This window comes from Rhineura floridana, chromosome 8 (assembly GCF_030035675.1).
Source record: "Rhineura floridana isolate rRhiFlo1 chromosome 8, rRhiFlo1.hap2, whole genome shotgun sequence".
NCBI classification, from domain to species: domain Eukaryota; kingdom Metazoa; phylum Chordata; class Lepidosauria; order Squamata; family Rhineuridae; genus Rhineura; species Rhineura floridana.
The window spans coordinates 58,642,745-58,714,833 of NC_084487.1; the positions used below are offsets into that span (position 1 = coordinate 58,642,745).

The 72,089-nt window shown below is 42.5% G+C and overlaps 1 protein-coding gene across 1 annotated transcript; it reads left to right on the top strand.

The window, feature by feature from the left end:
- The first annotated feature begins 2,302 nt into the window (after positions 1-2,302).
- Positions 2,303-54,084, top strand: EPYC (epiphycan). Its single transcript, XM_061637785.1, has 7 exons — positions 2,303-2,382; positions 5,055-5,236; positions 43,526-43,679; positions 47,192-47,350; positions 47,630-47,832; positions 48,973-49,068; positions 53,914-54,084. The coding sequence occupies exons 2-7, from the start codon at positions 5,069-5,071 to the stop codon at positions 54,082-54,084; spliced, it is 951 nt and encodes a 316-aa protein (XP_061493769.1). The 5' UTR covers positions 2,303-2,382; positions 5,055-5,068.
- The last annotated feature ends 18,005 nt before the right edge of the window (positions 54,085-72,089 follow it).

Genomic DNA, 72,089 nt, shown 5'->3' on the forward strand with positions numbered 1-72,089 from the left:
CCCTAGGTGGGGAATTGCACCAGGATCTGCACCACCTTAATTTGGCCTGAGTGGGAGGGGAGGGGCAGCAACAGTAGCAGTCTCCCTGGACATTCCACCTGAATCCTCCCTAACATGGATAGACTCAGGCTGCATAAGTAATTATTCATGGATAAATGTTGCAAAAGGATGGGGGGAAATGTGCATAAACCCATAGGATACACTGTATCTTACAGCAGTGGTTCCCTTCCTTCCTTCCTTCCAGCTGGCAGAGTCAGTCCCGCCACACAGAGAATTGAGCAGCAGAGCACTCGAATGAGTGCATCTGTCAGCGGCAGAGGGGAAGATCGATCAAGCTGAATAGTTCCCCTCGCTGGATTGTCGCCTTGTAGTGGTGAGTGGGCTTGCGTGTTCCAATGAACCCTGTGAGCGATGCTGTCGGGAGTCATGTACTCCCAGCAGGGTCACCCATGGCGGTAAGGTCAAGGGAGAGGAACCAGACAAAGAACGATCCAAGAAAGTCCTCAATGGCAGAACAGGCAGAGGATAACAATGTGTATGTTACAACGGCTATGAAGGCGGATGAAGGTTGCAGCAGATAAAGCAGATAAAGAGTGGTGAACATCCAATTCGATATGTAGAAAAAGGGGGTCAAAGACCAGAATGCTGAAGTATTTTATAGAAAACTGGTTTTATTGCGAGATTTTTTTCAAAAAAGCCCAAACTGGTTTTATTGCAGAATATTTTTCAAAGAAGCCCAACGCGTTTCAGCCTGTAATCACAGGCCTTCATCAGGGGCTATAATATATTAAAACAGTGGGGACAAATGTCATTTCATTATACACTGTATAGGCATGTATTTACATGTTTTTTTAAAAAAATTAAACACAATTTTCTTAAAAAGTTTGTTTGAAACAATTTTTCTTAAAACAACAACCAAAATCCATACTTACATAATAAACTTTTTCAATGGTTAACCGAACAATTTTGGTCCTGTATTGCACTGATAACAATCCTCTTATACAATGCTAAGAGGGATCGCCTGCACATATATATCTACATGCATGAAAAAATACCACCAATCCCATGTTTAGGAGGAGATAAATTATTTGACCTTTTCTTAATGGAAATACTAGCCTCGACCCCTCGTTAAGGAGGGGATAAATTATTTGACCTTTTTCTTGATGGAAACATTAGCACCTGGATAGAAGTGTCTTCTTAAGGGGCTGATGTAAATTCTGAAAATTTTATATTAAGGGAAGAAGTTCAAAATCTTCATTTAAGCCACTACGTGTCATCGTTTTTAATTCCAGTATCCAGAATAATTCCCTCCTTAATAAAAGCTCTTCACTTTCTCCATATACTTTTTCTAAGGTCCAAAATTTCAAATCCGTTGTGGAATGTGAGGCTAGTATTTCCATTAAGAAAAGGTCAAATAATTTATCTCCTCCTAAACATGGGATTGGTGGTATAAAAACTTTCATAGGAATTGAGGAAAGTTTTCTTGTTCAGAAATTTTAATCAAATAAATATATTTTATGTTCTATCAATCTAGCCTGATGATTCACGTGGTGGTGATGAAATGCCTTGTGCTACCATTTTACTACAGTAAATTTGTTATTACTAGTTAATATACATTTGCCATTTATGAAGGAGTCGGAGTCGGAGTTGGACAGTAGAAAAATAGAGGAGTTGGAGTCGAAGGTTTGGCTTACCGACTCCACAGCCCTGGTATCGGGATTCATTTATCATAATTAGTGAAAAGGAAAATCCTTTTGGTAACTAGACAAAACGTTGCAGTGTTTTAATTTGTGGACAATTGAGTCAAATGACTCAGCCTTGAGCTCTTTGGATGGCCTTAAGCAAGTGATTTTCAGTTGTTCAAATGCCTAATGAGAATATTAACTGATCACCCTAAGTTTTTTGTCAGGAGGATGCGTGAGATAGTTCCTGAAACACACTGCACACTAAAATTCAAATTGACATAATGAAATAACAGTAAATAATTTTATTAATAATAAAACAATGTTTTTTTACACAATACATGTAACGAGTTAAGGCTTTCCTCTCTTTTTTTACTCACAGACTCAAGTATTCAAAACTTTCTGCTTATTCTCAGAAATGCTGTGAATGATGAATTAGCTGGTGCAGTAAATGATTTTAAAATGCATCCACTTCCTTCAAAAACAAATTGCACTCAGGTACAATACTAGTTTTTGCATTCAGATTTCTTTCAGAAGTTGTGATATGAGGGTGTTTAAGCACCAAGAAATTTCTCAGGAATAGAGCTTCCTGTACCACCCTCCCACATACTAGGAATCCCACTGCCATTGGTTAGGGTCAAATACCACATGCTCTGTATTCAGAGTAACACTGTGCCAGTTGAGAAAGCAGGAGCCAAAGGTAAGTTTTCTGTTTCTTTCTTCATTGATTAGCAAACTGGATTAAAAAAAACCACAGAACCTACTTTTTAAGGAATGTATCTTAATCTTTTGAGATGAATGATAATTATGATATACTTTGTTATTTGCTTTTTACTTGCCTATTTCTTAGTGCCTTCCTGTGAGAAAAAAGTACATAATTGCCATCAAAATATTTGACAGCTGTTGTAGATGCCAATAAAATTACAGTACGTTCCAATATTTTGCTTATAAAAGTACAGAGACACACAGATTTCACAAGCGGTTTTGATAGACCAGGGAGATTTACAGGTGTGCATAACACACACAGAGAGGCATATAATAATATTTGCATATACGTATCTATGAATGATTTAGTTCTCTTCTTTAAGATGAAGTCTTCAACAGCCAGATATGCTTACAAAATACTGGGCTATTTTCAGAATTACATTTGTGAATAATTTACAGTTTATCAGTGCATTTATATAATAATAATCTGAAAATAGTGATGTGCCATAGTATTCCCTTTTATCAGCTAGGTTCATACTCTTACTCTTCTAGTAAAACAAGACAATGTGGTTCAGTGGGTAGTGTGATGGATTTGGATCTAGAAGACCTGGTTTAAGATTTCTCTCCAGTCCTGTGTTCAAGACACAATGTCTCAGTTTCAGCTTTCCTTTGTACATTAGATAATCAGGGATTTACTGCAGCTCTTTCTGAGAAAGTTAACAAAAAGCAACCAATTTGCAAATTAAAAGTTCTAGAAAATATAAGTAGTAGTAGAAATAATAGTACAAGCTACAATATGAATGAATAAACATCAACATATATTTTGGAATGGTAACAGAGAAAAAAGAACTAAATTTGACTACCTTTATACTATTTATGCAAAAAAATTGCAAAATATGTTTGTCAAGCCATTAAGAGGTATACTGTACTTTATCAACACGATAAAAGTATATCTATAAGGTAGTACTTTAGACAAAACCATAACATTGTAAATAAATGCTGAAAAGGGCAATACAATTAACACTTGGTTAAGGGCAAAGAAACTCAGCCAGCTATAGGTTATGTCTACTAGGTAGTTAAAAAAAGAGAGAGAAAAATGAGTGCCTTGTGCTGTTCACCATTCCCATCGGAATTTCATGCCTCCATGCATAAACCTGCTTTACAAAGGCCTTCTTTCAAGAGGCTTAATATCAGTTTGTTTGAGTCTAGGCAACCTCAAAAAAGAAAGTGTTTCATGAATTTCTAATACCATACATTGTGTGCTGCTCTTTAAGCACAACTTATAAATGTATAAAAAGTCATGTGTTAAATTCTCAATTTTAATACAGTAGTTCTGTATACATATTTACACTTTTTACTGTATAAGTACCCTCTACTTCTATGTGAATAATGGTGCAATGAAGATTGAAAATTGTATTTTTATGGGGTTATTTAAAATTTGGTATGGATTACATTAAAATGAGGAGAGAAGACTGTTAATGTTCAGACCACATGGCTCCAATCCAACTAAAGCTACTAACAAACCCCACTGATTTCAATTGGACTTAAGGGTGACTAACTTCAGTTGGACTGTAGCCAGCATTTTAAATAAAATTTGAAACCAATGTTCTAAATCTGCTTTAGATTTCAAGAAAATTATTGTAAACATTATAACGACAATTTAGCCCAATCCAGCATGTGACAGATAGGGTGCAGAGGCTCTGAGTCCAAAATCCAATTTCATGAGCTGGATTCACATTGCCACCAGGACCTGCATTCAGCCCATTGGAGCAAAGTGCACATGAAGCTGGAGTTCTTGTGCAGTACAGAAATTAGGCAGCTCACCTCTAGCCCAGAATTCAGTTGCCTGATCCCACACTTATGGACAGATTACTCCTATTTGAGCTATATGGGGTTTTTTGTTTCATCCCATAACCAAATTGTGTATGTCTAGATATATGTACTGCAATCCCATGTCGGGAATCACTGACGCTATGGGATAACAGCCCTTACCAGGAATGGCCACCACACTAAAAAGAGTGTAAAATATTGGAAGGAGAGGGAGGGAGGAAGAGCAACCATACAGTATCCTCCAAATTCCAGCAACAATGTGAAGATTGCTGGATCTGGGGGATCACTGTCACTACTCTATCCAGCCTACTCTGTGTGATCATCGCAGTATGGGTTTCAGCCACTCCCACAAAATGGGATACCCTCGCTATAGGCTGCAACTGACACATTGCTAGAGCACAACTATGCACCTAATTCCCATTGACCACAAAGAAAGAAGCAATATGATTACAATCAGTACTCCTTAACCACAGAGCCAAAGTTTATCATTTTTATAGTATAGTTGTAAATGTTACCCTTATACAACCAGTTGTAGTAGTCTGTGTATTGTTTCCTTGACAAACAATTCAAATTATGTATGTTAAAAGCAGAACATCTAAACAGAAGTAGTATCATTTGGAAAGAGATACCATGTGTAGCAAAAATAAGGAAAAAATCCCTATGAAGTGTTGCCCTTTCAGTTTTCATCTCAGCAAAGGTGATTATATGTACACAGAATGTATAAACTCCTTTGCCCATGAAATTTCTAGCTAACATTGTTTAATATAGCATGTATAATATTTCAGGAGATATTTGTAATTAATTTTTAATCATCATCTATCTGCGTTTTTCCTGTAGATATACAGTGAAGAATGAATGCCTTCGCAAATATTTTCACTCAGTTTGTTATCTTTGACGCAATTTTGGCTGCTCCTACAGTGAGACCTGTAACTTATTACTCTGAAACCTATGATGCTGCTTTGGAAGATCTGGACAACCTATATGATTATGATGAAAATCTGTCTGTTGATCAGGCACAGGTAATTCAAAATTGTGGGGTTTTTTGCATTTATATATAGCATTATACAACTTATAACAGTCATAGTAAGAGCAGTGGGGAGAAATATACAGGTTACACTGGTATGTCCTCTTACTTTCTGTTGCCCTTAATGGACTCAACATACAATTCAGATCACAGTCAATAATTTGTATGTTTCCACTGGGCTCTTATGCTAGGTACAGATCAGAGGATCTCACTTGGGAATCACTGTGTCATGGTCTGTTAAAATGGAATCAAGCTAACATCCTTTCCCTTAGCTGTTACTACCACAGTTTGTTGGCATCACCTAATCTGTTGATATAACATCAGTGTAACGATATCATATGTTTTGACAGCACACAAACAATCAGTGGCCAGCCCCATCTTATGATCTTGTCGATCGTTTGGGATAGAGCCAGTAGGAGCTGATTTTACATTGGGGTGGTCTAACAAAATCAGAATTGTTTATATGTTTAAAACTATTTTGAAATTGTGTTCAGGTGAGAAAGTGTTAATAGAATACTAGTAAGTGCAGATGAGGTATGACTGGCAGGTGGGAAGGGTATGTGAGTGAGACTTCTGAGGGATGTTTTAAAGAGAAAACTCCTTGGGGTTTGACAGTTAGAGTTAGATAAGATTAGGAATCAAGGGGGAAGGATTTCATTGGAATTAGTGGGGTAGGATAGGTAGATAGGATAGGGACAATATTAACATATTCATTTACTATCACATTTAACATCTTGTATATAATAAAGTTTATTTGTTTGATTCAAAATCCCATATGTCATCTTGGTTAAGAGTGCTACCAAACTAAGGTCCTATTCTGTACCTATACCAATTTTATAGACAGATTACACCACTGGTCACCTTTTGAGGAAAAGGTGGTGGGGCTGAAGCTTGTGGTTCAGAGGGCATATCTGAGTCAGGCTGAGGCAGACTTCCTGGGGGGTTCCCAATCCAGGCATGTGGGAATCAGGAAGTAGTAAACCCAGAGACACAGGAACATCACAGGCGGTCACACCAGATGCCGCACCTGCAAACGTTTGGGGCTGATAACACTGCTTCTTTTCCAGTCAGGGCATATCTTATAAATTCCTGCTGAAATCACATAACTTTTCAAACCACAATTGTTGTGGTTTATTTTTGTCCTGCTTTTGTTGTGCTATAACCCCTTCGGACATCAATAACGTGGTAGAATTGGAGAAGCATCGCAGAACAAACTAAAGCAGAATAAATCCAGTGCTAATGCACTATTGTTGTATCAATAACATGTTGCAGAACACATTCACAGTAAAAGACCAGCCTGGAGGAACCCTAAAATAGTATAACAAAACAGAGGAATAATATTCTTGATATGAAATTAGAGTCATAGAATTGGAGGGGGGCTTGTAGGCCCATTTGACAAAGTGCCCTACAATATTCTGATTAGCAAGCTAGCTGAATGTGAGCTGGATGGAACAACTATCATGTGGATCCACAATTGGCTACAGAATCATACTCAAAGAGAGCTTATCAATGGGTCCTTCTCAAACTGGGGGGAAGTAATGAGTAGGGTACCACAGGGCTTGGTCCTGGGCCCAGTGCTATTCCACATTTTTATTAATGACTTGGATGAGGAGGTGCAGGGAATGCTTATTAAATTTATTTATTATTTAATTTATATCCCGCCCTTCCTCCCAGCAGGAGCCCAGGGCGGCAAACAAAAGCAGTAAAAACACTTTGAAGCATCATAAAAACAGACCTTAAAATACATTAAAACAGAACAACTTTAAAAAGCTTTAAATAAAAAGAGTTTAAAAAACCATATTGTTTAGGGGGAAAAAAGGTTTTTTTAAAAATGTATTAAAAGCAATTCCAGCACAGACACAGTCTGGGATAGGTCTGTGTCTGTGTTGGAATTGCTTTTAATATGTTTTTTGCAGATGATACAAAATTGGGAGGGATAGCTAATACCGTGGAAGACAGAAATAAAATTCAGAGGGATAGGCATTGGTGTGAAAACAACAGAATGAAATTTAACAGGGATAAGTGCAAAGTTCTACACCTAGGAAAAAGAAACCAAATGCACAGTTATAAGAGGGGGGATACTTGGCTCAGCAATACTATATGTGAGAAGGATCTTGGAATTGTTGTTAATCACAAGTTGAATACGAGCCAACAGTGTGATGTGGGTGCAAAAAAAGGCAAATAGTATTTTGGGCTGCATTAACAGAAGTATAATTTCCAAATCATGTGAAGTATTGGTTCCCCTCTATTTGGCACTGATTCAGCTTCATCTTGAGTACTGTATCCAGTTCTGAAAACAAGACTTTAAGAAGGATGCAGATAAGCTGGAATGGGTTCAGAGGAGGGCAACGAGGATGATCAGGAGACAGGAAACAAAGCCATATGAGAAGAGACTGAAAGAACTGGGAGTGTTTAGCCTTGAGAAGAAAAGACTGAAGGGAGATATGATAGCACTCTTCAAGTACTTGAAAGGTTGTCACACAGAGGAGGGCCAGGATCTCTTCTCGATCATCCCAGAGTGCAGGACATGGAATAATGGGCTCAAGTTACAGGAAGCCAGATTTCAACTGAACTTCAAAACTTCCCAACTGTTAGAGCAGTACAACAATGGAACCAATGACCTAGGGAGGTGGTGGGCTTTGCAACACTAGAGGCCTTCAAGAGGCAGTTGGACAGGTATGCTTTAATTTGGATCCCTACATGGAGCAAGGGGCTGGACATGATGGTCTTATAAGTCCCTTCCAACTCTATGATTCTATGATCTAAGTTCATTTCCCTGCTTGATGCACAAATAGGAGTTACCACAGGTATAAGTAGAAGTTATGCCCTTGGTAAAATTATGGTATGGCTCTATTTGAATAAATGCAACAGTTTACATGACTCAAAGATCTAATACAGGGCAGGGGAACCTCAGGCCTCCAGACCTCTGTATCCAGTCCTCAGGGCTCTGCATGAGTCTTGCCTTCTCCCCTCAGCCCTGTTGTGCACCCTGCTTGAGTGCTTTTGCCTGCTGGAATGTGTTCTTGAACTGTGATAATGCCTCATGCTTGCCTAGATGGATGGTGGATGCAGAGATGTGTGGGTATGTGTAGAAACCTCTGGCTTTTGATGGCTGGAATGTAGCCTACTGTACAGAGGTAGGACTCACATCCATTACACTTTCATCTCTGGCCCCACCCACCACTGGCATGCAGCCCCTGGAAGGTTGCTGAAGGAGGTTCCCCATTCCTGATCTAGTAAGGATATAGGCTGATATAAACAATTGTGGTGAGTGGTCCTGCATTTCAATTCTTACTTCATTATATGTCACAAGTTTTCCAGAGGGCTTCAAATCATGGAATCCAGTCAGTGTTACTCTTTTCTGGAAGGAAAATCATGGAACATTCTTGCAACAGCAAATTCTGGGTGATACAAGAAAGAAGGCAAATATGATACTCTTGGTATTAAGAAGTGATGGATGAGTTCTCCCAGCCCACCTCATAATTTATTTCATTGAGAATTCCTGGGGGAGGGGAGAACTATGGATCTTTTAGAGCCTTTTCTGAGAATGACTGGAAAAACTAAGGGAAGCTTACCCAAAACCATCTTTGCCAATACTTCCACCCTACAAAGCAAAAATATCCACAAGACAGAGAGAAATGGTAGCAGTATGGGACTGCTGAAGAGAGGTGAACCCTTGCTAGCCTCATCATTAATGCCTGAATGTTTCAGAGCACGCTCAGGAGCATCATTTCCTGAGATATGAGATTTGTCGTTTCCTCCATCTCTTAGTCCAATGCATTGAATTAGGAAGCATAAGAAAGAACAACTATAATGCACTCTAGCAGGAAATAGTCAGGCCTTAAGGTTTACAAGGTGGTAAGGCTGACATACCTTCTCTTGGCACCAGCAATCCCTTTCCACTACCAGTTTCTTCCTGCCTTAACAAGGGCTTGCCCTTTGAAAGAAGACAATTGGCAGGGAGGACTGGCTGATGGCAACGGCAACACAAACTGAGCCTGGAGAATGCTTTAGCTCAGCTCTTATAGGTTACTTAATTTCTGAAACTTCCACAATTCTGAATTTTAGTATTTTATACAATTTGACAGTGCCCTTAACATTTTGCTGCATTATGTTCTTTTTGCTTGTGTGGTTGTTATTTCATTTAAATATATATATAATCAACTGAATGACATTCAGGTTTTAGTATATAAATATAGTACTAACACTATATTTAAGAAATAAAAACAGAAATGTAGATAACATTTATTTTTAACAAAGAAGAAATCTACCCATCCAAGATACCTTCACTTTCGGTCAGTAGTTTGTTTCAATTTATTTACTTAGGGATCTATGTTATCCTTAACCAATTTCTTTATAACTTTATAATTATCTAAAGTTACCCTTCACTCTTTGCAGGATGGATGTAATAAAAACGTAATAAATAAATTTCTCAATTCCTCGTGTAAGAGAAAGCAAATTATGCTTGATCTAGCTATGTGAAGCAACTGGTTCAAGTATGTTAACCCCTATGAATGTGTTCCCTGAAATAAGTACAGGAGGGACTTTTTAGGGAAAAATATTGTTTTTTCAAGTTCTGAGTTGGGCTAGAAAGAGGATCTTACCAATCAGATGGGCTGTGGAGAGGGCTTATAAATTATATAAAAAGGATGTCTTACCTAAGTTTTAGTGGATTTCTTGCATCAAAAGAGGGCTGGACTAGACGACCATGGAGGTACCTTCCAACTTTATGATTCCATAATTTTATCTGAGCTGTGAATAGAGACCAGGACTGGGATAAAAAAAATAGATGCAATTTTGAGAGGTAGTTGAAAGCTTTGTAATGCATCTGAATGTTATAGGCTATCTAAACAAAATTATATTCTGGTCATTATTAACCTTAGCAGCAACTCTACTTTCAAAAAGTTTCTTTGTGTAAAGTTAAGCAACTAGAATCCAATTTCTGAAGAGGAACAATATCTGACAGTTTAAGAACATATAGGAACAAAGGAACAGCCTGCTAGATCAGGCCAATGACCCATCTAATTCAGCATCCTGTTCTCACAGTGGCCCACCAGTGGCCCATGGGAAACCTGCAAGCAGAACCTGAGTGGAAACAGCACTCTCCCCTCCTGCAGTTTCCAGCAACTGGTATTTGGAAGTATACCGCCTCCGCCTATGGAGGTAGAGCGTAGCCATCATGGGTAGTAGCCACTGATGGCTTTTTTCTCCATGAATTTGTCGAATACTGTTTTAAAGTCATCCAAACTGGTGTTCATCACTGCCTCTTGTGGGAGTGAATCCCATAGTAACTGTGAGCTGTGTGAAGAAGGACTTTCTTTTGTCTGTCCTGAATCTTCCAACATTCAGCTTCATTGGATGTCTACAAGTTCTAGTGTTGTGAGACAGGAAGAAAAGCTTTTGTCTATCCACTTTCTCCATGCTATGTATAATTTTATACACTTCTATCATGTCACCTTTGTCTTACCTTTTCACTAAACTGAAAAGGCCCAAATGCTGCAACCTTTTCTCATAGGGGAGTCACTCCATCCCATTGATCATTTTGGTTGTCCTTTTCTGAACCTTTTCCAGCTCTACAATATCCTTTTTGAGGTGAGGCGAACAGAATAGTATACAGTATTGCAAATGCAACCACACTATAGATTTATATAGCAGCGTTATGATATTAGTAGTTTTATTTTCAATACCTTTCCTAATGATCCCTAGCATGAATTTGCCTTTTTTACAGCTGCTGCACACTGGGTCAACATCTTCATCGAGCTATCCACTATGACCCCAAGGTCTGAACTGCTAGTTCAGACTCCATGAGCATATATGTGAAATTTATGTGAAATTTAAGAGTTTTTGCTCCAATATGCATAACTTTACATTTGTTTACAGTGAATTGCATTTGCCATTTTATGGCCCCTTCACTCAGTTTGGAGAGGTCCTTTGAGGGCAATATACTTTTTATGTGGGACAGCTTAGAGATAAAAGTCTGGCTATATTACACAAGACATCTAGGAAAATAAAATAAGATTCTAAAAGAATATGAATGTTTGTTTTCTTCATAATGTGAGGAAATTGTTTTTCTTTGTGTGGTTTTTACTCAAGATAGAAGTCTAGGATTTTTGTCATCGTGTAATTGGGAGGTCTTTTTCCTACACCGGAATTCTTTTTACAAATTCATACAAATTAAATAAATCTAAAAATGTATTCATGCCAGTAATGTTGTGTAAATGCTCTGTATTATGGATCTTCTCAAACTGTATATGTTGCAGCCATGTCCTCCAGATGCTAAGTAAAGTGTACAGCTTGTGCAGATTTGCAACTGTAGGATGATGACTTCAGCTTCTAACATCTCCCTTTGCACATGCTGTTTCTATTATCAATGTGATCCCTCCAGCAAGGAAGATAGCAGGTCTAAAGTCTGGGTATACTTTAATTGTCCTATTGCAATAGTTAAGAATAACACTGGAAATTTACTCTTGTGTAGAATTGTTGGCTTTCATTTCTTCTTTAGCTTCCAAGTTCTAGGAACTTTAATCTTTTGAAAGATTTCATCTGGGGATGGGGGTTATTGTTCAGGAGAAAAATAAGGAACAGAAAGATGTCATTCAAGTAGATAATTTATGTTTCTGCTTCCAAGCAGAGACAACAGGAAAAAGAAAATGTCAAAAGAAAGCAAACATAAGAACGAGGAAGAGATGGTGAGGTCCAGCAGGAGAAAGAGACTAGGAAGGGAGTGAAATATGAGGAGTAGTCCATACTCATTTTTAATTTTGAGCTGAGCTTCAAAATGTTCTCAGAATTACAAAATATAGTGCTTTTTTATAAATATTTATCTTTGAGATTAGCACATTAGTCTTATTTTGGAAATGTACCCATGTTTCACTGTGGCAGTTAAAAGATTCCAATACCTATAAAAATCTGAAAGTGGACACATTTTTACTGCCTCTCATTCAAAGCTTGAAACATGACAGCTACCATTATAGCATTCCAGTGAATTACATGTCTGAAAATAGAGGGGTGTGGGAATTCCTTTTCACATGCTTGAACCAGTCCAAATAGTGGAGGAGGGATTTGTAATATTAGTCAGGAATGTAAGTCTGAAAAAAAGACAAGCCATATATGACATAATAGAATGGTGAAAGATTTCTTCCTTCATACTCTTCAACAATAGGTGTGAGGGCGTGGTGTTTACATTTGCAACTACCAATATTTATAGGATACAGGTTTCAATTATTGATAGATGTATTGTTGTGATTTGTGTACTAAACCTCAACCCATGTGTATATATTCTCATCATAGTATCTCTCCTGTTTATTTATTTAATGATGCAGATCTCACTCTGAGCGGCTGCCCAGTTTGCAGGCTAGCTAAAATTAACCGCTGTTGCTGCTTCTGCGCAAATGCGCTTTTTTGCATCTGCGCAGTAGAAGTTGCAGGGGGGGGCAACACCACACCATTGCTCTGATAGGTTCCTTTTACCCGGGCTTTCCCCGGAGATTTGCGCACATGCGCAACAGTGGAAATACGTGATTGGCTGAGAATGAGGGAAGGGATATGGGGAACTGCCCAAGAACCGCCCATCAAATGCCCACAGCTGTAAAGTCCGTGGTATTGCATCTGAGCGCCTGAAGGTACAGCAGATGATTCCCGGTTTAAAGAAGCAAATCGCATGATTTGCGGTATTGCAGGAGCGGATTTAACTGCGTGAAAATGCGCAAAAGCGCACGGCATCATATGGACGACTGAAAAATAATGAAAACACAAAGCGATCATGTCACACATTTTACAGTCGTCTGGATGAGCCCTGAGAGACCTTAGGCCAGTCACTCACTCTCAGCCTAACCTACCTCACAGGGCTGATGTCAGGATAAACTGGGGAAGGGGAGAACCTTAAGCTCCTTGAAGGAAAACTAAAGCTAACATAATTGGTACATAACAAACAGAAACTTAGCAGCCGAAGCCCCTCTCCCAAATATTGTGTTTGCAATCATATATTATCCAAGAGTAGGCCTCATTGAATACAGTAGGGCTTGCTTCTGAGTAAACATGCATAAGTTATGAAGGCAAGATAGCAAACAAAAAGTAAATGAGGAGACTCATTCCTAGGGATACTGCAGGATAAGCCAGCATCCCCTCTCACTAGGCAATGTAGAGGGGAAGAGAGAGGAGGACTGCCTGATACACACCATAATCCTCCCTCCCTTCCTCACCCATCCAAAACCACTCAAGACAGTCCATCCCACCCTGCTGTTTCTACTACTACTGCCCAGCCATGCAAGGGAAAGAAGGAGGGAGAAGTGAAGATGGAGAAAAGATTCCATCTGACCAGTCATCTCACAGCATCACAAAGAAGAGAAAGGCCCTGGGGAAAAAGCGGCCTCTGCCTCCATTACTGGCTTTCCTGAACAGGGGCAAACAGCATTTGGTGGGAAGTGCAGGCCTCCTAGCAGTTCTTAGACCTCCTGAAAAGCACAGACTTGGAACAGCCAGGCTGGGCTAACTCACTTCACATAAATTGAAAGAGGGAGCTCAAGATTTACCCATTCCACCCATCTGTGGCTGACCCTGGCCACATGCAAAGCCCAGGTATCATTATGTTGGAGCAGCCGCTGCTATTGCTGCTGCTTTTCAAAAACAAACCATGCACCACCAGCATGAAACTCACAGACTACAGTTTGGGAACCTCTGATCATTATTGTGTAAATCAGGCACCTACTTTCCATGGTTGAACAACTGCTGAAGGTTTATATTTGAGGAAGGAGAATTAGGATTCAGACCATGGTGGGGAAGATAGGTGTGCAGAAATCAAAGGAGCCTCATGTAAGGACTGGCTTTCTGCCTTCACAAAGTAGGTTCCTACTTTTTCTCCATCTGTTAGGGCTGAGAGAAGATCAGAGCAAGATGAGAGTAGAAAGGGCAAAATCCTTCCTTTCAACCAGCTCAGGTCTAACTCAGATTCAGCAAAGCAGATATGTTTATAGCTCTTCTAGCAGCCTCATTTGTTTTGCCATTAGAGCTGATGTGAAAGAGAAAATCATGTCGCAGTGAGCCACTTGATTTGGGCCTCGGTGAAGATCTTTTAATCAGATTATTTCCATATGTTTTATACATTATAATGAATTTATAAAATCATTTAAAGCTGAGTATTCAATAATATTACTCAGGATTGTTCCAAAAATCTAATATTATAACATTAGCTTCATATGCTTGTTTTTATAAGATGTAAATGTAAGATCCTCCGTGGCGCAGAGAGATCCTCCGTGGTGCAGAGTGGTAAGCGGCGGTAACGCAGCCGAAGCTCTGCTCACGGCTGGAGTTTGATTCCAATGAAAGGAGGAAGTCGAATCTCCAGTAAAAGGGGTTGAGGTCCACTCAGCCTTCCATCCATCTGTGGTCGGTAAAATGAGTACCCGGAATATGCTGGGGGGTAAAGAAAGGCCGGGGACGGAACTGGCAATCCCACCCCATATATATGGTCTGCCTAGTAAATGTCGCAAGACATCACCCTAAGAGTCGGAAATGACTCTCACTACAAGGGCAGGGACACCTTTACCTTTTAAAAATGTAAATGTACTTCCTTCAAGTCGATTCCAACTTATGGCGACCCTATGAATAGGGATTTCATGAGGCTGAGAGGCAGTGTATGGCCCAAGGTCACCCAGTGAGCTTCATGGCTATGAGGGGATTTGAACCCTGGTCTCTCAGGTCATAGTCCAACACCTTAACCACTACACAGCTCCAAATAAATATTTGGGCTTCTATTGCTAAAGGCAATGGTAAAAAACTGATTGCCAAAGGAAGAAAAAGGGCCTTCCATGCCCGTCAGCCACAGAGACCAATATGCAATAAGCTTATACTTCCTTTATAGAGTGTCATGTAAACAAGTGCATGTGTTTGCCCTGAAGAACTTGCATACTTGTTAGGTATTACATTTACTTTTCTGAGGGTTTCAGGACCTTTGGTGGCATGGGGATTTTGCCAGGGTAAGCCAATAGGTACTTAACAGAAACCACTCAGGAAACTATTTTAAAGTGTAGTTCCTTTTCACCACAGAAAACAGAATAGCAGCCTCCTTTGGAAGAAACTGTAAAATATCTGCTTAGTTCAGGAAACCTATTTAAATGGAAAGTGTATAAAATGGACATTAAAAAATAAATTTTAATGTCTTTAATACTTCATTTTTCCAGTTATACCATTCACAGTTTGCAACTGAGCCTTGAATGAACATTATATATACTACTGATCTGAATATTCCCATGCTTATGCTTATATAATCAAAACCACACCGCTTGTGCACAAAAGGGAGGGAGGTAAGCCCAAGATGTGAAAAATATTTAGAGGGGGGAAAATCCTCCCCAAGCAGCCCCATAATAACCCAATGACACGGTATGATAAGTGAGTGAGAGAAAAACTAACAACTGGATGGGAGAGGGGAATAGAATAAAATAGGGGACAGGAATAAATATGTATGTGCGCATGCATGCATGCATGGTAGAACAAGCCATCTCATGGTACGGACAGGTCTTCTGGGTTCAGACCAAGAAGCTGTATTTAAACGTCAGCAGGGATGAAAGAGAGAGCTCCACATAGACATCAATGGACAGATTAGAGAATTCATTGTAGCTGAAATTGGGTACATGTGTATCCACCAGGAACCCTCCCCATCTCCACCCAACCCCACCAAATAATAAAATAAAAATCCAAAACAGCCCTATGAGGATTGAGCACGTTCAGTGGGTATGGAATGTGAACAGTTTGGAGAGGGGGAAAGGAAAACTGGGGAGTGGGGGACATGAACAGAATGGAGTGTCTTGATCACTCCACAATGCATTGTTTTGTGCTCGGGCCCCACTTATTACATAGGCATTCTAGGTAAGAGTATCAGTATTTTCATTCACATCTTGACAAGCATAAACAATGCCCTCTCAAAGTGAAAAAAGATCCCTAAAGCATATAAAAGAATTTCTTCAATTTTGTTTGAGAAGCTGTAAAAGCACGAGATTAAATTTACTCAGAAACAGTTCAAGTCCCATTGATTTCAGTAAAAAAAGTCTTCAATTAGAACATCTTTTTTTCTTCAAATATATAGTCCAGATATATTTATTGTTCGTCATATTTCTGTTCACATTAACTCAATGTCTTGCTGTTACTATTGTTGCGCCCTCACCCACAATCTCAGGAGGCCTCCTAAAGCCATGGTGCAGGGAGCCAGCCTCTCTGCTGTCTCCAGTTCTCAGACTCAACTCCAGACTCAGACTCAACACAAGTCTGTCTTTTGGCCCTGAGGGGGGGGGGGGCTCTCCTGAAGAGTTTCAATAACAATAGGATTTTCCTGACCCATTCACCAGTTAATGGGCACTTGACAGATGTATTAGCCTACCTGGTCACTCTATTAGACTAACAAAGGAGACTCATCTGACCAACAGAGCTGGTTTCACAACTGCAGAGCCCACCTCCAGGTGCAGGGTTCCAAATCAGATGCTGGGAGGGGGCTCATAGAAATCATCTATCTTAGCCCCCAAACCTGTAACACTAGGTTATGATGTTCATGAGACCTTTCAATGGAACCCTATATTCTATCAAGAACAGCTGGTATAGCACAGTGAGGAGGAAAGCCTGGCTGGGAGTCCTGAGTCTGTGAGTTCAAATCCCCACTCGTGTCTCCTGGGTGTCAAGGGCCAGCTAAAGATCACCCCCACAGTGAGTGGCTCAGGGGTTACGTGCCCTGCCACCTGTGCAGCCGTGGGCAAGCTGCATAGTCCCGAGGAGCACAGTTGCCCCACAGCTGGCAGTTGCAGACAAGGAAGGGGCTGGCTTGTTCAGCTGTGGCAAGCTGAGCAGGCCCTAGCCAGCTGGGGAGGACTAGCCTCAGAGGGAGGCAATGGTAAACCCCCTCTGAATACCGCTTATAATGAAAACCCTATTCATAGGGTAGCCATAAGTCGGGATTGACTTGAAGGCAGTCCATTTCATTTCATATTCTATCAGACAAAACTCTTTTTACTCAACCATTTACTCCCTTCATATATGAAAAACAATTGCTACAGTACATTTATTTGGAGGAAAAATGCTTTCTTAGAATAGCAGAGGAAATACAGATGGGGGAAAATAATAATCACATGTACTATTCCTCTTCGCTGCCACAATATCACATTTCTGATCGCTTTCAAGTGTTGCCAAAAACAAACAAACATGTGGAAAACAAAAAAAACCTTATTGAACCTAGAAACATCTTTGTCTTGTTAAACTCATGTCTGAGCCGTCAGATATATAAAAGACAGAATAGTGCATGGCTTAGGAGAAAACTAATGAGAAACATATTTTTTTTACCTCTAGTCAAATGTTCTCATTGTGTGTTACGGCATAGTAGCATATTTGTCAGTGTTTTCAATCACTTGTCATTGGATTGATGTCCAAAAGACAAAGCCAGATCTATCATTTTGTTGTCAGTCTTGTGATGCTTAAGTTGTAAGTCAGGAAAAATGTCTTTGATCCTCATTCTTTCACAATTTTGCTTCTACAGTGTTTAATTTTGGAAGAATCACATCAGAAATTTGGGGACCCCAGTGCATTCTAGGTTAGGGTTACTAGGTCTCCAGTTTTTGCTGAGAGACTCTGGTTTTGGGGGGTCCTCTCTGGGTCTCTGGGTGAGTCTCCTTAATTTCCATACTCTTAGCTTTCATTTTTTTAAAAAAAGTAAGTTCCTAGGTGGTCTGATTCAAAAGATATAAACCGAAATGTCAGCCACCACTCCCACCACTTCTGTTAACACCAGCTACTCTAATTCCTTCCCTTTCAGGTTTTTAGCCAATAAGTGAAGTCAGGGTTCTGATTGACAAGATTTGTTGACCCCCAGGCAATAGCTAAAGCCCACTTCAAGTTCTGAGAACAGTTTCCTTTTCCTGCTTGTCTCATAACAGTAATTCAGTAAATATATATCTTTCAGCAGCATAAAGAGTACTTTCTTGATACAGGATTGGGACTTGCTTCTGAGTAAACATGCATAGGATTGCACTACAACAGAAAATTACAGCAGGATCTTGGTAGGCATGAAAGTGTACATGCAGGGGGGTTTTAATTACTTGCACAAAATGGCATATTATTTTTTATCTTTCAAATAATTTTTGAACAGACGTTATAAAAAGTGTACATGCTGCAGTGTTATAGTTTTCTAATTAAGGAGTCAAACAAGTTTAAATTTTGCTGGATTGCTGAAGAGGGCAGTTTATTTGTCATATTGATAACCTGTTTTGAAAACCTTTCCAATATGAAGCGTTTCTGGGAGTAAAGCTGCAATGCTAATTCCACATACCTGTAAGTAAACCCCATTGAATTCAGTAGGACTTACTTTTGAGTAGACATGGTTAGAATTGTTCTGAAAATCAGTGAGACTTTTGAGTGAAAAGGATTATGTTGTAAATCTTTTTCTCCCCCCTCCAATCCTTTTTATATTTAATCAGTAAAGTAGGAATTACTTAGGTGTCACTGCTTTTATTTGGCAGGTTTTGACAAGAAACCAATATGGGGTGTATGTATTTTTACCTTTCCAGTTTGTGTGTATATGGAACAACCCTATGAGGTAGGGCTGGAAACCAAGGAAGCTCAGAATAAGAAACAAAGCCATTTAAAATCCAATAACCATAAAACAAGTATGAAACAGTTGCAAAACAGTTTAAAGTGGCATGATTCTGAATTTTGGATTGGGTGAGTGATGTTCCTTATCACTGAATTGCAGTCCTGTGCATGCTTCCCTGTCTGAGTATGCCCCATTGAATACATTGGGTGTTCTGAATAAACATGCATAGGATTGCACTATAAATATCTTTACAGGTTGTATAGCAAACATCTTTTACATTCATGCTTATATAAATATTTCTTCATACTATGTCTTAATGTGTGCCTGATTTCACACTATGGTTGTAAATTATTATTTAAAATTATTATTTCCTCTACATTTTACATGTGCCCTTCTTCCTTGGGGTGGTCATGGTCCCCCTCTCGTTTTCTCCCTGAGGGGCACATTAGGCTGAGAGATGGTGCATAGCCCATGGTCACTCAGTAAACCTTGTAGCTTATTTCCATTTTAAAATGTAATTAAAATGATTTATATGCAGGCAAAGTTTATGAAAGAATGCAGATCTACATAATACATTTAAAGCACATCCAACTTGCATTTAAAGCACATGACCTCCCCTAAAGAATCCTGGGAAGTGTAGCTTCCCACTCACAGTTATAGTTCCCACCACTCTTAACAAACTACAGTTCCCATGATTCATGTACTTCAAATGTATGTTGAATGTGCTTTAAATGCATGATGTGGATCTGGCATAGTTTGCTGTGCATTCATTAGTGAATTGAAAAGAACAATTTAAAAAGATATCTTTTTAAACAGGGGGAGGACTGTTGCTCAGTGGTAGGGTATATGCTTTGCATGCAAGGTCCAAAATTCAATTCCTGGAAAAGACTATTGCCTGGAATCCTGGAGAGCCAATGCTAGTCCATGTCATCAGTTCTGAGCTAGATGGTACCAAAGGCCTGACTCGGTATAAAAGAGGAAAGAGACCCAAGGGCCACAATGACTCTGTTATTTATATATTTGTTTTATTTACAACATTTATATAATGCTTTATTGTAAAATACCTCAAAGTGGTATATAGAAGGCATTAGGGAGCTGCGTGTTTGATCCTTTCCCTTCAGTGTGAATGAAAAGCACCATGTTTGCAGCTGGCTTTGAGCATCCTACGTGGACTATGCAAACAGAAAACGCAGGTAAAAGTAGCATTTTTACTATGATGTTTTTCATTGATTTTAATGTTAATCCCAGGATTGAGAGTGACCACTTTCCCCTCTTACTTAGAATTAGAGCTCCCACGACCAGAATTTACTATCCCTCTCCAATGGAGTCAGAGGATACTGAAAAAAGAATCTATTGGACAGATAGGAGGCATGCATCTCTCGCACTCCTATTCCAGAGCGACACATTCCAACTAATCCGCCTGGAGGTCCTGAATGAAACCCAGGACCCCATATCGGCATTTCAAACAGCCCTATCCTTACTTAGGCCCCATATGACCCACAAAAGCAATGGCATCCAAAAAAAACCCCACGTATGTGCCTGGTTTGATAAAGAATGCAGAGAAGCAAAAAAAAAGCTTAAGAAACTTCTACACTTGTCTCTCAAGTTCCCTTCCCCTCAATCCCTTTTTGCCTTTAAATCAAATAAGGCCCTTTATAGATCCCTCCTGAGAAAAAAAAAATCAGCCTTTGCCGATTCTCGTTGGCAGCTATTAACAAAGATGATTACTGAAAACCAAGAACGCCAGTTTTGGTCTTTAGTACAGTTGGGACTTGGCCTTAGCAACACCTCCAACCAAGTTTTGATCCCAATCTCAACCTGGTATTCACATTTTTTACACCTCTATTCCTCAATTTTGTCTCCCCATAGCATTTTACCCATGTCAGATATTACCAACTTGCCGTCATGGCCCCCAGTTTCACCCCAAGAAATTAAATCTCTAATTGATTCACTTAAAAATGGGAAATCCCCAGGAGAGGACTTCCTTTTACCAGAAGCTATTAAACAATTTCCCAAATGGTGGGCCCCTTTTTTGGCTCGTTTATTCACCAGAATAAATAACTCTGGCATTATCCCCGACGGTTGGAGATGTAACATAATCATCCCCATCTACAAAAAGGGTGACTCCTCCAACCCCGCTAACTTCCGTCCAATCAGCCTGTTGAACGTTGTATCCAAACTTTACGCTAAATTCCTTCTTAATAAACTAGAAGATTGGGTACAGACACAACAGATTTTACACCCTGAGCAAGTCGGCTTCCGTAAAGACTCCTCTCCAATCGATCATTGCCTAACACTCCATTTCCTGGCAAAACAGTCCATCGCCGGTCCTACCCGACATCTGTATGTAGCATTTGTAGATTTGGCCGCAGCATTCGACTCGATCAATAGGAATGCTTTATGGCACAAACTGTATCATCTGAACATCGACCCCCGCTTGCTATACCTTATTCGTATTTTATACACTAACACCTTTGCTATAGTTAGAGCTCCCCATTCTGGAGTCCTATCTGATCCGATACCTGTGGACAGAGGCGTCAAACAAGGATGCCTCTTAGCTCCCCTGCTCTTTAATTTGTTTCTAAATTATATCATTCCTTTTTTATCCGAACCTCAATTTTTCTCCCCCTCTATCGGCCAAAGGAAAATACCGACACTTCTCTATGCTGACGATATGGTCCTTCTTTCCCTAGTTCCAATTGGACTTAGAAAGATGTTGAGATCCCTACAGTCCTATTGTTATAAGGAAAAACTCAACATTAATTATGATAAAACCAAAGTTTTAGTTTTTGGGAAAAGATTCAAAGGACATCACTGGCATATAGCTGATCATCAGTTAGAACAACCTCGAGAATTTAAGTACCTGGGTATTTATTTTTCAGATACCCTTTCCTGGCAATATCACCGACAATATATTAAATCGCACGCGGTTAAGACAATAGGGACAATTTTAAAATTTTCTTGTTCTGTCGGGGGCGGTCAGATTCACCCTACTTTAAAGATCTTTAAAGCAAAGGTGATCCCACAAATCCTATATGGAGTAGCCGTATGGGGCTGGGATTATAATATCGTAACAGCCCTGGAAACTATACAAAATAGTTTTCTCAGGCGCTTGTTATCTCTCCCTGTGGGAACCTTTGCAGCGATGACTCGAATTGAGACGGGCTCCCCCCCACTGATGGCTCTCATACATTTTACCCTTCTGAAATTTTTGAGAACACTCAATGGGCCCCAGCCCGGGACATTATTACAATTATGTTTTGACCACCCATTCGCTTCTATCTTATGGCACTCTAAATTAACTAAACTGCTATCAACTTACCACCTTTTAGAGCAGGATTTCAACGCAATGCCAAATAATAAATCTCTACGTGAATACATATTCCTCCACTCTATGAACCAGGATAGGCTATCCTCCATCAACTCAAAGGTATCTCCCTGGTACTGGCGATTTAAGCTTGACCCCCACTGCTCTACTTATCTCCTTCAACCAATACCCCTTGTCCTTAGACGGGCGTTTACAGCCCTACGTTTTTTCTCCTTACCAAATGCGGACAGGGAAGGTCGACTAGCCGGTGTCCCTAAGGACCAAAGGAATTGTGTCTGTGGCTCACCCTCGGCGGAAGACCTTCCCCACGTTTTGCTCTACTGCCCAATTTATACTCAGCCCAGAAATAGATTTCTTAGTAAATGGTTAGAAATCCCTCAGCTTGATTCACTTGATGGAAAAATCATTTTTTTAATGTCAGATCATAACTTGGAAGTAACCCACAAAGTAGCTCTTTTTGTAATAGCAGCAAGAAAACTTGCCCTTCGAGATATTACATAGGCAAGTTCTCTTACATGAGATCCCCGCTTAAATCTTCCCTTTTAAATGTCTCCATTTGATTTTAAAGTATTGTATATGTATTGTTTTAATTTGTGTTGGCCTTTGGTCCTGCAAACAAATCAATAAAGTATATTACTATGATGTTTTGCTTCCATGTGGATAAGCCCCAAAACTCCTCCTTCTTGACCTTTTGGCTAAGATCAAGTGTAGTGTAGTCTATGTCATCAGTACTGAGCTAGATGGTACCAAATGGCCTGAGTTGGTATAAAAGAGGAAAGAGACCCAAGGGCCGCAGTGACTCTGAAATTTATTTATGTATTTTATGTACAACAGTGTGTGTGTATTTACAGTAAAGCAGTTTTAAAAACCTCTAAGCAGTTTATAAAAGGAATTAAAACAATAAAATTCTTGGCAAAAACAATTAAAGACAGGTATTTAAAAACATTCAAAATAATAAAAACAACAATGATTAAAAATATATAAAAAACATAATAGCTTCTACATGCCTGGGTAGGCTTGCCTAAACAAAAATGTTTTTAGCAGGTGCCAAAATGAGTACAATGAAGGCACCTGCCTAATGTCAATAGGCAAGGAGTTCCAAAGCATAGGTACTGCCACACTAAAGGATCAATTTCTTACTAGAGTAGAACAAGTACTATGTGGAACACATAACATGGAAAGCACACCTTGAACTTGGCCTGGTAGCACAGAGGTATTATGCGCTGATAGGGTCTCACTCATGTCAGCAATCATGCCACAGCATTCTGCACTAACTCAGGTTGTGCTGCATGGGGATTTCTGTGACCTTGGCTGACTGACTGCCAGGATTTTTTTAGTTTTGGTTAGGAACCCTGACTGGTTGTGGGATGCTGAGTTTTCTGTCTTACTCATAGGAGTCTTGTTGTGGTTGGTATGGTATTGTATTTAGGAAATCATCACTGTCTTTTGTTTTTTTTCTATTTGCATTTCATTTACCTCTGACCTTGCTCCCTTACAATCATAGAAGCAACAATAGTGGTTCCATGTGGTCATCTCAACCTCCTTAAACCTACTGATGATGCACCTTGTTATTTGCATCATGGTTTGTTTCTTACGCAATTGTGGTAAAAGAGAATTCACATACTGGGAAGTGTGGCTTCAATTGCTGTTGTTCCCAAGCTACTGCCTGTGAAGGTAGACCAAACCATGTGTGTTTTCTCTCTGTCAATTATTACTCACTGGAATTGGGTTGGCTGTATAGCAGCCTACAGAGTAGGGAGGAAAGAGTAGAGAATCTTCTTAACTCTTACTCATTTCTCAAACCTCACCCTTTCTGCAGTGAAGGGTCAAGTCTGTAAAGAAGTTTGGAGCAGCCACGTTAAAAGGTAGGGGCAGGGCATTCCAAGAAGGGGTTGCCAACCCTGCTTTGATATGGATATCACTGCAGAGGATCCCTAGACAAGCCTTAGCAACAGCAGAATCCTAACAATATCTACTCAGAAGTAAGTCCTGTTTTCTATGGTGCTTAGTCCCTTAGTAAGTGTGTTGAGAATTGCAGCCTTCAGGGCTATCCATCTTTAGTCTTGAGTGCTTTAATCTAACATCTCCATAATATTAGGCTTTCTTCCTACAATGGCCTTCTGGTGACTGGGCTGGCCTGAGGATACTTAAACCCTTCTTGCCAGAAGCAAGTAGAATAGATTAAATGTTCCTTACCCAGACTTTCTAAGCAGGTGAGAAGGAATGATCCCGTCACTTCAGCTGGACCTGGAAACATCCTTATTTAGCTAACATTTCTATCTTCATTTCCAATCAGAGAATTTTTTGTTTGTTTGAGCGATATGCTGCAAGCAACTGTGGCTGATGCTTAATGTATCATACTTAATGACATCACTAGGTCCCGCCCCTGAAATCTCAGGGTTGGGATGTTTCTCAACCCTAGGTGGAGTATTCAGAGCTTCTTGCTCAAGGCACAGCCATATAGAAGGTGCATATATAATGGAACTGTGAAGAGTGTGTACAGTGTTCACATTACATCCACGAGTCATTATAATTCCATTTTCTGTTTTCTTCAGCAGCGTCTGCTCTTCTTTAAAGGCTACATATGATCTTTTAGATATTGTCTTGTCTCATACCTTTCAGATCAGAGCTTCACTAGCATGCTTTCAGATTTTAGGGTGAATGCACACCATTACACCCATGCACCTCAGCACATCCATACACCTAGCAGAGTCAGATTTCTTTATTATTATTATTTTAAAAAATGTGTGAGTGTAGGATCAAGAGAGGGAAAACATGTGAAAGGAAGTGGGAGCAAGAGGAACAGGCAGGAATAAAGTAAAATAAGATGAGAAATGGAAAAGTATTAGTGCACACACAAACACATATTTAAGTTGGTAGCTCTTATATGGATACCAAGATTACTTGCTAATGTTATCATTTTACAGAATACTAGTAGAACTCTTGTCGTTCCTCTCTCTTCCAGACCAAGCCAAGCTACCTGTGTTGTTGCTGCCATAAAGCAATATTTCAATAAGAGAAATGAGCAGAATAATAATAATAATAATAATAATAATAAAAAATTATTTTTATGCCGCCTATCTGGCCGAGTGAATGGCCACTCCAGGCGGCGCACATAAATTAAAATAAAATACAGCATATAAATACAATATAAATATGACATATAAATACAGTCTTCAACTAATCAACCCACCCACATCTGTATGTTATATACTAAAATTTGCTAGGGATCCTGTATGCCCGCTGAAATAGCCACATTTTTAATCCTTGGTGAAAGCCTACCAAGGAGGGGGCATGGCGAAGATCATATGGGAGAGAATTCCAGAGGGTGGGGGCCACAATCAAGAATGCCCTCTCTCTAGTCCGCACCAGCCTGGTTGTTTTCACTGGCGGGACCGAGATAAGGTCTTGTGAGGCTGATCTTGTAAGGCGGCACATTTGGTGATGCTGGAGGCGCTCCTTTAGATAAACTGGACCGAAACCGTGTAGGGCTTTAAAGGTTAACACCAACACCTTGAATTGGGCTCGGTAGACAACTGGTAACCAGTGTAGGTCTTCTAACACTGGAGTGATGTGATCCCGGCGGCAGCCATTCTTAATCAGCTGTGCCGCCGCATTTTGTACCAGTTGTAATTTCCGAACCGTCTTCATGGGTAGCCCAACATAGAGCGCATTACAGTAGTCTAAGCGAGAGGAGACCAGGGCATGCACTACTCGCGGGAGCAGATGGACAGGAAGATAGGGTCGCAGCCTCTGTATCAGGTGTAACTGATACCAAGCTGCCCGGCTCACTGCTAACACCTGAGCCTCCATGGACAGCTTGGAGTCAAGAACAACCCCGAGGCTGCGGACCTGGTCCTTTAGGGGCAATCTTACCCCATTCAACACCAGGTCGATATCTCCCAATCTTCTCTTGTCTCCCACAAGCAGTATCTCGGTCTTGTCGGGGTTCAGTTTCAGCCTGTTTCCTCCCATCCATTCACTTACGGACTCCAGGCACTTGGAAATGGTATCCACAGCCAACTCCAATGAGGACTTAAATAAGAGATAGAGCTGAGTGTCATCCGCATATTGGTGGCACTGCAACCCAAATCTCCTGATGATAGCTCCCAGCAGCTTTACATAGATGTTAAATAGCATGGGAGAGAGGATAGAGCCCTGTGGCACACCACAATTAAGAGGCGAAGGGTCCGAAACCTCCTCTCCCAATGCTACCCGTTGGTGCCTGTCAGAGAGATAGGAACGGAACCACCGTAGAACAGTGCCTCCAATTCCCATTCCCTCCAGGCGGCCCAGGAGGATACCGTGGTCGACGGTATCAAAAGCCGCTGAGAGATCAAGGAGGACGAGGAATGAGCATTCACCCCTATCCAACGCCCTCCTCAAATCATCCACCAGAGCGACCAAGGCTGTTTCAGTTCCATGACCAGTTCTGAAGCCCGATTGGAATGGATCTAAATAATCTGCTTCCTCCAAGTGTGTCTGTAACTGTTTGGCCACCACACGTTCGATCACCTTGCCCAAAAATGGTAGATTGGAGACTGGGCGAAAGTTATTCAAATCTTGGGGATCCAAGGAGGGCTTTTTCAAGATGGGCTTTATTATTGCCTCCTTGAGGGCAGATGGCAATGCACCCTCTTCCAAGGAAGCATTTACCACCGCCTTGATCCCATCGCTCAGTCTCTCTCTGCAGCCCACAATGAGCCATGTAGGGCAAGGGTCAAACAAACAGGTGGTCGGTCTCACAGTAGAGAGCACCTTGTCCACTTCCTCAGAGGGAAGAGGCTGAAACTGATCCCATCGGACCGGATAGCAACTGGCCATCTCTGGCCTACTTCCTGTGTCCACGGCGTATGGAATTGAGCTCTTCAGACAATCGATTTTATCAGCAAAATGTTTTGCAAACGCGTCACAGGAGGCTTTAGAGTGCTCCATGGGGTCCTGAGCAACTGGACCGACCAGGCTACGGACCACCTGGAACAACCTCCTGGGACAACATTCTGCGGATGCAATAGAGGCAGCAAAGAAATCTTTCTTTGCTGTCTTTATTGCCACTTGGTAGGCCGCTATTGCTGCTCTAACCAGTGTCCGATCGTCTTCGGAGTGAGATTTCCACCACTGGTGTTCTAGTCGTCTCACCTCCTGCCTCAGACCCCGCAGACATGGTGTATACCAAGGTGCGGTTTGAGTTCTATTCAGGGGGAGAGGACGTTTTGGAGCCACCCGGTCTATTGCCCTGGTGATCTCCTTATTCCACTCTGTCACCAGGGTTTCGACTGGGCGACCTTCAGACAGCTCCAAATCTCCCAGCGCCGTCAGGAATCCTTCTGGCTCCATCAGGCATCTGGGGCGGACCATCCTAATAGGTCCCTGTCCCCTGCGGAGGGTGTGTGGCAATGAGAGGCCCATATTCACCAGATAGTGATCTGACCATGACACGGGGTTCGAAGAAATAGCCCCCATTTTCAGAGCACTGCCTCCCCCTCCCGAGACAAATACAAGGTCAAGAGCATGACCGGCTACATGGGTGGGCCCAAAATTACTAAGGTGCAGTTCCCAGGAAGTCATGGTTTCCATGAAATCCCAAGGGGCTCCTATGAGATCCATCTCGGCATGCAGGTTAAAGTCCCCCAAAACCAGAAGGTTAGGAGAGAGGACCCGCACGCCTGAGACCACCTCGAGCACCTCGGTCAGGGAGTCAGCTGTGCAGCGGGGCGGGCGGTACACAAGGAGAATCCCTAAACTGCCCTTAGGGCCCAACCTCCAGTACATGCAATCAACAAACTTGGTCTCGTGGAGAGGGGGTCTGGTAAAGATCAAGGACCCACGATAGATAACTGCCACTCCCCCTCCCCGCCTACCAATCCTCGGCTGCTGTGCGTACTGGAAACCGGCTGGACACATGGCCTCAAGAACAGGAGCTGAGGCCTCATCCAGCCAGGTCTCTGTAATGCACATCAGGTCTGCGTTCTCATCCATGATCATGTCGTGGATGAGGGATGTTTTCTGTACTACAGACCTGGCATTACACAACAGCAGTCGAAGATTGGTTGGAGCTGTACATCCCCCAGTTATCTTCTGGTGGTGGGCAGGCCCAGAACAGGGGATAGATATTATGCATCTATCCCTTGTTCCCCGATGCTGGCCTGGCCTGCCTCTCACACCCCTCCAGCATCTGCCACCTAGCCTCTTAATGTCGTGGCTTCCCACCCTCCCTACATGGACCCTCTCCGCTCAGCACATGGTTCCCTCCCGCCTGGGCCTCAACAGAATCCCTCACCCCCCAACAATCTACACAATTAACAGTATCTGTTATTGTCCACCTCCCTGCCCGGTCCAGTTCTTCAAGGATAGTCAGAGCTGGCGTGTTACTGGTGCTCTTTCCCTTTCCCTTGAGTACAAGTCACAAGGGCAGGGTAATCAGAGCTGGCGTATTACTGGTGCTCTTTCCCTTTCCCTTGAGTACAAGTCACAAGGGTCCAGTTCTTCCAGGGTAGTCAGAGCTGGCATATTACTGGTGCTCTTTCCCTTTCCCTTGAGTACAAGCCACAAGGGCAGGGTAGTCAGAGCTGGCGTATTACTGGTGCCCTTTCCCTTCCCTTGAGTACAAGCCACAAGGGCAGGCAGGCAGCACTCTGATCTATCACTCCACGCTCTTGCTCCACCACCTCAACTGCTCTAGGAATAGCACTCGTGGCCACCTGGAAGCGCAGGCCCAGGTGCCCACCAGGCCCAAAATATCTCAACACGCTCCCACTCGGTAACATAGGGCTGCGCCTACACCTCGGCCACACTCCACGGTGTTCCCTCGTCTCTGCCAGGTCAGCTCTCCACATCAAGGCAGGGAGACAACCCACATCCCACCCCCAACTGCCCTCCACAACACCCCCCAGCCACCACCAGTCCGGCGATCCCCACGATCTCTACTGGTCCCTACTGGCCCAGTCTTCCTTCGTGGCATTCTCTTGCTGCTGTCGGGCCACTCCTCCAAGCGCTCTCTCTCCTCCACCGGTCGCTCCTCCACGGCGCTCTCACCGCCGCCGAGCCGCCGCCGCTGCCACCACCGCCGCCGGGCACCCTCCGCGGCGCTCTCACCGCTGCCGAGCCGCTCCTTTCCAGCGCTCTCTCTCCGTCACCACCACCGCCAGGCACTCCTCTTTTGCCGCCGCCACAACCACTGTCAGGAGCTCCTCCGCGGCGCTCTCACCGCCGCCTAGCCGCTCCTTCACGGCGCTCTCTCGCCGCCGCCGCCACCGCCGCCGGGCGTTCCTCCGCGGTGCTCTCACCCCGCTGGTCGCTCCTCCACGGCACTCTTCTGCTGCCAGCCACCGCCGCCGCAGGGTGCTTCTCCGCGGCGCTCTCACCGCCGTCGGGCGCTCCTCCGCAGCACTCTCACTGCCGCTAGGCTGCTCTTTCACGGCGCTTTCTTGTTGCCTCTCACCGTCGCCGGTCACCCAAGGTAGGTAGGGGAGGCAGACTTCATTAATTAAAAAGGGGTGAAGACTACTCAGCTCCACGCACATTTGGATCCCCCAAAAGATATCAAGGTGATAAAAGATGAAGATAGATGTTAAAATAGATGGTAAAGGAACTTGGCTTACGGAGCTCCGACTACCGCGTCCTCCCAAGCTGCCATCTTGAAACAATGACAATTCCACTTACCCTAATCGCCCAGGTGGAGACATCCCATTTTGTGGTCACACCATCCAAGAGACATAAAAGCTTTTATGTAAATGTAGATCTTTAACACAAATAAAGAGTGATAGTACTAAAATGAGTAACCACAAATTGAAGCTGCAGTACTATGTACTCCTAGGGAGTAAACCCCATAAAAACAGTGAGATTTACTTCCAAATGAATATGCATACGATTACACTGTAACAGATATAACTGATATCCTGCATGTAGAAACACTTCTAATAGCCTGTCAATCTGTATTTTATTTTCTAAACGTGCTACAATTACTATTCAAAATACCTTTTAGAAAAAGTGGTATTGTCTAGTACTGCACTGATCAAAAGTAAATTACTCATCATGTCTGCCACTGCAGTGAATACATCGTCATATTTCTTTATGGCATATGTTAACACTTTTGCATAATACCAGTGCTGGGTCGAGAATAATGTCTGGAATGTGTTCCTCCCTCTAGGCTTCCTCCATGCAGAAAACATCTGCCTTGATTTCCTGTGTTACTTTGGTCTTCTTTTGATTTGTCCCCAAATCCATTACTTTCTAAGCTGTCTTCTTTTCAAAATGACAGATGGGAACAGTGTGTTTTAGAGACTGTTGGAAGGCAGAGCCGGGGTCCCAATCCCGGGGAGCTGGATCCTGGAGAGTTGGGAGAAGAGTATTCGGATGGATGGCAGAGGGAAGGGGGAGGAACTTCCCCCCTTTGGAGCGAAGACGAAACAGAGGAACTGCCAGTGATAAGGTCGCTTAGCAACGGGGAGCCTGAGCCCTCCCTGGACATTCTCACGCCTCCCCCTCTTTCAGGCTCAGAGCAAGAGGGGGAAGACGGAGGGCTGCTCATAGCCGAAAAGCGGGGAGGCAGTTTACCATCAGCCCCTCCCCTATCCCCCATCCTGGAATCGGAAACTTCAGAAGAGGAGGGGGTGATGCTTCCCCCCTCACCGCGCACACGCAGACAGCTGAAAAGACAGGAGAGAAGGGGGGGAAGGCGGGCAGTACCTGAGGGGCAGTTAAGGAGGAGTGAAAGATTGTGCGCCCGTTTGGCCCCTTCTTAAAGAACAGGCGGGAAGAAGTCCCTTGCTCTGTCAACTTTCTCCCAATGCCGCAGGACCTGTATCCCTGTATTGCTTCATGAGAAAACGCAGTCTTTGTTTGGACATTACCCTAATAAAACACGAATTAACTACAATCGTTGGTCTGGTTCCTGAGTCACATCCTGGGCCTGACAGCTTGACAGAGCCACCTAAATCACCCTCAACGCTCTCTTCACTTGACTGGCACAAGATGTCAAAGGGAGCAGCGGGGGGGACGAACCCCACTTCTGAGACAGAAGAAGTGGAACTCTTGAGGACTAAGGTAGCTGATTTGCAGACGGATGTTCAAGCCCTGCTAGCAGCAGTCAAGGCGCTGAAGACGGATAATCAAACCTTGAAGGCCACGATAGACCAGATGCGAACAGCCCCTCCAGCTGCCGTAGTAAAGGTTCCCATTGGATTGCCCCCAAAATACGCGGGACAAAGTGATCAGTTGGCAACCTTCGTGGCTCAATGTGAGTTATATCTGGATGTCAGGCACACGGAATTTCCAGACGATGGGGCTAAAGTAGCTTTCGTGATTAGCCTCCTGGAGGGAGAAGCTGCAAAATGGGTAACTCCGTATCTCGTGAGAAAGGATACTGTCTTAGGAAGGTACAGAGGATTTATTCAGGAGATGACCGAGATGTTTCAAGACCCGCAAAGGGCTGAAACAGTAGCGTGGCAACTAGGCGCTCTGAAGCAAGCTAAAGGGACTGTTTCCGAGTACACTAACGCTTTTAAAATTCTGTCCCAGGAAACTGGTTACAATGACGCCGCCCTGATGTTTATGTACCGGAGTGGATTAAATGCTGAAATCCTGGATGAGTTGGCCAGGACCTCCCCCCCCCCGCTGACCTACCAGGGCTCATCCGGCTATGCCTACAGATAGATCACCGGATGGAAGGAAGGCGCCTGGAAAGGAAGCAGGAGGTCCTGAGATACTCAGCCTCGGCATCCCGCAACAAGACCCTTCCCTCTGCAGGGATGGCATGTAATGCAACTGAGGGACAGGGAGGGGCTAGGCCAAGACTGTCGGAAGAAGAAAAGGAAAGACGACGCCGGGAACGTTTATGCTTTTATTGTTCAAAGCCGGGCCATGTGGCCAGAGACTGTGGACTGAAAGGGGGGAAAGCCGAGCCGTCGGGAAACTAGAACACCCAGTCCACGTGCAGGCCGGTGGACTGGGGGCAGCATTGTATAAAGGCCCCCCAACGATCCAACCTCCCTCAAAGGGGGTGTTGGTCTTGCCTATTCGGATTACAACTTCCAGAGGAGTGGTGTTTAATTCCACTGCCTTAATTGACAGTGGAGCCTCCACAAATTTTATTGATGCAAAGTTAGTCAAGCGTCATGGAATTTCCCGGTGGAAACTGGATGCTCCCCTAGCTGTGGAGACTATCGATGGGAGACCCCTGAAGTCAGGAGGGGTGACACAAGCCACGGAGGAAGTGAAACTTCAAATCCCTGGGCACGAAGAGTTCATTTCGCTATACGTGTCAGATCTCTCGAACTTTGAGGTGATTCTGGGAATGCCCTGGCTAGCAAAGCATGAACTCAGAATAAGTTGGAAGGAGGCGGTGGTGTGGTTCACCTCACAGTATTGCCAGGAGAACTGTCAACCTGAAGGAATCAAGAACACCTTAGCGGGGGCAGTGCAAGAGATCGAGCAAGTGACCCTGCCGCCAAAGTATGAAGAATTCAAAGATGTGTCTGATGAAAAAGAGGCGGAGACTTTACCCCCCCACACTGCCCTTACGACTGTGCGATTGACCTAGTGCCAGGAGCCAGCATCCCATCAGGGAGAATCTACTCTCTCACAGAGAATGAGAGGGAGGCCCTGAAGGAATTCCTGGATAAAAACCTGAGGCGAGGATTCATACGCCCCTCACAATCCCCTGCTGGAGCGCCACTATTGTTTGTGAAAAAGAAGGGGGGGAACTCAGACCCTGTAACAACTATCGCGCATTGAACCAGATCACCATCCCCAACAGCTACCCGCTGCCCCTGATCTCAGAGTTGCTGGACCGACTACGCTCTGCAAAAATCTTCACGAAGTTGGATTTGAGAGGAGCGTACAATCTGATCAGAATGAAGGAGGGAGATGAATGGAAAACAGGATTCTTGACCGCTTACGGACAGTATGAATACCTGGTCATGCCGTTCGGGCTTTGTGGAAGGGCAGGAATTTTTCAAAAATTCATGAACGACGTGTTTAGAGACTTGTTGGACACGTATGTAATCTGTTACTTAGATGATATCCTGGTGTTCTCAAAGAACCAGGAAGACCACGACCAGCATGTGAAGACGGTGTTGAAGAGACTGAGAGAAAATCACCTGTATGCTAAATTAGAGAAATGTGGATTTGACCTCAAGTCTCTAGACTTCCTTGGATATCGAATCTCAGCGGAAGGCGTGGAGATGGACCCAGGGAAAGTAAGCTGCATATTGGACTGGGGCCAACCTGTCACCAAAAAGGATGTACAACGGTTTTTGGGATTTGCCAATTATTACAGAAAGTTCATTCCAGGGTTTTCCAAATTAACAGCTCCTCTGACTGACTGTTTAAGGGGGAAGAAGAAGTTTCAATGGACAGAGAATGCCACCAAGGCCTTTGAGGAGCTGAAGAGAAGGCTTGCTACTGAGCCCATTCTGCGCTTTGCTGATCCGAACCGCCCTTTCGTAGTGGAAGCAGATGCTTCAGATTTTGCCATCGGGGGGGTCCTGCTACAATTAGACCAAGAAGGGAAGGAGCTGCACCCCTGTGCGTACTTCTCTCGGAAGTTAAAGCCTGCAGAGAAGAACTACACAGTTTGGGAGAAGGAGCTGCTGGCCATCAAGGACTCTTTTGAAAACTGGAGACAATACCTAGAGGGGACCTCTCATCGAATTGAAGTGCGCTCCGACCACAAGAATCTTGAAAGCCTCCAAACAGCCAGAAAGCTGAACCAGAGACAGATAAGATGGTCCCAGTTCTTCACTAGGTTTAACTTCCAGATTACTTACCATGCCCAAGCCAAAAACCAGAGAGCGGATGCCTTATCCAGACAGCCATAATACAAAGAAAGTGAATCCGAGGACCAGCCTCAGTACGTAATCCCGCCAGAGAAATTAACGTTGGGAGTATGCCAGCCTTCATAGGAAGAGGAACTCAAAAAGGCACAACAAGAAGATGCAGACATGCTAAAATATCAGCAGGAGACGGGACAAGGTCAAGACTCAGAAGTAACCTTTCACTGGAGAAATGGACTGTTATGGTTCAAAACCGCCAGATATGTGCCAGAAGGGGAATTAAGGCTCAGAATCCTACGCCAGTGTCATGATTCCATCACAGCGGGACACTTTGGGATTTACAAGACCATTCAGAACGTGGCCAAGGACTTCTGGTGGCCTAAAATGCGTCGGATATTGAGAGTTATGTAAAGTCCTGCTCTGTCTGTCTGCGGACAAAAACACAAACAGGGACACCAGCCGGACTGTTACAACCATTGCCTGTCCCACACGAACCCTGGAAGGACCTCTCCATGGATTTTATAACTGATCTACCCAAGTCCCAAGGAATGACAGCCATCTTAGTAGTGGTGGATCTACTTACCAAAATGGCACACTTTCTTCCTTGTGCAGGGGCCTTAGAGGCTAAAGAAACGGCCAAGTTATTCATAAAAGAAGTCTACCGGCTGCATGGATTGCCAAACAGCGTAGTCTCAGACCGAGGAACTCAGTTCACAGCCAAATTTTGGAGAGCAATGTGGAAACAGTTGCAGACGGAATTAAAACTCTCCTCCGCCCATCACCCCCAGACAGATGGGCAGACGGAACGCTTGAACGCCGTTTTGGAAAGATATTTACGAAGTTATGTGTCCTATCAACAGACTGACTGGGTATCATATTTGCATTTTGCAGAGTTCGCCTACAACAATTCTCTGCACTCCAGCACTCAACAAACCCCGTTCTTCGCTAATTATGGATTCCATCCTAAAGTCTTTCCAAGCAGCTCAGAAGGAATGCTGGTACCGGCAGCTGAGAACTTCCTTAAGGAATTGCAAGCGGCGCAACAGACACTGAAACAGCAGTTAAACGAAGCCAAAACGGAGTACAAGCGAGTTGCTGACCTGCACAGGAAGGAGGGCCCCCCCCTTCAACCGGGAGACCAGGTATGGCTGTCCACCCGCTTCCTCCAGATGCCGGGCAAATGTAGAAAATTACAAGACAAGAGGATGGGTCCTTTCGAAATAGAAACTCAAATCAATCCCGTGGCGTACCGACTGAAGCTGCCTGACACGTTTAAAATACATCCTGTGTTCCATGGATCCCTCTTAACGAAAGCCGCCCCTCCCAGTGAGTTACGGCCGGAGGAACCTCCCGGAGCTCCACTCCTGGTAAATGAGCAGCTTGAGTTTGAAGTTGAGGAGATCTTAGATTCCAAGATCAGACGCCACAAGCTGCAGTACTTGATTCACTGGAAAGGCTATGGGGTGGCTGACAGATCATGGGAAGATGCAGCTGATGTGCATGCTCCAGAATTGGTAAAACTTTTCCATCAACGTTTTCTCCACCGTCCCAAGCCAGACAAGGGGAGGGGGGCACAGCCTGGGAGGGGGGATGGTGTCGGAAGGCAGAGCTGGGGTCCCAATCCTGGGGAGCTGGATCCCGGAGAGTTGGGAGAAGAGTATTCGGATGGATGGCAGAGGGAAGGGGGAGGAACTTCCCCCCTTTGGAGCGAAGACGAAACAGAGGAACTGCCAGTGATAAGGTCGCTTAGCAACGGGGAGCCTGAGCCCTCCCTGGACATTCTCACGCCTCCCCCTCTTTCAGGCTCAGAGCAAGAGGGGGAAGAGGGAGGGCTGCTCACAGCCGAAAAGCGGGGAGGCAGTTTACCATCATCCCCTCCCCTATCCCCCATCCTGGAATCGGAAACTTCAGAAGAGAAGGGGGTGATGCTTCCCCCCTCACCGCGCACACGCAGACAGCTGAAAAGACAGGAGAGAAGGGGGGGAAGGCGGGCAGTACCTGAGGGGCAGTTAAGGAGGAGCGAAAGATTGCGCGCCCGTTTGGCCCCTTCTTAAAGAACAGGCGGGAAGAAGTCCCTTGCTCTGTCAACTTTCTCCCAATGCTGCAGGACCTGTATCCCTGTATTGCTTCATGAGAAAACGCAGTCTTTGTTTGGACATTACCCTAATAAAACACGAATTAACTACAGCCGTTGGTCTGGTTCCTGAGTCACATCCTGGGCCTGACAGAGACACACATATGATAAAAGTCTTTATTTTTGTCACCCAAAGGGACAGAATTCACATTTCATCTCATCAAGGTACTGCTATTGCAGCTCATAGCTGGGAAATTAAGAGGCAAGACAAGATGAGCTGTGGGTAAATCAAGGGCCACGTTTATTGGAATAAAACCAATTACATGTTTGATTGAATAATAAAATGATCTGCAGAGACAAGTGTGGAACCTATCTCATCCCCAATCAGGCAAGGACAACCTGCCATGGGAAAGGGGGGTGGTCAAAGCCAAATCCCCTCTTTCGGGCCCCATCCCCTCAGGGTGGTTAGGGAGATCTTCCTGCTCCACCCCCCCCTCAGGGCCACACAACTCTGAGTAGGTGTTACAGGTTAGCTCCAAAGGTGAGCCTTATCCTGCCAACTGGCCATACAACCTGGAAGGCAGGCCTCAGAACCCACCGATCACCTTAAAGGGTGCCTTGTGAAATCCTACCTTGTGAAATTCCACACATATCCGCCACAGAAGAGGACGAGCCTCAGCTTAGTCCCTCTTCCCCCACCTGAGGCAAATTATTTCATGCAGGGCACTCTGCAGATCAGAAAGAAACAGATCATTACCCAGGTCAGACATATGAACACTGTCTGGCCGGTAAAGATCAGCCCTGCCACACCTCACCTCCGAATGATGCATTACCTCACCCTGCTTATCAGCAAGAACGAGCCGGACTTCCCTATTTACCTTTCAACCATGCTTGTTCAGGCTCCTGGAGTCAATCCCACCCCACCAAATCCTCCTGGGGAGGATATGGGACCAAACCGTCATGGTCCCAGGCCATCCACTATGTATGGCCTCAAAGTCCAGGCAAACCTGAGTGACAAGGGCTTTTCCCCTTCAACACTCCCAGGACATTGTCTCCCTAATGGATAACCAAAACCTGTGGAGGGTGCTGCACCAACGATGCATCAGCATTGGTAGGATGCATTCCCACAGCATGCCACGTCCACCCAGCCACTGGACCAAAGCGCAATGGCTGAGCCCCAACTGGATTTCATCTCTGATCTGCGACACCCTCCTCTTGGCCCAGAACTCCATATGTGGCCACACATGAGTACCTTGACTCTCTCCAGCATCCTCCAACCTGTTAAAACAGAATCAACAATTAACAATATGCTCTTCAGCACAACGGTCCATGTGGGCCCTTGATTGGCTTGACACAAGCATGGGAAGCACCCAATTTCCAGTGCTCCCCTGCCTGCATGGCTGTGCTCCCAAACCCAACATAGCTGCTGTAGAAGCCACACCAATCTTGAAAGAGTGCATACCAAACTTTTCCGGATCCAACCCCAAACATGACAGTAATTAAAATCTGTAGTCAGCCTCTCAAAAGCAGAGAGTGGTCACTGCACTTTATTGTAATGTGAATAGTAACGTCCATAACATCCCATACTGGGTAATCCGCTACTTTATTATCAGAGCAGCTTTGACTGGCTCAGTATAGCATTAAAGCAGTTGGGATTAGATATGGTATATGCCGAATGTAGAGTAAATATCTTGCCTTTCTGTCCACAAGAAACCCAAGGCAGCCTACTGTAGTTCCCTGGCAGTCCCCATCCCGGCACTGACAAGACCTAGACCTGCTTAGCATCAGCCACATGATGACCCCATGTGCCTTCAGGACTATGCCTTTCTTAAAATGACAAAATGATCACTAAGAAAGCATGGCCACCACAGTCCCAGACACAATGCACCATGTGTGAAGTCCACCCATCGTACTCCTCAGGGGTGTTTGCTACTTTCTGATACCTATCTGGAAGTTGGCCATCCCTGTCAACTCCCTAGTGATGCCAGCTTCTGCCCTTGCCACAGGCCATGCCTCAGCACACCATCTATCCCAGAAAACAACCCCAATGCCTAAAGCTCCAGAGGCATCAGAGTGAACTTGCAACTCCGCCTCCAACAGCAAATCCCTACACCAAAATGAAACCCCATTAAACTGCCCCAAACTAGCAAATCCTCCCTCATGTCCCCAGTAACTCTAACCCGATGATAGGCCCTGCTTAGGCCCTTCAGCAGGTCACAAATCCTGCGTAGAAATGCTCTGCCAGGTGCTATGAATCTGTACGCAAAGTTCAAATGCCCTACCAACTCCTGAAGCTCCCCGAGTGTAACCTTTCTTGATTCCCGCAAGCTATTGACCCTGCACTTCAAATCACCTAGTTTGACTGCCGATGAATGACAAGCCTGTGCCACCAAGTCAAGCTCAATACCCAAAAAGGTGAGCACAGGTGACGGGCCCTCAGCTTTTTCTTTGGCCAAAGGCACACCTAACTCTTCTGCCAATTGCCCAAATGTCCCCATCAGCTGGCTGCACTGATGTGAACCAGCAGGACCTGCAAACAGAAAATCATCTAAATAATGCACTGCTGCATCACAGCCAGCTTGCCTCCTGAGAGCCCACTCAAGGAATGTACTAAACCGTTCAAAAGCTGAACACGAAATAGAACACCTCATGGGCAAAGGTTGATCCACATAAAACAAACCCTTGAAGGAAAACCCCAACAGATCAAAGTCCAAAGGGTGGAATGGCAAGAGGCAAAATGCTGACTTAATATCACACTTACCCATGAGAGTGCCCTGGCCAAAACGCCAAACCATCAAAACAGTGCTGTCAAAGAAAGCATAACGCACTGAACACAAATGTTGGGGAATAGCGTCATTCACTGACTGCCCCCTCTGGTAAGACAGGTGATGAATGAGCCTAAACTGACAAAGATCTTTCTTAGGAATGATGCCCAAGGGAGAAACCCTTAGTGAGGGTGATTAAACAGGCCCAAGCCCATCCCTCAGCCACGTCCTTATTAATTTTGTCCTGCACCACTAACTCCATTCCCACTACAGACTCAAGATTCCCTAACATGTAAGGCTTATGCTCCCCAACAATCAGAATCCTGAAACCAGAACGAAAATCCTTCCCCCAAATAAGCTGCATCTGCCATTCTAGGATAATATGTGAGCAAATGCATAAGCTGAGGAATTTTAATTGGTGTGGGGGCCCTTTCCTGAAGGCTGTCCTCCAGCCCCTGACTTCCCCCCCTTTGAAAACCCTTAAATCCCTGAGCCCAAGGGCAACTGGTGAAGGGATGGGAGCCAGCACAAATGGAACACTCGTGCCTAAATTTACATGGGTTCCTGTTACAAAAGCCCTTGGCACTAAACTCCCAACAGAGCAGGCGGGGTTGAACCTGCTGTCCTGTGGACCCATGGGTAGGAGCCATACTGGCAGACTTACCAAGCAAATGCCCACTATCTGCCCTGTCACCCTGCATGAGTCAACCTGCAGTCATAAAGTGCAACCACAACTCAGGGTCCTTCCTGTCCCACTGCAGATAATGATCCACTGCCGCCCTCATCCTAAAGGATTGATCATAGGCCAGCCATGCTGACCCCATGAATTCTGTATATGCTCTAAAAACTATATCAAGGTACTTCACCAAGGCCGTGGCCCTCATGGGCTGGCGCTGGATCACTACCCTTATATAGATCAAAAATCCTGCTAACCAATTGCCCCAAATCCTATCCACCTTCTTCCTTTTAAATTTCTCATTACCCCGTTCTTCCTGCCTATCCTTCTCCTTCTGTTCAGGAAAATAATGAGAACACGTCAAAGTATTCCCCTTTCCATAAATGCTCCGTTGTTGCAAGCAACAAAGGAGCCCCCCAGAGGAGAGGCAGAGCGCCAACCTGAACATAAGCCAAAGGATCAGCAGGCACCTGAGGCAGCCCCATGTTAGGGCCGCCCACAGAATTCCAAACCTACCTGCAAGCTTCTCTCGCAGGCTGCTGTTGGACCAGATGAGACATCTCCCTTCCATACCCAGAAGGCACTGCACCTGCATAAGGAGAATAAGGCCACCCCTGATGTGTTCCCCAAGGCGTGCCCCCAAGCCCCATCCCAGGGCACCCAGGCATTCCCCACACATTACCTGCAGGTGTAGACTCACCATAACCCAGATGAACTGCAGCCTTCTCCACCACAGGACTCTCAGGAGCCGCTGCCTCTGCCTCAGGCACTGAACAAGGAGGTGCAAACCAACCTGAGGAGCCCTCCAGAGCCGCCAACTGGACTAAACCAGAATCCCAATCAGTGCCATACTGACTGTTCTTATTCAGTGGCCCCTTAGCTGCTTTAACTCTTGCCCCACTAACGTCCTGAGGCCGCCTATTCCACCTTTCCAGCAGCTCAATGCGAGCCAATATGGAAGCCATATCAAGGCCCTCATTCTCCTAGGATGAGAATCCCTGAGGTGGTGTTGGCGGCCTTGGAGCCGGCCACTTCATGGCCTTCCCCGTCCCTTTCGAGCCACTGCCACCCTTCTTAGGAGGCATAACAGGTAATTCAATATAGCATCCCAAAATGGCCACAGTACAAAACAGAAATTATTCAACTGACTGCCCACATGAAGGAGCAAAATGTGCTCCAAAATAGCCCCCACTCAAAATGCATTCAAAATGGCCACCACACAAATTGTATTCAAAATGGCTGCAAAATGTGCTCCAAAATGCCCAAAATGTGACCAAAATGGCCACCCTCCAAGGATAGGACAACTTCCCTTACATAAAATTGTCAGGAAAAACCTAATGGCCCCAACAGCCTTCATAGACCCAACCACTGCCCATCAAACCACACAGGCTGGGCAAAACCGAGGGCACAGCGTGATTTGAAACTTAGGGATTCCCCAATCTGCCAAGAAGTACCTTGTTAATGGTGCAATCCAGCTTGGGAATTTATTTTATATATTTTATTTATTTGTTTCATTTATAAAACGCCCATAGCGAGTAGCTCTCTGGGCGGTGTACAAAAAAGTTAAAATACAAAATATCACAATAAAATCAGCCTACAAACAATGAACACAAATGTGTTCATTGTTCAGGATACAAACCCATCAAATATTTATTATAATTAGTGGCATCTGTATCCTACCTTTTCTCTGGTGTTCAAGGTTTTGAAATAGGTATTGTCTGGGAGAAAATGACTTGCCAATAGGACAGATGAGAAATTTGATTCAGTTCTCATTAAACCTGAATCTATTAAATTTGCATTTTCTGAAAAAAAATATGAGAATGAAACACAGCCATACTTCAAAATTCACCCTTATCTGAATTTTGTGATGTGGTTCTCCAACCAATGTTTACAAAAATGAATGTAATAGGTGAAGGTGTGCATAAAAATGAGTATTAGTAAACATACAAAAGCATTGTACTAGGAGAAATTGCTTGCAAAAATATGTACAATAGTCAAAACTGCATACAAAAATGTGTTTGTTCAGAGAAATTCACACTAAAACGCTGAAGAATTTTCATGATGATTTTTTTTAAAAAATTGCTGTCACACAGAAATGTGGAGAAGTGAATTTAAGATTGGAAAAATGAGAAACTGAGAGAACTTAAATTGACAGATCTTTCCATCCCTACTTGCCAACAGTCATTTAGTTGGATTGGGATTCATGGGTATTTGCATCCAAATCTGCAGCTTCTTTTCGAGTAATGTTCCAAGTCTCTGCTGAAACTTGTTCTGAACAATAGTTCCTCCTGATAAATACAAGTAGAAAATGTTTATTTCTTCAGACAAAAGAAATGACAAACAAAGCAAATGATTTGTTAATTCAGTCCTTTACTCAGTTTATTCCATAGCTTGGAAAAGTTACTTTTTTGAACTACAACTCCCATCAGCCCAATCCAGTGGCCAAGTTGGCTGGGGCTGAGTTGTAGTTCAAAAAAGTAACTTTTCCAAGCTCTGGTTTATTCAGTACGCTGATAATACATAATAATTTGCAGTTCCATTGGGAAAAAAACTTGATTTTTGCATCATGCTACTAATTTATAGAATCTGTTGCCAGATTAACCAATCTAGCACTTATAAGAGAAAAAATACTAAAAAGTTCCAGTGAATGCAGAATGTATGCTAGTTAACATAAGAAAAATTAAGTAAATTTTTTAAAAGAGCGAGATATTGTACTGTTTTATGTACTTACTATACTTATGGAACAGACTATAATTTAATATCATTGTGTTCCAAGGAATATGTGCCATCTACTGGTAGAACAGAATTGTGAAATTATTTTTTTAATCTACATTGAATATTTACTTAATAATCCATAGAGCTACTATAGGTGCCCCCAAAGTATAGGCATGTTCAGTGGGATGCTTTTCTTGAGCACAATACTACAGTGCCATATCACAACTTGCTTTTGAATGTCCCCTGTATTCCGGATCTATGGCAGGGAGAATTATAGTTCTAAGAATACAGCCTAACCCCTTGGGCATTCAGAACGAATTGAGAAGTTATTTTGCTCATAGCCTAAATGTTTTAACCATAAGCCATAACACTATTTTAAAAATAACATTTGAGAATAACTTGAAATTCCATTAGAAAAAGAATTATTAAAAGAATTATAAACAGCTGTATACTTGTCAGAAACCATGTTTAATCTTGGAGGGAGGCCTCTGCCCAGTCATTTAAGAATGCAAGCATCCTGAGAGCTGCAGATACCTGCTCAGTTTAGGTTGCAAAGAAACATGGATGTATTTAAGTATGTGGCCCTAACCTTGAAGAGGATACGTCAGAGTAGCCATATGATGAATGATACAACTTGCTATAAAAAGTAGGCATCTGTACGTGACACAGATATTTCACATTTTCCCTGAGCTAGCAGAAAAAAATCATATCATGACACATTCAGTCTGTGTTTAGCAAATAACACTTTCTTACTAACACATTCTTGCTCCAACCTCATCAGAGATTCATGCTAGGGTTTTAATTTAAGTAATTTGAATAAGAGGAAAGGTTGAAGTGAGCTTTTTACTTAAGAGAAAAGTTGAGTCAGAGGTGACATGGTAGGAGTTTATAAAATTATGCATGGCATGGAGAAAGTCGATAGAGAAAAGTTTTTCTCCCTCCTCATAACACTAGAACTCATGGATGTCTGCTGAAGCCGAATGTTGGAACATTCAGGACAGGCAAAAGAAAGTACTTCTTCATGCAGCACATAGTTATATTATGGAATTTGCTCCCACAAGAGGTAGTGATGGCACCAACTTCGACAGATTTTAATTATAGCTCTGCTCTGCTTCCGTCATCAGAGGGGATATGCTTCCAAATACCAGTTGCTAGAAACTGAAGGAGGGGAGAGCGCTCTCGAGGTCAAGTCCTGCTTGCAGGCTTCCCATAGGTATCTGGTTGGTCTCTGAGAACAGGATGCTGGACTAGATGGGCCACGTGCCTGATCCAGCAGGGTCTTTTTAAGTTGTTATGTTCTTATATAATATATGGCAAATTGTTATCACAAATGAACATCACATATCACATCACTCCCTGAATATATATATGTGTGTGTGTTGCAGGTAGAGATTGGAACAGTCCTACCATTCATAACTCAAGAGATTTATTTACCCTCACCATTGCCAGAAGAACCTGAAGAAGAAGCATCCACACCTAAACTTGTTGATGGTTCTTCACCTCATGGACCAGGAGTTCTTGGTCCCCATACACATGAAGGTTTGTAAAAGAAAATTGGAGGACATGATTTTGGCCTTCTGCATAGTCCAGATTTGGAGTTATAATTCCACAGATGATTTCCCTGGATGGCCTTCAGGGCTTTCTGTAAGTGCCAGTCAGCTGGCATTTACAGCAGGCCCCACAGGGTAACACTTCCTTTGCCCACCTATCTTGAAATCAAGCCACATGGGCAAAGGAAGGAGGAGCTACAGCTGCTGCTGATCAGCTGATTGGCAGTGGCTACAACCACCACTTCTTTGGCCTCACAGTGTGATTTCAAACCACGTGAGCAAAGGAAAATAATTTGCCTGATGGGACACCCCATCCATACAAAGTGGCCTATGGGGGATTGGGATCCAGTCCCCAGTGCCGCTACCAGGCTATTTTGCACCCTAGGCAAGGCTAACTACTTGCACCCCTAAAAAAAAAGTGGCTAACTTCAATTTTCAAAAACAGATGTCTTGTAGAAAAAATGAAAAGCACAAAACTTGAAACTGCTAAATTTATTTTAAATTGCAAGAATAAGTAATACAACAATATCTGATTATCTTTCTCAAATACAAAAGAAAATGTTTTAGCACACAAATCATTTTGAATAATCTTGTGAACTGTGACGTTAAAATTTAAGTCTCTTAAAAGTTTCAATTTCAGGCACATCAGAATCTCACTTTGCATGCCTTTTCCTTTGCAAATTTTGTCACCAATTCCTTCAGGTCAAGTGATGATGCTTGGGCATGTTCAATTGATATAGTTGCCAAGCCAACTAGTCTCTTTTGCAACATTGTTGAGAGTATGTAAGTTTTTATAAGTTTGAGCTTTGAGAAACTGCTTTCACCACTTGCCACTGACACTGGAAGTGTGAGAAGGATCCTTAGAGCAACAGAAACATTAGGCACATTATCCAGGAGTTTTTGTTGTAGTATGAAGAGAAGTACTCCTTGTGGCGGCATAGACTTTGGAAGTCTTTGAGCTGTTGCTATAAGTTCACAGCACAGATCTTCAGCATCAATATCTTTGTTTCCATTGTGCATCAATGATTTTTCCAAATTCTTGCAGGCCTTAAGTACATCTTCAGTAGATTTTTTGTTGATACTGTATATATCATACAGGAAGCCAAATACGGAATTATATCGTTGTAGCTGTTGGAATATCTCTTCAACAGATTGTATGGCCATGTCTAAGACAGCATAGTAGAAACCTACTTTGAATTTCTGCTTTGGATCTTGCAGTGCCTCTTCTTGGGCCTCATATTCAAACTGCCGTTTCTTTCTCCTTTTTCTAACCTGTTCTGTCTCAACTCCCCTCCTCTCCCAAGACAAACACAAGGTCGAGTGGATGACCAGCTACATGGGTGGGCCCCGTTGGAATAAGGTGCAGCTCCCAAGAAGCCATGGTTTCCATGAAGTCCCGAGGTGCCCCTGTGAGGATGGCCTCTGAATGTACATTGAAGTCCCCCAACACCAACAAGTTTGGGGACTGCACACGCACATCCGAGACCACCTCCAGCACCTCGGCCAGGGAGTCCATCGTGCAGCAGGGTGGATGGTACATGAGCAGAATCCCTAGACTGCCCTTTGGGCCCAACCTCCAGTACATGCAGTTGACAACCTTGGTCTCCCGGAGAGGGGGCCTGGTGAGAACCAGGGAGCCTTGATAGATAACTGCCATTCCCCCTCCCCAACTACCAACCCTCAGCTGCTGTGCATATAGGAACCCAGCCAGACACATGGCCTTAAGAAGAGGAGCTGAGACCTCATCCAGCCAGGTTTCAGTAATACATGCCAGGTCCGCACCCCCATCCAATATCATATTATGGATGAGAGATGTCTTGTGTGCAACAGACCTGGCATTGCACAGCAGCAATCAAAGGCCAGAGTATGGAGTCACGCATCCTCCAGCTATCTTTCAGCTCTGGACAGGCCCGGAGCAGGGGACAGATATTACACATCTCTCCCTAGTTCCTCTTACCTGACATGGCCTGCCCCTAGCATTCCTCCAGCATCTGCCTCCCAGCCTCGTTATATATTGGCCCCCCACCCTTCCCCCATCACTACCCTCTACTTGACACATGCCCCCAACACTGGCAACCACAGCTCAGGCAGGCCACCCACCCCTTAAAACCACCAAAGACAACCCAACAGACCCACAACCCCAAAAGACCCACCCCTCAACAACAATTAATTTAAAAGCATTAGTTATTGAGCATACCCCCAGTCTTCTATGACTCTCCAACCCTCCTCCCCTCTTCTGGGCAGCAGGACAAGCCCTTGCCCTTGCCCTTGTAATCCCCCAGAAGTGGCTCCCCCAAAGGGGCAATCTTCTTTGGTGCCACCTCCTCAACTACTACCCCTGCCAGTGGCAGATCTGCCCCCGCAGTCTTGCTTTTATCTGTCAGCCCTCAACTGCTACAGCTGGAAAAGGTGGTACTTGCTAGCAGAAACTGCTGAGTCACAGCTGATGGGGCCCAGGTCTGTGAGGAGGTAAGTCTCTCACTGAAGTCCCACAGGTAGAGTCAACCCAGCAAGAGCAGTAACAGCCGCTAGATGGTACACTTGTCTGGCATCGTCTCTCCCATAGAGATATTCTTGGGTGGACTTCTGCTCCCTGTAGTGTATACTCAAGTGTCCCAAGCCCCCACAGGAGTCTTGTTTTTATCTGCCAGCCCCTCAAGTGCTACAGTTGGGAAAGGTGGTGGTTGCTGGCATAGCTACTGAGTCACAGCTGATGGGGCCTGGGTCTGCAAGGAGGTAGGTCTGCAAGGTCTGCAAGCAGGTAGGTCTCTCACAAAAGCCCCACTGGTGGAGTCATCCGGGCAAGAGCAGCAACAGCAGTTAGATAATACACTTATCTTACATAGCTGTTGCCTGAGTTTTTATCTTATCCTCTTGTGATATTCCGGCCTCTAAGTTCTGGAATGGCTGGGGAGCAGTTTCTCCAACTAAATCTCTCTCTAGACCACTACAGCACAGTTCTGCATGGCATAACAGGATGCAGATAAGTAGAAGAATGCAGATAGAAATAAAGTTGCTGTAATTACATTCTTCTCAGGCTGAAGGTCAGGGGAGTGCAGTAAATTAAAACAATGAAAATAAATTGCAGAGCACTCGGCTAACACGAGTTAGCTCTGTAAGGTTGGAGTCAGTATTAAACAAAAATACTAAGCATTATAATATTATCTTTTCTGCCTCTTTAATTTCATGCTAGTGAAATCCTCTGGTTTTGTATCAGCCTGTTAGAACTGTTAGAATAAAAGAAGCCAATGTTTTTCAAAGTCACAACAGAAAAATAAAGTGGTTCAAAAAGATACTTATGATGGTGTGACTCTTTAGATTGTGTGTCTGTATGTGAATGCATGCATTTGCAACAGGCTGGAGTTGACAGTAAAAGATCCATCTGTGTACACAGAAGTCATTCCATGCTTCTCTAGACAAAGCTGTTATCTAAAATTTTACAGGTTTTGTTCTCCTAACTTTTGCTCTCATAAGTGAAAGGTTTTTTATTTCATGTTTTAGGCCTCCCAACTTGTCTTCTGTGTACCTGTCTTAGTACTTCTGTGTACTGTGATGATCGTGAACTTGAAGAGCTTCCACCTTTGCCCAAGCAAACCACCCATTTGTACTCCCGCTACAATAGAATCAAAAAGGTCAACAAGGATGACTTTGCTAACCTAAGTATGGATGACTATACTGAAAATATTGGTTGCCACATTTTATTTTATTACACACCATACAAAATATTGTCTCATATTGAAAGATAAGCATATACAGTAGTAATGTGCATCTTTTAGATATAAAGTAAAAAATTAATCTATTTAATATTGAGAACTAATAATTTGGAGCTGTTTACATCCAAAAGTGATAGTAGTTGTTTTCAGTGTGGTTTTTAAAAGCAGATTTTTAAAATATTCTAATAATGTTCTAATATGTTTCCTGCTTAATGTTCCCGGCTAGGCAACTTAAAAAGGATTGATTTGACTTCTAATTTTATCTCTGAAATTGATGAAGATGCCTTCAGGAATCTACCACAACTTCAGGAGCTGATACTTCAAGATAACAAGATAAGGCAGCTTCCAGAATTACCACCAACCTTGATATTCATTGATATTAGTAACAACAAACTTGGTCGCAAAGGCATAAAACAAGAAGCATTTAAAGTGAGTTTTGCATTTCATTGCTTATTAATTCTCCCCACATGACCACTAATTTCTTTTGTAAAAATAACCCTAATAAGAAGAGGATACAGCTCTCTCATGAAGTGATATGAGATAAGGTAGCTCTTCCAGTGCAAAAAAAGGGGGGTAATGAACCACTGTTCCCAAGGCCAATAGAGAAAAGGAGCAAAAATTCCTACTCAGCCTAGTGCAGTGAGTGGATGAGCCAATAGGGAGCTGCAGGGGTATTCAATTCACCCCTGTGCTGTGAGATCATTAGCTTGCCTGCATGAGGTGTTGAGACCAACACAGACTATCTTCCCTCCCTGCCTCTTGTTTTTTCCCTTGTTCTGATTCTCCAAAGGAACAAAGTCACCCTTCCCCTATAAGCCATGACTTTAGCAAGTGATACTTTTAGGTCACATGTTTCATTTGAAACACCTTCCAGAATTAATGTGTTGCTACCCCAATGTCAAGTACACCTTCATATAGGGTGTTTTTGCACTCTGGTATGAAACCAAAGTACAATCATATGCATTCCACATTGGATGAGGAATATGAATATGTGTAGTTTGGGTGTATGTCCCATTAAAACATTCACAAGCAAAAGGCATACCCTTTTTCTATTGTCACTAGCATATATTTGTAAGCATTCTGCGTCATGCATGTGCACTTCATATTTGACACAGCAACCATATTTTTGTCTTCAAAGTATGCAGTTTATACTCAAGTAGAAAAATATCCTTTATGAAGTTACTCTCAGAGAAAGGTACCAGTTGTAATGCGGCATGTTATGATTCTGTATTTCATGCTGTGGGAACATGGGAAAGATTCTTAGCCAAGACAGAATGAAGTGCAGTGAGGCCAAGCCCAGTCTCATGTCTTAAGGTGGCAAAACAATTTGTTTCATTTCTGGACTGGATAAGTATAAAAAGTTTTGCAAGCCTGAAAATAAGCAAATCACTACACTGGATACTCCACACCATTGTACCTTTGGCATTAAGCAAATATCTGAAAGAAATAGATCTGTATATTTAAAATCATTCTTATTTAAGTGCTTGTACTCATGTGAGTGAGAACAAAGGAAATCATTTATATATATATCATTTCTATATTTTTGAATATATTGTTTGTTTTCTTCAGGATATGTTTGACTTGCACCATCTTTACATCACTGATAACAACTTGGATCATATCCCACTTCCACTCCCTGAAAGTCTCCAATCTCTTCATCTGCAGGTAGGCTAAAGAAAATCAATAAAATCTCCTAGTGTTTACTGGAAAGAAGACATAATGGTAGCATCCCAGAGAGATTTACCTCATGGTTGAGGTCTACATGCATTCAGGATTGCAAGTGGTTTGGCACATGTTCTGTTCAGACATGGAATTCTAGATTGTTGAAGGTTATGGAGAGACTGGTAAAATGGATGACTGAGAAAATGAAGGGGAGATTTGGAATGGGAATTAGGAGATTTGTTCATGGAAAGTGGGATTTGAAAATGACAAATAATACCCACCCCAGAGCTTCTACTTTATGGCCACAATCCATTATAGAGTTAAGTGCACTTAAACTCCATTTATTTCAATTGAGTTAAGAGTGCTTGGCTCTATAGCTTAACTGTAGGATTGTAGCCTACAGGATTTTTAGCTAACATAGGCATGATAGTACCTTGCTTCTCACATAGTATATGAAACCTTGGTTCAGAATGTTCTTGAGCTCCCTAAGTTAAACAGACATTTCTGCTAACATAATGAATCCAATAGTTTAAGCTTCAAATTATTCTTAAATGAATAAAAATGTATTTTATCAATGTAAAGCATTGCATCTCTGTTAATATACCCTTCTTTGTAGAGAGTATGCACTGGTTTCACTAACCAGGTTGTCAGATCGAACAATATGTTTTTGTTCCTTTCTCACACTGCTTGGAATGATGTCTGGATCTAGTGGAACTTTTAGTATAAGATCTTGAAGAAATATACCTGTTCATTTTTCTTCTCCTTTATGATCCCTGTGCATATAGATTCTGCACCTGAGGCAATTCTATCAAATTTTAAAATTTTGACCAGAACACTGATATTTATGGCCTCCCTCTCCTCAAGGAGACTTTTGGATGCCCTGAGCTGTGTGGCAAGTTCCCTTCTGCTTAGTCCACTTCCAACTGTGATGATTACAGCAACTTAGGGGACTTTTTCTGGAGATCTCTATACCATGAGCTTTTGCCGTTCTTAGACTCTCTTTTTTTGGAAGCTTAGGGGTCTTTCTCAGAGGAAGGCAATGGTAAACTACCTCTGAATACCGCTTACCATGAAAACCTTATTCATGGGGTCGCCATAAGTCGGAATCGACTTGAAGGCAGTCCCAGGGGGTCTTTTAAAATGAATTATTCAAGTAGTTATGTTTTATCCCTCCTTTTTTGTTCCTCTCTTTGTATTCTGAGAGTCTATGGTACAGCAGGTATCACTTCAACTTGTGAGAGAAAAATCTCCACCATTAATGGTCATGACCATTATTGAATCTGGCTTGTTTGGGTCATATGAAGAATTTCATATTGTGACTATCACAGATTGGTCAAGTTGAGTGGGACAAAATCTTCTATCCCACTTTGGGATCATAAAATAATGGAAATACATTTCTGGATGACAGTGGAATTCCAGTATCTGCACTAAGGCCCCTTTGTAAAGGAGAGTGTCCACCACCTGTGGGGGGAAATGGATCTAGGAAAATCAGTGGAGACTGAGCAAATGGAGAATGGATTTGGTTTTGACAGCATACAGGATTCATCTGTATAGGGGCTTCTCAAGAGCTGAAGACAGTTATCTTAAGTCCTTGTAAAGTATGTACTTAAAATCTTAAAGAAATAAATGGACCAAGACTTTGATCTTTCCATAAGCTCAGTTCATTTATTTTATATCATTTCGTCTCTCAAAAATTCCAAGCCTTTAGCAAAAGCATTTTTAAGGGCCTTCATAATTTGTATGTTGCCATGACAACAGAAGATTTATGTAACTTTAAAGTTGGCAATGAGGGCATTGAACTTGTCAAGGATTATCAATACCTCAGCACAGTCATTAACCAAAATGGAGACAAGAAATCAGAAGAAGGCTAGGACTGGGGAGGACAGCTATGAGAGAACTAGAAAAGGTCCTCACATGCAAAGATGTATCACTGAACAATAAAGACAGGATCATTCAGACCATGATATTCTCGATCTCTATGCATGGATGTGAAAGTTGGACAGTGAAAAAAGCGGCTAGGAGAAAAATCAACTCATTTGAAATGTGGTGTTGGAGGAGAGCTTTGCAGATACCATGGACTGCGAAAAAGACAAATAATTGTGTGTTAGAACAAATTAAACCAGAACTTTCACTAAAAGCTAAATTGATGAAACTGAGGTTATCATACTTTGGACACATCATGAGAAGACATGATTCACTAGAAAAGACAATAATGCTGGGAAAAACAGAAGGGGGTAGAAAAAGAGGAAGGCCAAACAAGAGATGGATTGATTCCATCAAAGAAGCCACAGACCTGAACTTACAAGATCTGAACAGTGTGGTTTACGACAGATGCTGTTGGAGGTTGCTGATTCATAGGGTCGCCATAAGTCATAATCGACTTGAAGGAACATAACAACAACAATAATTTGCAATCTTCTGTTAAATCTCCAATCTAAGCATGGATTCTTTATAATATTTTCAAATATTGTATAAACCATTTGAGCCCATGGATTTTGTGTGATTTATGCCTCTTGTCTTTCAAGTTGGCTTTTTAGTGAGACATCTCCCAGTTGTGCAAGGGAATTGTATGTTTTATGCCATGATGCTCTTTTTCTTTGCACACATAAAGACAAGGATATGTTCACATCACCTAGAATGTTACCTTTCCTATTTTCTTCCCTAATCCACAGGGTGACTATGAGTGAGCTCAAATGAGTGAAGGATGTTAGACTTTCACCTGACAACATCTTTCTGAAAGGATAGCAGTTTTCTTTATCTTGTGGTACCAAAAGGCTTGCCTGCATCATCCCAGAGACTCTGTCACTGGTTTTGCTCTACAATAACCCTTTGCTATGAGCTTACTAAATAGCTTGCTTAGGATGGTATGAAGGGGAAATGTTGCCTTTTGCAGAGCAGCATTGCATACCATATTGCATACCAGCATTGCATACCAACACCAGCACCACCTTCCAGGGTTGTCAGATAACTAATCATCCAAATGTGGAACTGCACAAATGTCAGAAAGAAGAAAATAGTCTGCTTACATGTTAACTAGTATTCCTCACATACTCATCTGTGCAGTCACACAGTCGGCCTTCCTTCCCTACTGCAAATGTCTTACTAATTGTGAGGATTAAGTTCATATTGTGGTTATTGTTGTCAGTATAATTATTAGAGGTGTGCACTGACTACAAGATTTGGTATGGATCACAGTTAGGGATGGGGGAGAAATTTGTTTGTTTGCATTTCCAGCTGAATCTATCACATTCACACTTTCCGAAACAATATGAGAACCAAAACACAGCCATCCTTCAAAATTCACACTTGTTTGAATTTTGCAATGCAGTTTGCCAACCAACCAATGCTTTAAAAATGCATATATTAGGGGAAAGTATGCATAAAATGAATATATGATTAAAGTAATATATAAAATGCATTATATGAGAAGAAATTGCTTGCAAAAGTGTCCAGCAAAAAATGTGTTTATTAGAAGAAATGCACTAAAATGCCGGAGAATTTTCATGAGTTTTTTTTAAACGCAAATTGCTGTAGAAATGTGGAGATCTCAATTTAAGATTGGAAAAATGAGAATCTGAGAGAGCTGAAATTGACATATTTTTTCCATCCCTAACCACAATTCAGTGCTTCATAAAGCAGCCTGGTTTGGATCAGACCAATTCAGAAGCTGCAAAATTTGATTTATGGATTCATTCTCCACCCCACCCCTCTTCATTATTGGATCACAAACTGACTATAACTTTCCCCCCTTTTGACAGAAATGAATGAAATTTGTAAGCATACTAGCCCCTCCAGAGTAGAGAGAATATGCCAAATTACAGGCAGGGACTTATGTGGGGAGCGGGGGGGAGTTTCAAGAAGGAATCATTTCTAACTTTGAAAAATTGTTGACCAGAATTAGATAACATTTGCAGGCAAGGTCATCCCTTCTGAGGCAATGAATCCTGCCATATTTTAGAAGGATAGCTGCTCTTTTCCCACAAGTGTAATCATTACAGTTTTTGCAGTGCTACATGGACTGTTGGTCAGAAAATTGCAGACATAAGAGAGGTACCCCTGGTAAGAAACATGCCAAATTGCAGACAAATAGGTCCATGGCTTTTTGTACTATGTGTTCTTGCAAAGCTGCCCCCTCCCACATAGCAGTGGGATTGGGGGAACACTGGTAAAATCATTTTCTCTGATTACAAGATAGATTCGTCCACCACAACAGCTCCTCATCTATGAATTGTCTGCACTCTGACATTGGCTTTCTCTTCTTCCATCCTCCTTACCCTGACATTATGGTAAGCTTAGAGACATTGGGCTGTATTCAATGCTGCAGCTCTAATGATGCAACAAACATCCATACATGCAGCAGAGCTTCCTCTTCTTCTCCTGTCTGTCCCCTCCAATCCTCCCTGCACACCCTTGAAATCAGCCTCTGGAACAGATTCATGGGGCACACAGAGTGGGGGAGGAAAGGAAATGGAAGTCCTGTTCTATCAGCAGAACTATGCACATGGTGGATTGGATACAACCCATTACTTTTGCTTTCAGCATATTCTTCTCTGCAGCATTATTTTGATGTCTGGATCTCCAAGGTGCCACAAAGTGCTTCAGTGGTGGTGGTGGTTGTTGTTACATTAATTCAATTTCTTACCTACCCTTCACCACAAGGTCCAAGGGTTTTGACTCATACCCACCTCTTAGAGATTCTGCTTTGCCTCCAGAATACCTTCAAGCATCCCACTTTGCCTGGGATTTGTCCAATCCAATGCACACTCCTAATAATTATGTTAACATTGACTCATTGGAATTTAAATATTGGCTACCAGAAATCTTTATAGATGTTTGTTTTCTTTTTAGAACAACAACATACAAGAAATGCATGAAGATACTTTCTGCAAAATGAAGGATTATTCTTACATCCGTAAAGCTCTTGAAGACATCAGGCTAGATGGCAATCCCATTAATTTGAGCAAAACCCCATATGCATATATGTGTCTACCCCGTTTACCTGTTGGAAGCCTTTTTTAAGCCTGGACAGCAATCAAAATGTTATAAAACATAACTTCATTTGCAAGTGTGCTTTCTAAAGCATAGTACATATTATTTCAAAAGCTCTTAATAGTAGAATATGGTTTAATTAATGTAAAATAATGAGTAAACAGTCAAAGTCAGTAACATGCAATGCTGATTACAAATTTAATCTCTGAAGTATACTATGCTTCCATATGATATTGTAACCAATGCAGAGTAGCTGAAATAACTACAACAAAAGGAAAAGAAAATGCACAAACATTAGAGAAAGTGGATGTTAATGATTTTAATAACGCACATTAAAATTATAATAGTAAAGCTATAAGAATAGTATGTAAATAGGTAGAGCCCCAGGAAGGTGCCAAGGCTTGAAGGTATCCCATCTGAGGTCCTAAAGTCAAAGCTGGATTGGTGCCCCCCCGTATTAGCTAACCCGTTCTCATACATTAATAATTCTCTTTAAAATCCCTTCTTTATAAAGTAGAGCTTTCTATAAAAAGGACACAAGATCCGGCACTATTAATTATGTCCTATATGTCTACTTTCTATTATTGGGGAAACGTACACTTCTTATCTTGCAATTAAGATTGGGTTAAGTCTTCTAACAATATTGGCATGGAACAGATTGACTTTAAGGAAGATTCTTCCACACTGGATCATTGCCGAACCCTTTTTAATTTTGTTGAAAAATACTCCAATTTACCGGCAGGAAAATTAGTTGTAGCTTTTATTGATCTTAAGTCAGATTTAACTCTATCTTGTGTGAAATCCTGTGGAGGAAATGAGATTCTTCAATTAAACTTCGGTTGCTATTTTTAATATGATCATTTATACCATAATACTACTGCTCAAGTCAGATCTGGTTCTGATGGCTACTTCACTAATGTTATCGATTCATTTAGGGAAATTAGACAAGGTTGTGTGTTAGCTCCCATATTATTTAATATCTACCTTGGTGATTGACCACAGGCACAATGCCTAATAGATTCCCATCCTCCAAAGGTGGTCTCGGTAAAGACCTCTAGTGTTCTCTGTGCAGACAATATGGCATTATTGTTTCAGACTAGATTGGGCCTAAAAAGATCACTGACTGGCTTTGGAGATTGGTGTAGATTTAATCAACTATCAAGTATGCCAAGACCAAAGCATTGGTTTACTCCAAAATGTGAACCAGATTTAGCTGGAAAATAGATGGGCATGTGATTAAATAGGTTGATTCTTATAAGTACCTGGGTATCCACTTTCATAGATCTTCTAAATGGACAGTGCACAGAAAGGCTGCAATTACAAAACTGAATAATGATCAACATTGATTTTACTTTTTTTTTTACTAAGGTGGTAGTTTCGTCCCTGCTGTAGTCAAGGTTTTCAAGGCGCAACTAGTTTCATATTTTCTATACAGAGTTGCAGTGTGCGTTATGGACCTGCATTCCTCTATCGAAAGGGTCCAATCTTTATTTCTGAGATCTATTCTGGGTGCTCCAAAATGTGTAGTTGGCTCAGTTCTCAATTTGGAAGCAGCCTTATACACACTAACAAGCCTGGGTTGGAGTCAAACCCTATGCTAGTGGAACAAATTGTTCTGTAGGGAAGCTGTGGATTCATATGTTCATCTTACACTGAAGGACTCATACATCTCCTCATGGAAAAAAGTTCTGTCACAAAAGATGTCTTCACTTGGCTTATCTACTGTAGAGCTGTGTGTGATTAACAGGTTACATGCTAAATTTTTGATCAAGCAGAGAATTTTAATGCTGATAGAAAAAGAATGATAGCCTTGTCAAATCATTCCTGCTCCCCTGTAGGTTTTAGGATTAAACGTTCCCCTACCAATGAATGCACCCTCTATCTTGGCAAATTATCTGTGCCAAAGTATAGGAGAGCATTTTTTTCTGGGAATGCCCTCTATGATGATGGAAGGACACTTCCAAGATATACCGCACAATCATTCCTCTTCTCCCAGGCATTTGGCTCTTAATTTTTGGAGGGTTTTTGGAGGGCTTTTGAGGTCGTAACCTCTTTCAGGTGGTGGGTTGTTCCACCATTTTATTCATGATTTGTGTTTTCTTTTTACTTTTCAGTTGTGTTAGTTTTAATCTTTTTATTGTACCTCAGTTTGTGTTCATTTTTTGAAGAAAAATGGCTAATAAATTTAATAATAAATAAATAATCAGAGATTCTGTCCATGTGGCTCAGGTGCTATTGAGATTATAGCACACATGCTTTTGTATTCTAATATTTACAAGGGTGAGAGGGACAGAACTGATGGAATTATTTTGAAAATATGTTTATTTTGAAATTATTTTGAATTATTTTGAAAATATGTCCTTATGTCCGTATGTCATTTTAAATGTTTCCAGATTTTTAATTACTGCTATTGACACTCAGACTAAAATGCTTGGAGATTAACAGTCCATGGAGTAACTGGCTTTGTAATGTTTGTTTGTAATGGTCGATGCATCAATAAAAATATTTGATTGATTGGTATGTAAATAGGTAATGATTCCTGCTACCTTGTTTTTAATCATATTCTATATTTCTGACACATGCTAGTCTTTTCCACAATTTATTTCACAAGAACAAAAGAAGAGCCCTGCTGGATGAAACCAAAGGTCCATATAGTCTAGTATTCTGCTTCCTACAGTGGCCAACCAGATACCAGATGAGGTTGTTTTACTAAAATATTAATATTAAAAATAAATATACTCTTTTGTAAAATATTGAACATTGCTTTGCACTAGAGAGGAAATGTACTTACATAAGTAAATAAATACATACCAAGTATGTGCAGTGTCTTTGTCACAATCATTGTACTAGATTAGGGAAGAAATAAAAATCTCTACTCCTTTCATCTCTGCTAAGCTCACCAGAGCTCAGAGCAACAGTAAAAGTATATTGTAGAATGTATCTGTTCATATATTTTAATATGTCATAAGGCAGAGAACATTAAAATATGAAGCACTGTGCTTAGTATGTTCCTTCCCCATATATGCATTCCTCACTACCATCATGCTACCTAATACTTAATTCAACTTTAACTTTTCAGATAATATTCTTCCACAGCCAATTTCTTGAAATGGAACAGTGCCAACTATGGTCAGTTCTCCTAGTTAAAATAGAACTGTCCTGTCCTGTCCCGACTATGAAGGGTTCATACAGGCCAAGATTAGGTGACAGACAAAAGCAAAGTAGCAATCAGTCAGGTAAGAAAGCAAATTACTTGTTTGGACATACTGAAGCAAATGGCCCTTTTAAAGCTCAGAGTCTGACAATTTGCTCCAATAAGGAGCCAAAATTAGCCTTTATATCCTTCCCTGGCCTGGCCTGGCTCCCACTCCCAAGCTTTGCCTCTTCTTGTATGAGTAGAGATCTTTAAAGGGACTATCCTCCTGCCTGAACTTTGCATCTTGCTACCACTCTAAATCTGGTTGGGTGCAACTTGTCGTTTTTATCAGGCAAGTAGTAGAAATAAAGAGACTCTTGGAGGTAAGGACAGTGGCTTTTGGGGGAGCCCTGAAGTGGTTTGAGGTTCTTATGAGGAAGCGTTACTTCCATGTTTTTTGTCAGATCCCCATTTTTTACTTCTGTCTCCATTTTGTCTGCCAACCCATCCAAGACAGGGTGTGTTTTCAGGACCATTCACAACCATCTACTGATATGAACAAGAGAGCATCTAGGCCCTCTGGGCCTTGGACTAAGGAGCTCTAGAACAGACCAAGTCAAAGTAGTTGTCCCCCCACACCATAATGTAATCAGGAGAATGGCTTACTATTTATTAATTGACAACTGAGAACCCTGAGTTCTTGTGCGGCCCTCCAACTAGTTCCAAAACAGATCAGTCCAGTGTCAAATAGGGATGGGGTTTGCTGTATGGTGCCAATCTGTATGCAGTTTGATAGTCCATTGTTTCTTTACTGGTCCATCCTTTCTTTGTTTCCACTTCCTTTGGTGCTTGCTAATTTGACCTGCTGCACACATTTTTGGGTGATTCAATCCTCAGGGGTATTTTTTTGGGTTGCAAACATTATGTAATTGTTTTAGTAGATACTTATATAAATGACAGCATTCCATGTAGTTTTTTGGCGGCGGAGAAAAACATTGCATAATGTTTAGGTTGCTTTACTATCTGGTTTAAGCAATGAATTCCCAGTTTATTTAAATCGTTTAAAACTCTCACACTTAGACAGGGCACCAGGAGCTGTGCCAATGATTGAACATCAACAAGGGTCTTGTAAGAGACGGCAATAGAAATTTAAAAAACACAGTCTGAGAGAGTGTGGGAGAGGCGCAGGCAGGCAGACGGTGGTGGCGTTGCACCACACAGACACTGTCTGTCATTGTCAGTCACACAGTGACACACACACACACACATTTAGCACACACACACACACACAGAGAGAAACAGCCTTTGGTTAGCTCAGGACAGCAGCAATGAAAGAGGGGTGGGGGCAGGGCGAGGTGGGTACCGTGGGTCAGTATCATCCTTGTAATGTTTCCCACACAAGAGATTCAGAATGCTCTGAGATATCTTGTTTGAAAAACATGACATTGCAGGATGATTTGACAATTAACACTGAAGACATATATGGGCATTTTTTGCATTATATTGCAATAATAATGATTTTTTTTCATAACATATAATGGACAAATGGAAATCCTGTAGTTAACACATCTTCATTATGAAAAAAATACATAAAATAGGGGAAGGACTTCGGGGGGGGAAATATTGCCGATTGCAGTCGCGACCGCAAAATCAGTGCCGATTACAGCCGTGGCCCACTTCAAGAGATAAGTGCCATTCCAAAGAGATAGCAAACTAGTGAATTCAGTCGGGATCCGATACCAGGTTCGATTTTGTTGATATTCTCCCCCATCAAATGGCTTTTGTTCAGAACAAAGATAGTCACTATTGTTCCCCTTCTCAGTTGCCACCCTGGGCATCTGATCTGGTTAAACGTGCTCGTTTGGGAGTCAACTCTACCAGACTGAAGCAGACTGTCCTCTGGAAGAATATAGCTAGGGCTACAGAAGGGAGAGGACCAGAATGACTTCCTTCAGTAATTCATGTTGTTGAAGGAGTTATGCCCTGAGTGTGGAAAATACCTTCAATATGTGTTCCCAGAAAGCATGGTAACAGGCTCAGGGCCACTGGCTCACAGCTGGCCATTTATCAGCTGCACACCTGTCTGGTGCTCACCTCAGAACCCCTTGGATCCAATGTTACAATGTGATACCAATCAAAGGGGCATGGGTGAGCCCTCATCCTTCATTGCTGCTGTTTAGTGTCTATTACACCTCATCATCATTCATTGCAGGTTTCCACATTCTGCAATCCCAATGTATTATCAAACTGATGTATAGAGATGCCTCTCAGAGCCCATGCCTTCTGGGAGGAAACCCACACTGTACTTTCAAGGCAAAGGCTACACTTCCAAGGGGTGCAAAAAGCATGCCACAAATCCTTTCTGTAGGGCTAAGCTGATACTTCCATCCCCACCCTTTTTGCGTGCTGTGATGATGTAGCATCATCATGAAACCAGAGTGAGGGCATAGCTTCCTGCCCTCACTCTAAGAACTTCTGAGAAAATAGACAGCATCCAGGAGCACTCTCAGTGCCCTAGACTGAGAAACCAAATACATGATGGTAGTGGCTGCACAGCAATGATGATGAAAAAAGTGAACTGGTCAGTTCTGTGACACCTTTCTCCCCTCCCTGCCTTTCCCTCATTTTCCACCAAAAAAGGTTCAATTCAGCTTTTTTGCTCCTGTTCACAGCCCTTCTTCACAGCACCAGAAGGAGTCTACAGCTCCTTCAGTCTCATTGTTAAAACTTTAATAGGGCTTATATTTCTTCTTCACTACATTATTATTATTATTATTGTTGTTGTTGTTGTTGTTGTTGTTGTTGGCTTTATTTATACCCTGCCATCCTTCCAAAACTGGAACTCGCAGCGGCTTCCAGATAAAAAACACATATAATTAAAACATACAGAGTCTAGATTAAAATAAAACTAAACTAATTCCAATATTAAAACCATTCATATTTATAGCTAAAAGAGAATCAAAAAACCAGTTTAAAAATGGAGGAATTAGGCATTAGCAATGCAGTTCCTGTCAAGCCCTATCTTTAGCAGCTGTCAATACCAAAGGCTTGTTGGAATAGAAAGGTCTTTGCTTGACGCCGGAAGGACTGCAAGGAGGGGGTCATTCTCACATCCCTAGGAAGGGAATTCCAAAGCCTAGGGGCAGACACCGAGAAGGCCCTATCACGCGTCCCCACCAGTCGTACTTGTGAGGTCGTAGGTATTGAGAGAAGGGCCTCTCCTGAAGATCTCAGGGCCCGGGCAGGTTCATACAGGGAGATATGGTCTGATAGATAGCCTGGACCTAAGCCGCATAGGGCTTTATAGGTCATCACCAGCACTTTGAATTGTGTTTGGAAACAGACTGGCAACCAGTGGAGCTTTTTTAACAGGGGAGTTGTATGGTTCCTGTAACCCGCCCCAGTTAACATTCTGGCTGCAGCACGTTGAACCAACTGAAGTTCCCGAACAGGCAGCCCCACGTAGACCGTGTTACAGTAATCTAAGTGGGATGTAACTAAGGCATGTGTCACCGTGGCCAAATCAGACGGCTCAAGGAACGGCCGCAGTTGGCACACTAAACTGTGCAAAAGCACTCCTAGCCACCTCTGAAACCTGGGATTCCAAGTTTAAATCTGAGTCCAGGAGCACACCCAAACTGCGAACCTGTGTCTTCAGGGGGAGTGTAACCCCATCCAGCACCAGCTGTATCCCTATTCCCTGATTCACCCTACAACTGACCAGGAGCACCTCTGTCTTGTCTGGATTAAGCTTCAATTTGTTCACCCTCATCCAGTCCACCACTGATGCCAGGCACTGGTTTAAAACCGAGATAGCTTCCTTGGAATTAGGTGGAAAGGAGAAATAGAGTTGGGTGTCATCAGCATATTGATGGCACCGAACCCCAAACCTCTCCCAGCAGTTTCTTTTTTTTTTTTTTTTTCAATAATTTTTATTCAGATTTTCATAAAACACACAAGACAAAATCACAAAACATTCAAAGACAAAAAACAAAATCAAAAATAGTTAAACAAAAAGAAAAAAAGAAAAAAAAACAAAAATAAAAAATAAAGAGTAAAATATTGACTTCCCATTTGTCAAAGATCAAATCAGTTATAAGTCTATAATATATAACAATCCTGTCTCTTAAGTCATATTATAAAATCACTTTCCTCCAGTAGTTATCTTACTTAATCATCAAATCTCATAAACATTACTTTATTCTTTCCACAAAAAGTCAAAGAGAGGTTTCAATTCTTTAAGAAATATATCTATCAATTTTTTTTTCCAGATAAGCATATCGATTAATCCATCTCATTACTAATTATGATAATCTTATTGTCATAACCATAGTCAAAATAAACATTTCAATTAATCCATCACATCAGAATCTGTTAGGTTCAATAATTTCAGTAGCCATTGTTCTATTATCTCTATTAGTTCCATTTTCCATCTTCCATCTTCAGTAGTCTTGTTAAGTCCAGTAATTTCAATATCCAATCTTCCATTATCAGTATTCCATAATAATCTTGCTGTCAAAGCCATAGTCATATAGTAAGAGTCTGATGGGAATTACCTCTATCCCAAATATTTTCTTGCCATCCATTCTGAATAGGTTGCTGAAATACTGCTGTAAAATCATATCTCTGTTCTTTTTTTCAAAATACACTGGGTCATCTCTTAAAAGTTTTTCCATTGTCACATGGCTGCAGTTAATTCCATAGATTTTCTCTATATTGGGCTCCATCACATCATTCCAGTCCAGAAGATTATCCATGCCATTGATAACTTTATCTCTAGAATCTTCATTCATTTCTTCAGAGATAACATTGAGTTCCAAACAATAGATTTTATTTCTAAAGTCCATAGACTCCAAATCTTGTTCCTGTTCCACGTTGGTTCCAATCTCCGGGATCTCCTCTCTCACAGGGACCCCTATTCCAGTCTCCAGGGTCTCCTCTCTCACAGGGACCCCTGTTCCAATCTCCGGGGTCTCCTCTCTCACAGGGACCCCTTCCAGGGTCACCTCTCTCACAGGGACCCTTATATCTTTAATCTCCTGCTTCATTTTACTCAATTCAATTTTCGTTATCTCAATCTCATCCATTATTTTCTGAAACATAGTTATTTCCAGATTTTCAGCCACTTTCTTAATTGCCATTTTAAAAGAAAAATATAGGAAAACCACTTCTTATTTCAGCAACAATTGGGTTAATTCTCCAAACTTGGTGACATCACAGTATAAACAGAGCAGACAGCCTTATCTCTCCAATAGTTAAGTAAACAAAATGCAATTCCCAGGATCGAAACAATTAATGGCAATCGTCAAGAAACAGATTCGTCAAAATAAAATAGACCAAAAAGAGAGTAGTCTCAAAACAGTATAATATTTTTCAAAATAAAAATCTGGAATAGAAATCCCTCTTCTGTGTATATCTTTAGAATGCAAATCCAGGACAGCTTTTTGCAACAAAAACAGAGATAAGCTATTAATTAGTGCGTAGCAGAGAGAAGTTATGGCTCCCCAGTGAGATGTCAAAAACTGATCAATCTGGCAAATCTCTTTTAAACAGCAACAATTTAAGTCAAGTAAAAGAAAAATATAGAAAGAAGGGTGCTTGCCTGTTAGTGCGTTCTCTCTTAGAAGATAAGATGAACGTTCGCTTTAACAGATAGAGCTTGCTGTTGAAAATCCGTCCCACCTTCGTCGGCTGGACCTCGTCCCATAAATTAATGAGATCTGGTCGTCCCAACAAAAATAGGCTTTGAGGTTAATCTCTTCGTTTCTCCCTACCCGGGAGAAGTTTAATCAGTCAAAAAAAAAAGAAAAAACTGACTGATATATCTGAATAAGCTTCTTTTGAGGCAGGAGCCCGTCTCAAAAGCAGGCACAGGCTAAGTCACCCTTCCCGGAAGTCAAGACCTCTCCCAGCAGTTTCATGTAGATGTTAAATAGCATAGGGAACAAAACTGAACCCTGAGGGACCCCGCAGGCCAATGGCCAAGGGGTCGAACAGGAATCCCCCAGCACCACTTTCTGGGTTCATCCCTCCAGGAAGGAACAGAGCCACTGCAAGACAGTGCCCCCAAGTCCCATCCCTGCAAGGCAACCCAGAAGAATACCATAGTCAATGGTATCGAAAGCCGCTGAGTGGTCCAGCAGAACCAACAGGGACACACTCCCCCTGTCCAGTTCTCTGCATAGATCATCCACCAAGCTGGCCAAAGCCGTCTCCGTCCCATAACCAGGCCAGGAACCAGACTGAAATGGATCCAGATACTCTGTTTCATCCAAGAATCCCTGGAGATGGGAGGCTACCACACGCTCTATTACCTTCCCCAAAAATGGAATATTGGACGCTGGCCGGTAATTATCCATTATAGAGGGGTCCAGGGAGGGCTTTTTTAACAAAGGCCTTACAACTGCCTCCTTTAGACAACCTGGAATTCTGCCTTGACATAAGGAGGCATTAACCACTCCCTTCACCCACTCAGCCAGTCCCTCTCTGGCGCTTTTTATAAGCCAGGAAGGGCAAGGGTCAAGCAGACATGTGGTGGCTCTCACCTCTCCAAGAATCTTGTCCACGTCCTCAGGCCATACAAATTGAAAAGAATCCATCATTACTGGACAGGCAGAAGCCAAAGTTACATCCTCTGAGACTGTATCAATTATAGCATCTAAGTCGGAACAGATCTGAACGATTTTATCTGCAAAGTGCCGTGCAAACTCTTGACAGCGGGCTGTTGAGTGGTCCATATTGCCCTCTCGGGGCCACAATGTAAAAGACCCCTGACCACTCAAAACAGCTCCGCTGGACGGCTCCTCGCAGATACAATGGTGACAGAAAAGAAAGATTTCTTTGCTGCCTGCACTGCCATGGAGGAGGCCTTCAAATAGGCTCTAGCCCGTGTTCGGTCAGACTCGCTCCGAGTCTACCACCAACGTCGCTCTAGTCTCCGTCTCATTCGTTTCATCACCATCAGGAGCTGGTTTGGCTCTGCTTCATGAGAGGGGACACTCAGGAGCTATTGTGTCCACTGCCCTGGCCATTTCCCCATTCCAAAGGTCAACCAGAGCTTCAACAGAATCGCCTGCCAAGGTGACAGGAAAATCCCCAAGGGCCATCAGGAAACCATCCGGATCCATCAGCCTTCTGGGGCGGACCAACCTAATCGGTCCCCCACCTCTGCAGATGTTCTGAGTCCCAGTAAGTCTGAACCCCACCAGGTAGTGATCTGTTCATGACAAAGGAACTACAGAAAGTTCCTCCACACCAAGATCACCATCATCCCCCTCCACACAGAAGGTGCAGGGTGTGGCCAGCAACATGGGTGGGGCCAGATACTACCTGGGACAGATCCATGGTTGTCATGGAGGCCATGAAGTCCTGAGCCACTCCCGACAGGGCGGTCTCGGCATGGATGTTGTAGTAGTAGTAGTAGTAGTAGTAAAGTTTTATACGGTCACAGACCAAACAGCATTAATAAAATTACACAGACAACATCTGACATTAAAATACAGCTTTAAAAGACCAAGTATGTCTAATAAAATTACGATTAACATTTCAACAAGGTAAAAGTTTGTAGACTGGGTAGGACTCAGTAGAAGCAAATGTTTTACAGATAGTTTTAAGGGTACCAGGAGCTTGGAAGAGTTACAGTCTAAATTAGGAAAGGGCAGTATACATCTTGAATGAGTTAGGGAGATAGCAACAACTTCCAAGAATGGATGGTGGCTGCGCAAAAGCTGGCTACCTTAGCTGTTATAAGGGAAATACGGTCAGACAAGAGGAGATCGACATGAGAGGCTTCATCTCTAGTAGAAAATCTTTGTAAGATTGGAGTAATTAAGTCTGCCCGGAGGACATGATAAAAAGGGCAGGGAAGTAGGACATGACTGACCGATTCCACTGCGTCAGTGTCACAAGGGCATAATCGTTCGGCATATTTGATTTTTTTAAACCTAGCCTCTAGAAGCACTGATGGTAAGCTATTAAATTTTGCTAGAGTAAATGCCAGCCTGAGTTTAGGGACGGTCAGGCTAAACAGACAGCGGGCCAGAGCAAATAGCCTTGTATTATACCTGAGGTCGGAATGGGCAGTCGCTCTAGTTAAATGGGTTTGTAAATCCATATCATAGACTCGTTGGGAGATGAGAGATTTTGCTTTGGAAAAGCCCACAGTCAGTATCATAGGGAAAGAAAATCCTAGGGATAGTAATTTGGCAGTTAGGGACTTTTTCCATTTTGAGCAGAAACCATCGGTTAGCATTAGTGGGGCCAATCCCTCAGGGGCGAACAGCAATTTTAACCACAGATTAAATTTGAGCAGCCATATGTGTGCCTCCATCATAATGAGCCCCACTTCTAGACGTACAATAGAATTAGGAATGCAAGATGGAATGCCGAAAATCGATCTCAGGAATTTTGTCTGAACAGTTTCAAAAGGCACATAATTGTTATAATTACCAATTTGGGCACCGTAAAGTAGTTGGGAACTCACTTTAGCCACAAAAATCTGAATAGCAGAGGGAATATGCTGGCCACCATTGTTATAATAAAAGGAGAGGAACGCCTTAACAGTTCTTTGTGCATTGGTAATAACATTTCTTATCTGGGGACGCCATGAACCTGAGGAGTGAAATATCATCCCAAGGTATTTAAAAGATGAAACCTGCTCTATAGAATGATCGCCAATCCGCCAGCAATGTTTTAATCTTCTTCTGGAAAAAACCATGACTTTCGATTTGTCATAGTTAATTTCAAGGAGCTCTTGTTTACAATAGCTGGCAAGGGCATTCAACATGGATGTTGAAGTCCCCCAGCACCACAAGCCATGATACCAACCATAATACCAACCATGAACCAGATGACAGTGCAGAGTCATAAAGATAATGACTTATACCTACACGGTGACATCAGAGAGAGCAAAGTCACATGGCCCTTATTCTGAAGTGCCAGTTTGGAACACAACACTTCTTTCTTTTCAGGATTCAGTTTCAGATTCTTGGCCCAGATCCAGCCCATCACCTGGCTAGCATCTCAGATGCCTCTCCTGATTGAGATGGAACAGAAAGATAGAGCTGGATATCATCTGCATAGGGGTGATACTTCATTCCAAAACTCCTGATAACAGCCCACAGTAGCTTCACATAGATATCAAATAGCACAGAGGACAAGATGGAACCCTGTGGGAAAGGAAAGCTTTCAAATTGTTGAACAGTGGCTCCCCATAACTACTCTCAGGAAATGGCCCTGTAAATAGGAGCAGAAGTACTGTCATACAGTGCTTCCAACCCCCACTTCTCTCTGCTGCTTTAGAAGGATACCATGGTCAATGGTATTAAAAGCTGCCGAGAGGTCGAGGGGAATGACCAAGGTTGCACTTCCCCATCTCTCTCCCAAAAATGTCATCAACTAGAGCAACCAAGGCACTTTCAGTGCCATGTCCAAGCCTGAACCCAGACTGAAATAGATCCAGATATTCAAACACTTCCAAGTGTGCCTGAAGATGCACTGCCACCATCACCTTGCCCCAAAAGAGGATATATACAGTATTTCCCACTGGGCAATAGTTGTGTAACATTTCTGGGTCCAGGGAGGTCCTCTTAAGGAGGGGACACACTACCTCATTCAAGGCAGATGGTACCTTCTCCTCCTCCAATGAAGCACTGATCACTTCCTGGACCCACTCAGACAATCCCCTATGGCCAGCTTTAAGAAGCCAAGATGAGCAAGAGTCAAATGGGCAGATGGTTGGCCGCACTTCTTTAAGCAACTTGTCCACATCCTCAGGCAGCTATAATAGAATCGTAGAATTATAGAGTTGGAAGGGGCCCATAAGGTCATCAAGTCCAGCCCCCTGCTGAATGCAGGCATCCAAACCGACAGGTGGCTGTCCAGCTGCCCCTTGAATGCTTCCAGTGTTGGAGAGCCCACCACCTCCCTAGGTAATTGGTTCCATTGTCAAACCGCTCAGTTAGGAAGTTTTTCCTGATGTTCAGTCGAAACCTGGCTTCCTGCAACTTGAGCCCATTATTCTGTGTCCTGCACTCTGGGACAATCAAGAAGAGATCCTGGCCCTCCTCTGTGTGACAACCTTTCAAGTACCTGAAGAGTGCTATCATATTTTCAGTCTTCTCTTCTCAAGGCTAAACATGCCCAGTTCTTTCAGTCTCTCCTAATAGGGCTTTATTTCTAGTCCCCTGATCATCCTCGTTGCCCTCCTCTGAACCTGTTCCAGTTTGTCTGCGTCCTTCTTAAAGTCCGGTTTTCAGAACTAGATGCAATAATCAAGATGAGGCTGAACCAGTTCCAAATAGAGGGGGACCAATACTTTGTGCAATTTGGAAACTATACTTCTGTTAATGCAGCCTAAAATGGCTCATATTTAGCTTGTGATCAACAACACCAACAGCCTCCTCGCATGTAGTATTGCTGAACCAAGTATCCCCTATCTTATAACTGTGCATTTAATTTCTTTTTCCTAGGTGTAGAATTTTGCACTTATCCCTGTGAAATTTCATTCTGTTGTTTTCAGACCAACGTTGCAAGCCTATGAAGATCCCTTTGAATTTTGTTTCTGTCTTCCAGGGTATTAGCTATCCCTCCCAATTTTGTATCATCCAAGTCATTAATAAAAATGTTGAAGAGCGCTGGGCCCAGGTCTGAGAACTACAGTACCCTGCTCGTTACCTCCTCTCAGTTTGAGAAGGAACCATTGACAAGCACTGTTTGAGTATGATTCTGGAGCCAACTGTGGATCCATCTGATAGTTGTTCCATCCAGCCCACATTTAGCTAGTTTGCTAATCAGAATATCGTGGGTCACTTTCCTGAATTTGAGCTATATTATGTCCACAGCATTCCCACAGTCTGCCAGAGAGGTTACCCAATAAAAAAATGAGGTAAGATTAGTCTGGCAAGATTTGTTCTTGATAAATCCATGTTGGCTTCTGGTAATCACTGCATTGTTTTCAAGGTGCTTACAGACTGACTGCTTTATAATGTGCTCCAGAATTTTCCCAGGGATTGATGTCAGGTTGACTGGTCTGTAGTTCCCAGGTTTCTCCTTTCTGAAGATAGAGACAACATTAGCCAGTTCCTTCAGTACTCTAGGATGTAGTTCATCAGGCCCTGCAGGTTTGAACTCATTCAAAGTGATTAGGTGTTCCTTGACCATTTGTCTATCAATTTCAAGCTGCAAAGGTTTCTCCTTTTTGAAGACAGAGACAACATTAGCCATCCTCCAGTCATTCAGGACTTTACTCAACCTCCACGATTTCACAAAGATAATAGACATTGGTTCTGAGAGTTATTCAGCCAGTTGATCATTTGTCTATCAATTTCAAGCTGCAATCGTGCTCCTTCAACTTCACGTTTCCGTGGAGGGTCACAGATATTCTTTTGGAAGAAGACTAAGCCAAAGTAGGAATAGAGCACTTCTGCCTTTTCTTTGTCTGTTACCATTTTGCCATCCTCATTGAGTAGCTGTACCACCATTTCTTTTCTCTTGTCTTTTACTATGGATGTACCTTAAGAAAGCGTTTTTGTTGCTTTTGGCATATCTCGCTAACCTCAACTCATTCTCAGCTTTAGCCTCCCTGATGCCATTCCTGCAATTCCATGCTACCTGTCTATACTCTTTATTTGTGGCCTGGCCTTCTTTCCACTTCCTGTATGCATCCTTTTTTGTCTTCAGGTCATATCTAAGCTTTTTGTGAAGCTACATTGGCTTCTTCTGCTGTCTTCCTCCTGTTTTCCTTGATGGAAGTGTTTGCCATTGTGCCTTTAGTATTTCCTTTTTTTAGAAACTCCCACCCATCTTGGACTCCTTTTCTCATTAGAGTCACTTGCCATAGAACCTTACTTACAATTGTTCTCAGTTTATAAAAATTGGCTTTCCTAAAGTCCAGGGTACAGGTATGGTTATTCTTAGCTTTTGCTTCCTTTAAAATCAAGAACTCAAGTATAGTGTGGTCACTTTCCCATAACTGCCACTTCATGCACCAAGTCATCTCTATGGGTTAGAATCAAGTCAAGGACAGCTGAATCTTTAGTTGCTTCCTCCACTTTCTGTGGGAGAAAGATATCTCCAACACAAGTCAGGAATTTCCTGGAGTTTGGCAGAATTTATCTCCCAACAGATATCGGGGTAATTGAAGTCCCCTATTACTACTACATCATGCCTTCTTGAAACATTTGCAATTTGCTCTGCAAAAGTTTCATCCCTGTCTTCTCGTTGATTGGGTGCTCAGTACTAGGCTCCAGCTACCATGTTCCTTTTATTCCTTGTCCTGTTAAATTTAATCCAAATACTCTTAGTGGAGCTACCAAGCTTCTCCTGTATTTCTGTGCAGGGATACATATTTTTAACATAGTGCAACTCTGCCTTCTTTTCTGTTCTTTCTGTTCTTTTTGAGCAAGTTATGTCCTTCAGTTGCTGTATTCTAGTCATGGAATTTATCCCACCAACTTTCAGTTTTAATTATTTATTTATTTATTATTTGATTTATATCCCGCCCTTCCTCCCGGCAGGAGCCCAGGGAAGCAATATATCTATCAAGTCATATTAGCTCTCATGTATTAAGAGTTCAAGTTCATCCTGTTTATTTCCCATACTCTGGGCATTAGTATACAAACACTGAAGACCAGGTGATTTACAGCCTGGCTTCCTTCTTATATTTTAAGAAGACTATTACTGGGCCCCATTAGAGCCATACTCTCAGTTCCTGTTCCTGTGCACAAGCCTTTGTTAGTTGTTACTGCCAAGTTTATGTCTCCCTCCTCCTTAGGATTCAGTTTAAAGCTCTCCTCATAAGGTTCTCCATGTTGTGGCCAAACAGATTCTTCCTAGTCCTTGTGCGATTCAACCCATTACCTGCCAGCAGTCCATCTTCCAGGAAACATAGCCTATGGTCCCAGAATCCAAATCTCTCATGTCGGCACCACCTTTGTAGCCAGTCATTCACTCAGAGTATTTTTCTTTCCCTTTCTACTCCTCTTCTAAGTACCAGATCTGATCCTGTATAGGTGGAATAGCATTGGATGCCTCCATTGGATTTTCTCTAACTGCAGCATCCACCTCTGTCCAAATTTGAGCAATTTTGTAACTTGTAAAGTTGTTACAGCAGGATGCTGAGGGTGTCAGAACTACAATCTCTTGTCCAGATGACAAAAGTCCATTCATTACTCAGAAAAGCTATTTGGACAGCTACTTGCAACATAATGGTGGCATAGAAGTAAGCTTTCTCCACCAGAGCCACTGCCACCACCACCACCATGTGATAGGTGTGGTAATGATACCTCACATGTTTGGTCAGGTTCAGACCAATATTTATGCCACCTGCACTCTATTCATCAACCTGTTTCATCACATGCAGGTCACTAAAGTATCAAGGTGAATTACGTGTTCCAGATTGATGGCAAAGGCATAAACAAGAGAAATGACAGATTTGCATTGGTAAGTGAACATGTCAATTCATCTTTAGGCCTCTCCTTTTCCTGTCTATGTGACTTGAGTAAACAACTATTCTTTTTGGCAAGGATGTAGTAAAGATAGCAATCTCTTGTTATTGTATGCAAGCAATATCAAGTGCTTAGATAGTGGATAATTTACTGGCATTGCTATCACCATTTTACAGAGTACTACTGCCATCATGTGTTGAGATATGATAAAATATCTTGCCAACACCATGTATGAATGTGTGTGTTTTTCACAATAGATTGATTCCAACTGAAGTTTCAATATATAAATGCAAGATAACTCTTACGCTCTTCAGCTTCTTTAAACAATCTGTAGAATAATACTAGGCAAGGTGGAAATTAAGCCTGTATGTGAATATGTGACAGTTCCTATACTGAATGAAAGACAAGGATCCATTATCTTTTCAAATGATTACTCTTCTCAGTCATTCTGAAAATAATCAGTGAAGGAACATATTAAAATCATAACCTTTGTTTTATTTAACTGCCAAGTTTAAGCATAGTTTGGAATGGTATATTGATCTCTTTCCAAGATGTATAATATAATATAGGTAGGTAGTAGGTGCAAATTCTAATGTTTTGCTTTTTCACACAGGAGTGAATGGTAGCCTTTTATTTGAGAAAATAAAAGGGTGTAGTCAAACAGTTTAGAGGGCTAAATATGTTGCCTGGCCTTCGTGACCCAGTGGCTAGGGAACAGAGCAGGTTTAGCCCCATCAGCTGTACCCTAGATTAAATCCTAGTTACTTTATCCCATACAAATCAATAGGATATTGGTTAGGCTTGCTTATCCCAATATTCACAAAGGCTTGGATCATAAGCTCCATGAGCAACACTCTATGCATGATGGGCCTTTTCATCCTCCCCTTTCTCACTGCAGTGCCTACATTCCCCCCCCTCCTCCAGCTAATCCTGAAGGCTGGGAAACACTTTGGAAAGGCATGAGATGATGTGCAAGGGGGCTGCAGAGCAAAGGAATAATCACCAAAAAAATAGGGACGAGCAGAAGTGTCTTCTGTTCGTATGATGGCACCTTTGGATCCAATCTAATTCTTTGACATTCCACTCCAGACCTAACTACACATTACACACAAACATGTGGAATTTAATCCTAACAAGCTTTTGTTTCAGGAAAACAATGGGGGGCAGAAGAGGAGCAGGTGAGCTCCTACTCTACTTGCTGTTTCTCTGCTACAAATTGCCCTGAAGCCACCCATACATGGTTCAAAACACGGGTTTGTGAGGATAAACACTTTTGCAACCCAGGAGAGGCAAATAAAACCTTAAGTAGAGCAACTTGGAGCAGAGCAGCAATGGGCAAGGAAAGGGTTAAGAATCTTCTCTCTGTTGTTTCTCTGCTCCAACTTGGGAGGGTGGAGAAATTTGATTCCCTTTGCATTTGAAGCTGAATCTCTCAAATTCACACTTTCCAATGA

What these genes read in the sequence shown, in the direction of transcription:
- EPYC (XM_061637785.1), top strand. Translation starts at nt 5,069, where the DNA reads ATGAATGCCTTCGCAAATATTTTCACTCAGTTTGTTATCTTTGACGCA. An exon ending in GGATGACTTTGCTAACCTAA is followed by an intron (nt 47,351 to 47,629) that starts GTATGGATGACT and finishes GTTCCCGGCTAG; the next exon opens with GCAACTTAAAAAGGATTGAT. An exon ending in TAAAACAAGAAGCATTTAAA is followed by an intron (nt 47,833 to 48,972) that starts GTGAGTTTTGCA and finishes TGTTTTCTTCAG; the next exon opens with GATATGTTTGACTTGCACCA.